The 62,232-nt window shown below is 62.4% G+C and overlaps 3 protein-coding genes across 5 annotated transcripts; all 3 read right to left on the reverse strand.

Annotated features, from left to right (window-relative positions):
• Positions 1-7,270: 7,270 nt before the first annotated feature.
• C2CD4C (C2 calcium dependent domain containing 4C) lies at positions 7,271-9,150 on the reverse strand. Its single transcript, XM_057709961.1, has 3 exons — positions 7,892-9,150; positions 7,450-7,636; positions 7,271-7,333 (listed from the first exon to the last, which is right to left on the reverse strand). The coding sequence occupies exons 1-3, from the start codon at positions 9,148-9,150 to the stop codon at positions 7,271-7,273; spliced, it is 1,509 nt and encodes a 502-aa protein (XP_057565944.1).
• Positions 9,151-15,090: 5,940 nt separating this feature from the next.
• On the reverse strand, positions 15,091-44,403 carry SHC2 (SHC adaptor protein 2). 2 transcript variants are annotated; one of them, XM_057710222.1, is made up of 13 exons: positions 43,936-44,403; positions 29,751-29,821; positions 28,125-28,185; positions 27,902-28,021; positions 26,073-26,126; positions 25,890-25,941; positions 25,680-25,806; positions 24,305-24,458; positions 23,611-23,668; positions 20,789-20,932; positions 19,083-19,396; positions 16,453-16,586; positions 15,091-15,235 (listed from the first exon to the last, which is right to left on the reverse strand). In XM_057710222.1, exons 1-12 carry the CDS (start codon positions 44,401-44,403, stop codon positions 16,458-16,460), a joined length of 1,752 nt encoding a protein of 583 aa, XP_057566205.1. In that variant the 3' UTR covers positions 15,091-15,235; positions 16,453-16,457. The 2 variants fall into 2 exon arrangements, with proteins under 2 accessions (XP_057566205.1, XP_057566204.1); XM_057710221.1 differs by lacking the exons at positions 15,091-15,235; positions 16,453-16,586 and adding an exon at positions 18,365-18,873.
• Positions 44,404-46,505: 2,102 nt separating this feature from the next.
• CIMAP1D (CIMAP1 family member D) lies at positions 46,506-52,725 on the reverse strand. Of its 2 annotated transcripts, XM_057710223.1 has the most exons (4): positions 52,396-52,725; positions 51,533-51,640; positions 49,169-49,282; positions 46,506-47,409 (listed from the first exon to the last, which is right to left on the reverse strand). In XM_057710223.1, exons 1-4 carry the CDS (start codon positions 52,520-52,522, stop codon positions 46,925-46,927), a joined length of 834 nt encoding a protein of 277 aa, XP_057566206.1. In that variant the 5' UTR covers positions 52,523-52,725; the 3' UTR covers positions 46,506-46,924. The 2 variants fall into 2 exon arrangements, with proteins under 2 accessions (XP_057566206.1, XP_057566207.1); XM_057710224.1 differs by lacking the exon at positions 51,533-51,640.
• Positions 52,726-62,232: the final 9,507 nt, after the last annotated feature.

Here is a 62,232-nt window from a genome sequence, read left to right on the forward strand (position 1 = left end):
GAAGTGGCTATTTGGGTCATTTGCCCATCTTTTACATTGGATCGTGTGTCTTTTTGTTGTTGAGTTGCAAGAATTTTGTAAATATATTCTGGATACTTGGCCCATATGAGCCCAGTGAGCGTTTATAAATAAACTCACTGAGCAACTGCCACCCAGATGAAAATGCCAACAGTGACAGCTCCCCAGAGGCCATCCTCACCCCTCCTGGTCCCTACTCCCAGGTGGCCAACATCCTGACTTCTGTCTCCGAAGACTCGTGTTGTCTGTTCTTGAGCTTCTTACTCGTGGAATTGCACAGAGTGTCCTTCACTTGACGACATTCAGTGCTGAGGTCCACCCGGCTGTCGCGTGCAGTGGTCCCCTCTCTGCAGGGACGGTTCTGGGTGTTTGGAAGGCGGAGGTGAGTTTGCTGGTGGGCGGGACTGAATGGGGCTTGGGGAGAGAGGATCTGGTGGCTCCTCCACCCCACAGCCCTCACATCCAAGCCAGCACATCTCAGACTCCGTACATCCTCGGTCTCTGTCACGTGTCCTGTCCACCTCTGCCCAACCCAGTCCCAGCGCCCTCCCACCTCCTCTAGAATCAGCAGCAGCCGCAGCCTGGTCTCCGTGCCGCCCGCCAGAGCCCCTTCCTCCCAGATGCTGGAGGGTCTAAAACATTCACCAGAGCCCCTTGCTCCCAAGGCACCCCGTCATCGTCCTCAGAACAAAGTCCACCCTCCCCGCAGGGTCCCCCTCTCCAACCACCCACCTCCTCCATGTGCCCAGAGGAGAACTTCCCGACCTCAGATCCACACAGTCTTCTCCCGCTCTGTGTCATGTGCCTCCTCCTCCAGGAAGCCCTCTAAGGGCACGGGTTCTGGTGACTCAGGCCCCCAAACGCATGTGAAACACTAATTCTTAGGCTTGAGGATTCCGAGGGCCAGGAACTGGGCAGGAGCAGCAGGGCAGAGGTCAGGGAGGCGCAGAGCTGAGCTTTGCACGTGGGGAAACGGACGCGCAGGGAGGGCAGGGGCTGGCCCAAGGGTCTCCGTGGGGAGTTGGGGAGCCCGGGGAGAGGCTGGGATCCAGGTGCCTCCCTGACTTCAAGGAACAAGGAAGGAGCTTCTGCGGCTTGGCTGTGGGAGCCGAGGAAAGGTTGGGGGTCAGCGTGGGCTGTGAGGGGCTGGGTGCCTCTGGGCGGCCTGATCTAGGTCTCGGGGATCAGGGAGGTGAGCAGGAGGGGCGACAGAGAACACGTCAGGTGGCTGGAGGAGGGCGCTTTCTGCATCACCATAGCAACCCAAGCCCTGGGCTCCTAGGAAGGGCATGGGGCGGGAGTGGGGAGTGGGGGATGGAAAGGTCGGAGGGCACGTCTCCACGTCTGACACCGACTGCAGGTGCGGGGTCCCCCCCCCAGACCACCCTCGGGTTTGCTCATCCTCTGGAAGGGATCCGCAGAGCTCATCGCAGGCACCTGAGAGGCCACACAGGTCACCGAGGGAGGAGCACGGGGGGGGGGTGTCCCCGTCACCGCTGTCCACTTGCGGGCATGCGTCCCACACGGGGCCAGCGCAGGCGTGATGCGTGCACCGCCCGCCAGCTGACCTCAGCGTCCAGGTCCGATTCCGCCCCCCAAGGCCACCCTAGACCACCAGGTTGTTCTTCCTGCGTGGCCGGTCCTGTCAGAGGGACGCGGATCATGGCCCAGACCCCTCTGGGCAGGGCCGAAGCCTCTGCCACCCGCGGGTGTGAGCAGAGCCCCACCGCAGTCCTCGGCCCCCCAGGCCCAGGTTAGGGCGGGTCGGTGCCGGTCCTCCCTCACCTCAGCCCCCACCACCGCCGCCACCACCACAGGGCGGGGGACGGGCTGCTGGAGAGGAAACCCAGCCACAGGGAGGAGGGTGACCTGTCAGGATCCAGGCCCAGGCGGGGCGGTCCAGGCGGGGCCTGGGGGCCCTCACGGGGAGGGGGGCCTTGGCCCTGGGGAGGCAGCCTGGGCGGGCCTGGGGGGCGCGGGGCCTGCACCCAGCACTTCGTGGCCCTGCGTCCGGTCCCCTGTGAGCTGGGTGACGTCTTGTGTGCCCCGGAGGGGGCGCGTCAAACGTGCCCATTGCCCTGGGGAGAGGGAGTAAACTGAGGCCCCAGGGCAGGGCCAGCTGGCGCACAGCGGAGCCAGGACTCCGGAGCGGGGAGGGGTGCGCGTCCCGGGTGCCCCCACGCCCAGGCCCCTTTTTATTGAAGTCATTTTTCTCCTCTTGTCAGCAGAGCCGGCTGCGGGCAGCCCTCCCTCCCACCCGCGGAGGAGCGGAGAAGAAAACAAAGGCTGAATTGAATCCCACATGGGGGGGGGGGGGCGGCAGGAGAGGCCCTTGGCACTGGCACCAGCACCAGAGAGGCCAGGGGAGCCCGGGTCTCGGAGAGTCTGATGCGGCCTGTAATTGTCATCCGGATGTGATCAGATTCATATCATCACTGCCCTGCACTTGCAGCCACGCACGCGCCCGCGTGTTCAGCTCTTTCCACGCGACCCTGGGCCTCATCACAGCGGCCGCGTGGGGAGCCTGAGACCCAGACAAGCCACGTGACTTGCCCGCGCACACAGGGCGAGTGCAGAATCGGGGCTTGAATCCTGCCATTCAAGGCTCCCCACGCGCGACAGGGTCCAAATTCCCAGACCCCAGACGCGGGGTGCCGGCGAGGGCGCCGCGCTAGGCCCAGAAGGCGCACACACAACGCAGGCGGGCCGGGAAGGTGTGCGGCTTGCGGGGCCGGGCACCCGGGGCAGGTCTCCAACGCCAGGGTGCGGGGCGTGGGGACCACGGAGGAGTTCAAGCAAGGGACAGACCAGGGCGGGCAGTGGGCCGGGCTGTGCTGGGTGGGATGGAGGATTCCCAGCCCCTTCCCGCTCCGCCGGAAGGTCTCTGCTGCCCCAGTGCTCCTTCCCTGTTTCAGATTCTGCTCCTTCTGCAAAGCCTTGCTTGATGAATGCCCTGATGGAAACTCACCCCTCACTCCGGGGCCACCTTCTCCAGCTCTGTGGGGTGTACACATCCCAGGATTTCCCCATGCTGCCTTCCTGCTCTGCTTCCCTTTCCCGTGTCGTGTCAGACTGGAGCACCCCAGGTCGGCACTGATTCTCCCTCCTGCAACTGGAGACGCTGTATCAGTGTTCTTTGCTGCAAATGAAAAAAAAAAAGTCAAACTGGCTTAAGCAAAGAAGGGACTTTATTGGCTCTCTGAACTGAAATGGTGACATGGATTTCAGGCATAGCTGGATCCAGGTGCCCACCGTGTTGCTATGCTTTTGGCTCTTCATCTTTTGCTCTGCTGTCTCCTGTGCTGGCTCCACTCTGAGAAAGGGGCACAGTTTTGTGATCTGCACCAAATCAGGTGCCTCCTGCAAGTGGTGGCCCTGGATGCGCACAGCCTCCTTGAGAGTAGGAAGATGTTGGATGGTAGCTGGACTGAAAGGAAAGAGTGCTGACACCACCTTCATCTGCACCCTGGGCTGAGCACTGGGATGCTCCAGGTGCAAACAACAGACCATTCTGATCAGATCAATGTTACAAGGTCGTGTATGACCCTAACCAGGAAGATAATGAGGGGTCTGATCTCACTGGAGTGGGGGCTACCCTGGGCATGAGGTGATGGTTCGAGACCTTGAGGGAGAGGGAGAGGACGTGGGTGAGGGGATCCCGTCAGGGAACCGGCACGGGGAGAGGCGGGGGGAGGGGTCTTCTTGAGCCCCGTCGTGTCTCTGGGGGCGTCCTGAGCACAGGGCAGCCACGGCACACACGCATGTGCACACAGTCACACAATCACACACACACACGTGCACAGCTACACGTTACACAGCAACATTCGTGCATACGCGGTCACATACACGCACACGAGTGCACGCACAGAAACCTGTGCACAGTCCACACGATGTGTGAGCACAGGCGTGCCAACACACACGCATTCGCATTGGTGCCCACGCTGTGACACGTGCACACACAGCTGCTCTCACACACACATGGCGACACTCACATTCACACGCGAGCATACGGGCAACAGCACACAGTTGCACGTGTGCACAGAGGCGCGTAGTTCCATGCACGCGTGGCACACACGCGCACACACCGCTGCCCACCCAGGAGTGGCTGGTGGGGAAGAGGCAAGAAGGCGCCCGGTTGCCCTGGCAACACATCCTGGAGCCCGACCAGGCCTGGCTGGCGCAGCTCATCTGGCGAGCTGTCAGCAGGTGGGGGCCGCTCAGGACCCCAACCCGCACGGAGGCTCCTGGGGACGCGGTGAGGCCCTGCCGGTCCAGGCCCCACAAGGGTAAGGGGAGAGGAAGGAGGCCCGGGTCGGAGCAGGAGGCAGGGCCCTGCGCTGGAGGATCTGTGCGCAGGGCCACGCCGCGCCCCATCCTCACGCCCGGGAGCGTGCCCCATCCTCACGCCCAGCTCCCGGTTTCTCCGCCTGTGACGGGGCAGCATCCGAGAGGGGCTTTTGTGAGGCTCACCGTGTGTGCAGCATACAGCAGGAGCTCAATAAATGCCTCTTGGCAGAGGGACTGGAGGCTCAGAGGTGTCTGCTCTCCCTGCAGCCCACCCAGCCTGGCAGGGCCACCCAGTCCCAACGGTCTGCCGCAACCAGAGCCGCAGGGCCAGGCTGGCGGCCGGCACGAGTGCTGAAGAGGAAGGGGGGACAGGGACTCACAGCAGTGCAGGGCCCCCCCCAGTGCCGGGCTGGGCCCCTCCCAAACCGGCCTCACTGGCTCTGTGTATCTTCCGGCCTGTGGCTCAGACGCCCCCTGCTTCCCAGCTCTGTCCCCCAGACTGATGGAAGGATTGCATCCTGGCTCCCCAAGCGCCCGAGCGCCCCGTCACTGCTGGGGCACAGCTGCCACCTCCGCTTTGCCTCCCTCACCCCCAGAGTGGATGCCGAGTGGGAAGCACCACATCCCTGTTGAACGCGTCAGTGAAGGCACCGCTGGTCTGATTCCAAGCCTGGAGCCTCCGTTTCCCCACCTGTCAAACTGAGCAAATGCAGCCTACACCAGCTGCAGCTCCCACACTCCCGAAGGCCTCACGGTCCCGAGCCGGGCAGGCCTGCTCCGGTCCCCACACACCACCGGACCCCCAGGCTTCCGTGATGGGAGCCCTGCCCCACCCCTTGAACGGGTCCCCCAGTTCAAGGACGCCACTCCCGAGGGAACAGGGAAGGGCGAGGTCGGACCCAAGCTGGAAACAGCGGGCAGTTCCTCAAGAGGGAGCAGGGGTGAGGGGCTGGGACCCTTGCCCTCCGCTGCGGGCTCCCCGGTTCTCCAGCAACCCTGCAGGAGCCCAGAGACCTGCTCAGGCTGCAGCTTTCCACAGATTCGCGCCCTGTCGGGAGCCTCCCCAGGGCCCAGCACGGTGTTGGGGCTAGAGATGACCTTCCATGGACGTAAACCTGCTGGCCTTGGGGTTGGAGACAGACATGACCCCAGACGGCCCGTGAGCTGAGGTGGGAGAGGGAACACACAGCAGAGAGGGCCAGGAAGGCTTCCTGGAGGGGGTGCCATGTCTGCTAGAGCCTGAAAGCAAGGAAGTTGTGGGGTTGGAGGCATTCCAAGCACAGAGCACAGGCCGTGCAAAGGCACAGGTGTGAATGCCCTGGAGCTGGCTCCCCCCACCGCCCCCAGCCCAGGGGGGTCTCCAAGTTCTGTGACAAGGGAGGGGGCTGGCCCCCTGTCTGACTGCAGGGGCCAGGGCCGACCAGATGGAAGTAAGTGGCAGGTTGGTAGCGGTGCTCCCGCTGTAGCAGGTGATGGCATCCCAGGGGGTCCCCCTGGGCCACGGCCCCCCGTGGACAGAGCGCGGAAGGGGCGGAAGGGGCTGACCCGGGCACGCCTCTCCCAGGTGGCTGCAGCAAGGGCACGGGTCCACGTCCCGGCTCTCGCTGGCTGGGCTGCCTCGGGCGGGTGCCCGAATGGCTGGGTCTCTGCGCCTGTGAGCTGGGATGTTCGTGGCCCTGGAGGCCGAGAGCGGCGCCCACACACAGGCCTGCGGATGAGCATCAGCCGTCCTTGTGACAGGGCCTGGGGGTCCCCGGGGGCGGCGCCTGCTACCGTCTCGCTGCCCTGCCTCCACCCCAAGCAGGAGAGCCCGGAGGGTCTGAAAGGGCGCGGAGGGCTCACCCACCCTGAGTGCTCCCGCCACAAGAGAGGAATTCACGGCAAAACTCCTCTTGTCATTAAAGAGCAAAGCCAGCAGAGCTCCACCCCCGCATCCCTGAAACACCTTTATTGCACTAAAAACAGCATTTATAAACAAACACTTGGGGGAGGATGTCGTAAAGATGTACCCACAGTGGACTTCAAACACAGCTATCAAACACTGCAGGGGCCTATAAAATGGGGGGCCCCAGAGGGGAAGCCGGGGATGCGAGCAGTCAGGGTCAGAGAAGGGGCGCTGTGAGGCCAAGCCTCTGACGCCTGCAGGGCTCCCTGTCCGCCTCCTGTGCCCACAGGCCTGGCCCGGGGGGGGTCTCCCGGAGCCTGAGGGAGCAGGCCCAGGACAGAGGCCGGAGGGGGCATAGGCTGGGGCGAGGGACCCCAGCACCAAGGGCCTTCGTTCTCAGCCCCCAGGGTGCACGGGTACGTCTTGCCAGATGTGCAGAAGGGAACGCACGCTTCCCCCAGCTCTGGAGGGAAACCTGCGCCTCACGCCTCCCCCAGGAGGATCTGGAAACCCAGGGCCAGGAGGGACAACGTCTGGACTGGGAGGGGCACCCCAGGACCCCCACAGACCAGCCTGGTCCATCCTTGCCCAGCAGGTAGCCCAGGAGAGGCGAAGGGGCAGATCTGGCCTTGCCTGGCCCCTGCTTCAAACTTGTATCGTTTCTGTCTCATTGAGCCGGAAACCTCCACAAACATCATTCACCGACCCACACAGTGACACAATTAAACCCATGGCAGATGTCTCGGCAGCATGAAAAGCCACCACCAGGGTCTCCCAGCCACCCCTACGTCCCACCCACGCTCACCAAAATCTACGTACACGAGCGGAGTAAAAGCCGAGGCCGTCGGTCCTGGGCATCACCCCCTGGGGCCCAGCTGCCAAGGGTAACGCGCAGGAGGGGGCGGGGGGCCGCCCGCAGCCACAGGGGCAGGCAGGAGCAGGGCCCCGGGCTGGCGCTGCTCTGCCGGCACTTTCTGAGCAGCCCCTCCGGGGAGGGAGGCTCCGGACGCCCAGCAGGGCAGCAGGGCCCCGAGCAGAGCCGGTGATGGAGGAAAACGGCCAACAGGAGGGCTGTCTCACTCAAGGGGCCGGAGGGGGGCCACCGCCCCCGTTTTCATCTTCCGGGACTTCCTCCATGGCTGCCTGTGTTTGCCGGGCAGGGGCTCTCAGACGTGGCTCTGGCCTTCAGGGCCTGGGAGGACCAAGGGCTGCCCAGAGCCAGCCCAACCGGGGCGGGGGGGTTCCTCCCACAGCCCCACCGGGTGCCGTAGGCAGACCCTGGGCCTGGCGCTGCTCCCTGGCGGGGGCGGGGAGGAGGGGTGTCCGGAGGGCCTAGGACAGGAGGACACTCGTGCCGCAGCGGAGAAGATGCGGCTGGGCCTCAGGGTGGGCAGCATCTGGGTCTCCGGGTGGCCTCGGCTCCCTCCTGGCCCGGACTCCGGGACTCTAGAGGGGGTGAGGCGGCAGCGGGGGCACAGAACTTGGGGCACGGGGGGCTCAGCCCTGCAAGCTGGCCCCTTCTTCTCCCTGGCAGCCCCCTTCTCTCCTCCTCTGGAAAAATCAACCCCCGACCCAGGGCACCGCCAGCGTGGGCTGCAGCCTCAGGGCTGGGCCCAGCCTGAGCGGAAACCACCTCCCCCGCCGGATCCCAGTGGCAGTGGGGCCTCTCCCGCCCACGGGCGAGGGCTCGGGGGCCTTTACGAGAAGGGGAGCAGGGAGGTCAGGGGCAGCTCCTTCTCGGCGAGCAGCGTGTCCCGCTTGAGGCTGCCGCCCTTGTTCACCACCTTGATCCTGAGCGCCAGCTTCCGCACGCTGGCCGGCCCCAGGCCGTCAAAGAAGAAGTCCTCGTTGAAGACGGGGTGGCGGCTGTTCTTCACGATGGTGCTGCGCTGCTTCTGCAGCTTGCCGGGCAGCAGGCACAGGCCCACGCAGCAGTTGATGCTGCGGGCGTCGCACAGCCGGTCGTAGAGGCCCTCGGCGGCCAGCAGGCGCACGCGCAGGCGGGCCTGGGCCGCCTCGTACTCGGCCAGCAGCCTCACGCTGCCCCGCGGGCCCATGCGCACCGCGTGCTCCGCGCGGGGCGCCGCGCCGGGCTCGGGCCCGGGCTCCGGGGTGGCCCTGCGGGGCAGGCGGCGCCGCGCCCCGGGGCTGGTGTCCGGCGTGCTGTCGTCGGCCGACAGGGAGCCGTGGCGGCCCACCGAGTGCTTGAGCTGGCTCACCTTGGCCTGGCCGTCCTGGGCGAAGCCTCGGAGCAGCGACACGGAGCGCGAGAGCAGGGGCGACCCGAACGGCGAGGACTCGGCCGAGGAGCCCGTGTCGCTCTCCCCGCCGCTGACGCAGCGGCCGGGGCTCATGAGCGCGCCGACGGCCTCCCTGGGCGCCGCGTCGCCCCCGTCGGCCTGGACGCCCCCCCGACGGCGCCGGGTGCCCGGGGAGCCCACCTGGGCCAGAGCCCCGTGCTCGCTGTGGAACAGGGACTCCTTGCGCCGCGTGTGGGGGCTCTCGGCCAGCGTGGCGAAGCCGTAGGACGTCTGGGCCTTGGGCACGGAGGGCAGCGACATGGCCCCCTGGGCCTGGGGGTCGGCGTTGGTGGCCGCCTCCTCCGCCGGCCAGTCCTCCGCGCTCTCGACCTGGATCACGTGCCGCGTGGCCGCCCTCAGCAGGCTCTTGCTCTCGGCGGCCAGCTTGGCGGGCAGCCGGGGGCTCCGGGGCGCGCGGCGGGGCGCGGCGGCCGCCAGGCTCTGCTCCGAGGCCGCGGGCCCCAGCTCGGCCGGCGCCTCCGGCTCCGCGGGGCCGGCGGGCAGCTTGGGGGGGATGAAGAAGTCCGGGATCTTGTCGGGCGTGAGCACGTTGCTGTACAGGGGCCCCTTGGCCGCCCTGTCCCCGCCCTCGCCACCCGCGGCCCCGTTGTCCCCCGAGCCGCGGAGCCGCTCCAAGAGCCACATGTTGGTCTTCTTCATGGGGGCGGGGTCTGCGGCCTGGGAAGAGAAGCGGGGGGCGGGAGCTGCAGGCGCCGCTGGACGCGGGGGCGGGAAGAGGGGCTCCCGGCACCTGCTGGGGGCGGCCCCGCGGGGGGCCCCGGGGTCCCGAGGCGCTGCGGCCCAGGAGGGGGGCGGGGCGGGCTCGCCCATCGTCTCCCCTCCGCAGAGGAATCGCGCTGAACTTCCAGGCGCCGAAGCCCCGCCGGGGCGGGGGGGGGCGGCGCCGACTCCCGGGGAGCTCCCAGGGGACCGCCGCTCCAGTCTCGCCCCCACCCCCGTTCTGAGGATCTCAGAGCGCTTTCTAAAGGGGTCCGCGCTCAGTGCGCGGGGAAGACACCCCAGGGCGCGCGGGGGGCCCCGGGGTGTCCCGGCTCCGCCGCCCCTCCAGCTCCCACCCACCTGTGGCTTCTCCCGGGCTGAGGGTCCGGGCGTCCCGGGTGGGGGAAGGAAGAGGGGCCGGGTCTGGGGGCTGATGGCGCGGCGGGCCGACCCCCCCCCCAGCCTCCGTGCCCCCCGCCCCCCGCCGCGAGGGACGCGGCTGCGGGTGGGGGTGGGGCCCCCGCGGAGGGCGGCGGGGGCCCGAACTCACCTGCCGGGGGTCGGTGAGCGGGGCTGGCTGGCCCACGGCCACGCGGGGTCTCGGCGCGAGGGCTGGGGGCGCGGGGACGCGGGGACGCGGGCGCAGCCTCGGGCGGCGGCGGCAGCGCAGTCGGACTCATTCACCGGCGGCGGCGGCGGGAAACCGCCCCGCGGGCCGCCGCGCCGCCGTATTCCTTCTAGTAGGGCCGCCCTCCGCCCCGCCTCGCTCGCCCGCGGCACCGCGCGGGCCGTCTGCGCAGCCACCCCGCGGGCCGCGCCGGGGAGCGTCGCTGGCACCCGGGGGGCTGGGGGGCGAGGGGTGAGGGAGGCAGGTGGTCGCGGTTGGCTGACGCCCCTGGAAACCCCGAGCCCCCGCCTCCGTTCGACTGCGGGCCGTTTCCCGACTTACGGTGGCGAGTGAAGGAGTAGCAGCAGCCGCGCAGCTGACTTTATTTATCGAGCGCTTTCTCAGCTCCTACCGTCCCCCCCGCCGGCTCATGCCCACGAAAACCGGTGGGTACGTGCTACGGCTGCCTCCAGTCTGCAGATGAGGCAGGCGGACAGGAGGAGGTAGCCGCTGAGACGCGGTCCTCCCTGCGAACGGACATCCGCTCGGCGCGGCCCCCCGAGAAGCCGCTCCGGGCGCTGCTCCTTTAGTCCCTGGAGGGAGGGTCACTGAGCGCCGAGCGGGTGCTGGGAACGCGGCCGGGGCTGGCAGGCAGCCGCCGGCTGTGTGATGCGGCCTGCGGGGAGGGTGCCGCTGCAGGGCTACGCAGGTAAACAGCAACTGCAGGTTCGGCGGCGCCCGTGACGAAAGGTAGCAGGAAAAACGTGACTGGGGAGAAAGGAGAGAGTAGCCCCTGCAGCTCACGTGGTGGAGAAACTGGCGAGGGCGAGACCAGGAGGCCCAGGCCTGGCAGCCCCGAGACCCCGGCGCTCTCGGGATCCCACCCTTGTGAATGCCGGCCCCAACCCCCTCTTCCTCCCTCCTTCCTCCCTCCCAGCCTCAGTTTCCCCTCTGGAACCCAAGGCCGACTGACCAGTCCCACGTCCAGCAAGATAATGCATTGCCAGGAGTGATGCAGGGCAGGGGATGCGGGGACCTTATTAAATGATGATATTGCAGGAGCCTCTTCTGCTCCAGAAGTGTCCCCAGGGTCGTCATGGCTGCAGCTGATAGGGGGGCCGATCTGCAGTGACTCGCTGGTTCAGCAGCAGAGCTTGGAGTGAGGTGGGGCTTAGCGTCCCAGTGTCCGGATGGGGAAAGGGAGGCTCCCTCAGGAGGCCTGTCTCAACTGTGCTCACCCAGCAAACACTGAGCCCCCCCTTTGTTCTGGGGGCAACACCGACATGGCCACACAGTCTGAGGAAGGAGGCAGATACCACTGCCGCCTCCAGGAAGCCTGCCCTGCCTGCCCCACATCACACCCAACAGAACCTGCTGACCCCCAGCTTCAGCTCTCACGAAGAATGCCCTCGAGCAATTCCTCAGTTGCTGTCCATCAACCCTGCTGGGCCTGGAGCTGCCAGAAGGGAGGGTTGTGGTGGCCTTATCCCTGCAGTGTCCCCAGGACGAGTAAGTGCCACAGTAGGAAGGGTAGCGCCTGGAACAGTGCTCTTTCTTCCCTGCAGGGCCCTCGAGTCACCTTCCTCCACCCCACGGACCAGGACAGGGGGGCCCAGGATGGCGAGGTGATCAGCTCAGGTGACAGGAACTCGATGACAGGCCAGCCTGGGTCCCGGGCCTTCACTCCCCACGCCCTTGCCTCACGGGGGTGGGGTCTGCTGCCGGCTGGGCTTGGGAAGGAGGCAGTGGGTTTACTCTGTGCTCGGCAGCTGGGACGCTCGTCTGGAGCCTCCTGATCCAGGTTCAGATCTGAGTGCCCGCACTTCCTGCTGTGTGGCTTCTGGCAAGTGTCCACATCTCTCTGTGTCCTCAGGGGTCCATCAGTGTAACTCCTGCCCCTGAATCACGGCATCAGAGTGAAGACTCCACAGAGTGAGGTACCACTTGCAAAACGCGTAGAACAGGGTCTAGCAACGTGCAAGGTGAGGGCTGGTTCCACGGACGCCGCTACTGCCGAGGGAAGGGGCTCGGGAGGGCGCCCCAGCCCTGACCCCCCACGCCTGGCTCAGCTGGAAGTCCCGCTATCCCCTCCCCACCACGTTGAGGGAACTGAGGCAGAGCAGGGAGGGTGGGGGAAGGACCCTGGGGAAGGTCCCAAAGGCCTGCCCTGTGGGGCTGCGGACCCCACCCTGGGAGGGGCCCTTCCGGCCGCTCAGCTCAGCTCTGAGCGGAATCCTCAGCTGGTGGGTGTGGCAGCCCCGTGCCCCGGGACCCCCGCCCAGCCGCAGCCTTCCTGGAAGCAGAGATGAGGAGACCACAGGCTCAAGCTGGGCAGGGGCCCCCCCTGTCCTGAGGCCTCCACTTCACGCTGGGTGGCCTTTGTCCTCAGCCCCTGCCTCAAGGACCCACTGAATGGGGAGCAGGGCATGGCATGTCTAAGGGCGACTGGGAGGAAGTACAGGGAGGTGGCTCGAAGGGCCCAAGATCTGAGCTCCAGTGCAGAGGGGCCACCTGCTGCCCCCGTGGCTCCAGGCAAGCAGCCTCCCCTCTGAGCTCTGCCTCCCTCCCTGGAAAAGGGAGCAAAGGCCCGTCTGCAAGCTCCCAGGAGGGACCCAGGCCCAACAAGGCACAGGGTAGCCCGCACTGGGGGAGGGCCACGACCCTCAGTTTACAGATCAGGAAATGGAGGCCCAGGGTCGCGGGACACCCAGTTCAGGGAAGGGCCTGCACAGTGGAGGGTGAACCTCCATCTCTGCTATTTCCCACCCCAAGGCTCCCTGAGGGCAAGGCTGGGGCAAGAGTGTTTGTTGACTGAATAAGCGAAGGTAGAACGGGGCAGCAGACAGCTGTGCGGGACCCAGGCTCCCAGCTCCTGTCACTGCGGGGGCACCCAAGCCTGGCTTTCCCAGCTTGGGGAGCAGGATGAGGGAGGTGATGGGGTTGGACTCCAGACTCTGCCGCCTCCCAGTGCCGTGGCCTTGGCAGCGACCTCGTCCCTCTGAGTCTGTTTCCTCGTCCGTAATGTGGGGAGAAGTTCAGGACCCTGAGTCTGTGTGGTTCTTAGCACATGCCCCGGGGAGGAGGCGGTGGGGGGACGCGAGATAGAGTCCCTGAAGGGGAGGCCTGGGCCTCAGAGGACCCAAGGGAGGGAGGGACGAAGGGCCTACAAACCTCCAGAACCGGACACTCCCCCACCGCGCCCCCCCAACCCTCCCGCCCAGCGCCTTCTCCCACCACCTCCCAGTCCCATCCTGTCCCCCACAGCTTCATCGCCACTTTGAGAATCTTATCACCTCTGTGCTTAAAAGGCCCTGAGCAGCTCTCCCTGGCACCAGGAATCTCCCAGCTGTGCAACCCCCCACATGCCACTGCCCCTCTGATCTCCCTTCCAACGCTCTGGCCATCCTTCTGTCCCCTGAAGAAGCTGTGCGCCACACACCCAGGGCCTTGCACACACCATCCCTTCCACCCACATCTCTCTCCTTCTCACTCAGGGCCTCCCTGTCCATCCTCCAGATCATTCCCACAGAGAAACCCTCCCAGATTTTCTGGGGCCCCTAAGCTCCAGGGCGCTTTCCTTCCCAGGGCTGTGATCATACGCTTAGTGGTGACCTGCTGATTAATGTCATTTGACAGACTCCACCAGAGCAGGTCTGTCCTGGCCACGGTGCATCCCCACTACCCAACAGAGGTCCTGGCTGACAAGAGTTGTTCATGAAGGGAGCTTAAAGGATATTAGGATAGGGGTGTGGATGGATGGACAAATGCATGGAATGAATGATGGACGGGCAGGCAGACAGCTGGATGTGTGTTGGACAGGTGGGTGGACTGATGAGGGAGATGGATGGGTGCGTGGGCAGGTGGGTGGATGGATGGACTGTTGGCTCTGTCTCCAGATTTGTGAAGTAAGAGACATGGCAGCCAGAGTCCCCTTCTGCCTCTGCCTTTTGATGGCTTCCCCCCAGTTACAGGCAGACCAGAAAGGCTTTGACTCCCCGCACCCGTACCAGGGCCCCCCAGGGCCTGGGGCAGGGCCTGCTGACAGCAGAAAAAGCACGGCCCCTCCCCAGAGCCAGACCCTGGGCAGACGGGGGGCCCCGCCCGGCAGGGATGCTGCGAGGCTTCGGGTGCCTCCTTGGGAGGGGTGCCTCCACGTCAGTGCGAGGAGTTGGAGGAGAGTCCTGGGGAGAGATGGGGGTCTCCCTGGGAAGGAGAAACCGTGCGAAGAAAGGTCAGGAGAGGAGAGCCGGGGCCAGAGCAGGGAGCTGGGCATGGGGAGACGTAGGGGCCACGAGGTCGATGCGGGGGCCCGAGGGAGAGCTGGGGGCTTCTCAAGATGAGGACGAGAGACACTGGGAGACCGAGAAGTCGGGCCATCTCTCAGGACGAGTAGGAGCAATTTGGAGAAGAAAACAGGGAGCTTTTTGCCAGGTATCCGGGGGTGTCTCAAAGGACAGAGGTTTGTAGCATTTGGGAGATAAACTAGGGTGTTCCCAAAGAGAAGCTGGCGTGTGCTTTACCTCAGGATGAAACGGAGGCTCTGGGGAGAGTCGGGGACTCGGCCACCCCCACAAGCGGCACAGCCAGGCCTGGCTCCCTCCGGCTTCAGCCCCGGGGAGGGCAAATCCGGGGCTGCCCTGGCTCCCCACCCAGGAGACTGACCTGGACCCCCACCCGCGAGGGCCTCAAAGCGCAGGCAGGCTCACACCCCACAGTCACTCCCAGGTTTAATGACAAACAGATTCCAAGTGTCCAGTCCAGGCCGACCGCTGGGAGGGCGGGGGCCTCCCGACCACCCCGACCCGGGGCCGCTGTCTGGGAGCCGCCCGGATGCCCCCACCATCGCAAGGCTGCCCCCACGTCAGCGGCAGCACTGCCCCGCCCCGAGGACCCAGAGCACCTCGATGCTCCCCACAAGCGACAGCTGTGCGCTCATGCTTCAGCCGGAATATCCGAGCCCCGCCAGGACAGGAATCCGTCTCCGTGCCAGGGAACTGGGGGCTCTCTGGTTCCAGGGAGGTGAGCTGATGTCCAGCCGGGAAAGGAAACGGTGCCTCCGTGTCCCATCAGGAAGCTGGGCCAGGGCTCCGAGACAGACCGCTGCTTTTTGATATATTTTCTTTAAAGGCGAGAAAAGGCTGTGTCTTTGGTATGTGCACCCTCACTCCAGGTGAGGAGTGGCAGCAGGCAGAGGGCTCGGCGGGAGGAAGGGGTCACGGGCCCCCTCTCCTGGCAGGACTGACCCAGCCCAGCCCGGGGCCGGCAGGAGAAGGAAGGTCTCAGAGACCCACACCGAGGAAGGGGAGACAGCGGCGGGTCTGGCCCGACCAGGGTCCAGAGAAAGGCTGAGGGGCCCCTGAGGCCACGACAGGGGCATCCGGGGAGTGGGGACAGGAGCCAGAGGCTGAGAACCGCCACCTGGGGGAGGAAGGGAAGGAGAGGTCAAGGGTCAGCGGAGACGGCAACCGGAGACCTGGCTTCAGGTGTCGGAGACCTCAGTTACAAGGCAACAAAGTGACCCGGCGACAGGCCTCAGGCGGAGGGCCAGGGTTCAAGTCCCAGCTCCTCCACGGCCTCGCTGTGTGACCTAGGGTAGTCCCCTAACCTCTCTGTGCCGCTGCTGCTTCCACAAAACGAGAACACCATTAACAGTGCCTGTCAGAGCCGTGTGGGGGTCAGTGAGGATGTGGGGAGGGCCGAGCACAGGGCCCGGACACAGCACCTTCTGCGTGAGCAGCTATGATCACCGCCATTGGCATTACTTCTCCGGTCGCAAACAACTCGGGGCACAGGAGGGAAGCAGGTGGGGCCCTGGCACGTGCCCGCGCACAACCCTGTGGCGCTGCAGATCGTTTCGGGGCTTCCACAGGACCACCCCGTCCCCGCAGCCCTTCTCCAGGCTGAGAGTCCCGTCTCCGCCTGCAGCCGAGGCCTGGCTGGGGGCAGGGAGCAGGCCAGCGCTGAGTGGGGGAGGAGGCAGGAAGAGACCGTTGTCATGGGGACGGGAGAGCAGCCCAACCTGGTCCAGAAGCGCCTCCCAGCCTTTGGGGAAATTCCACAGCCCCTTTCCCTCTGCGAGCCGACGCCCCTGCTCCCAGCTTCCCCAGCTTCCCCGCATCCCTGGGTCCTGCCTCTGCCTCCTCCCCAAAGACTGTGCCTGCCTCCCGACCCCTCTGCTCCCAGCTCTCCTCCCCTGCCTAGACAGGTCCCCGCCTCACCCCATGCCTCCCCACCAACCGCCAGAGACACCCTGGAATCACCCAGACCTGCCTGTCCCTCCCCCACTCAAGGCTTCCCGAGGCTCCAGAAGTGACAGGCCCAGATGGACCTTCTCACCCCACCCATGCAGCCTTGCGCTCAGCCCCAGCCCCAGCCCCGCTGCACCCGCCTCCTCCGGGGGATTTTTACCACCAGTTAAGCACGGAGTTACCATAACAACTCAGGGAGTGACTGCTGATGGGGACGGGTTTCCTCTGGGTGATGGAAGGTACGGAATTAGGTGGGGGAAGGTGCCACAGCTCTGCGAAGACCCTGAAACCCACTGAGCCTGCCCTGTAAATGGGTGAACTGGGTGGCATGTGCATCTCTCTCGATGTCCAAGGTGAGAAAAATCTGGAAGTGGGGGCCGGACGCACCTGGCTCAGGGCTCCCGCTTGACCATGCCACGCAGGTGCAGCTCACTCTCCGCAGCCACGATGGGCTGCCCGTTCTGCAGGTGGTAGTCGATGAGGTGGCTGATGCTCTCAAAGAGCACGTCCTTCGTCCGCACCTGCACAGCCAGAGGCCTCGCCATCAGCACCACCAGGAGCTCGGCGGAGAGGCGAACGCCCGAGCCAGCCCCAGGCCTGCAGATGGGAAGCTGAGCAGCTTGTGCTCGAGTCTGAGAACCGCCGGGTCAGAGACTTCAACCACAGAAGCAGCCTCAGAGTTCCAGAAACGGGTGTGGACACAGGCTCCAAAAGCACCAGCCCTGTGGGACCCCGCTTCCTATAACGGGTTGAATGGTGCCCCCCCCCCCCCGGAAAAAGATATGTCCACGTCTTAACCTCTGAAACCTGTGAGTGGGCTCTTATTTGGAAAAAGCTTCTTTGCAGATGTAATTGAGTTCACCTTGATGGACAAGGAAGGTGTGGTGCATATATCACGGAATATGACTCAGCCATAAAAAAGAATGAGATACTGCCATTTGCAGCAACATGGATGGACCTAGAGATGGTCATACTAAGTGAAGTCAGCCAGACATTGAAAGACAAACACCATATGACCTCACTTATAAGTGGAACCTAAAACAATGATACAAATGAACTTATTTACAAAACAGACACAGACTCACAGACATAGAGAACAGACCTGTGGTTGCCAAGGGGGAGGGGGTGGGGAAGGGCTGAAGTGGGAGCCTGGGATGAGCAGATGCAAACTATAACACACAGGACGGATACACAACAAGGCCCTGCTGTCCAGCACAGGGAACTCTATTGAATATCCTGGGGTAAACCATCATGGAGAAGAATCCTTATGAGAAGAGGAAAACTTAGACACAGAGACACAGGGAGAAGCCACGAGAAGACAGAGGCGGCGACTGGGTGATGTGTCAACAAGCCAGAGAACGACAAGAATTTCCCGCCACCACGAGAAGCTGAGGGGAAGGCCTGCACCCGATCCCCCCTCAGAGCCTCAGGAGGAACCAGCCCAGCCAACACCTTGGTGTCAGACGTCTGCCCTCCATAACCGGGAGAGAATAAATCTCTACAGTTTTAAGTTAGCCAGTTGGTGGTCATTTGGGAGGGCAGCCCTAGGAAACGAATACACCCCAGTAATCTTGCAGACACGGACCCTAAAAGCAGAAGCACCAAGTCTGAAGACCACCCGCATCTGAGAGTGAGGAAATCTCAGCATCCCTGTGTGCAGACCTGGATGCAACACACGCGCTGGCCACCAGCTGCCGCACACCCGTGGGCGGCACCAAGCTCGCTGGGCGCACACCACCTGGGCAGCGGGCTTGCAATGCACGTGCCCAGGTCCACGGCAAAGCACCTCCCTCCCGGGCACTGTGGACGGGACCTGGGAACTTGCACCTTTACCCAGTGTGTGAGGAGGTTCTGAAGCTTCTGCAGCTTCCTTCACCCTGAGATCCACCAAACAGAGAGGAAATCAGGCCGGGGGAGGGTGGACGTCACGCCAGGCAGGGGTCGCAGCCGTGAGCAGTGCCATCACACACCAATGAGGAGGTGGCTCAGGGAACTGACCAGACGGGGCTGGGGCGTGGCCCCAGCTGGGCCGGGCCGCACAGTCGCCACCGGAGTGTGGCCCGTACGGGGCACGGAGCACACGCAGCCCTCCAGGGCGGTGCTCAGGAGCCAGCTGGATGCGGTCAAAGCACCTGGTAAACTCTGAGAAGGCCCTTAACGCCCCATGGGCCTTCTCACTGGGAAACACCCTATAAAGCGCAAGGCCCTTGGACAACGGAAAACACTTCCAAACCCCAGAACTCCTTGTAAATGGGAAAGTGCCTTGTAAACCCTAAAATGCTTTAGGAGCTATAGAATATGCCAACCCTCACTGACTCAAGGCAGCTGCAAGATGCATCACAATTTACGTACAAGGAGAGGAAAATACCTCCAAGTTCAATGATGAGAAAATTCAAAGATGCAATTGATGGTTAAAAAAAAATCAAGACTTTAGAGATGTCAGAATGAGAGGGAAGTCTGTACCACAGGGCTGAAGCAATTCAGTCATTTGTAGGCCCTAAAACTCCTTGTAAATGGAGATGCGCTCTGTGAACGGTCAGATACGTTAAAGATTGAAACGGCTGTATTTACCACTCAGAGGCATCACTGTTTGTCAGGTGCATTAGTGATGACAGAATGGGGGGGAGTGCATCTTACAATGAATGGAATATGGTCCTTTGTAAGCCCTGAAAAGCCTTGAGGTTGGAAAAGGGTTTGTAACCCCTCCAAATGCTTCATAGACTGGGACATCCTGTGTAAAACCGAAACGTCTTCTAGAACTGGAAAATGCTTGGTAAATCCAAAGCACCGGGTAAAGAGGAACGGAATCTGAAAAACACAAGGGGCTCTGCACGCTGAAAACTACGTCATTAACCCTAAGGGGCGCTCAGAAGGTGGGTGCCCCGGGCCTCGGGCGAAGGCGCGAGGCCATCCCTTCCCCGCCCCACACCTGCCCCCCAGGCCCCACCCCACACCTGCTCCCTGCGCATCTTCGCCCCCGCCTCGCTCCCCCACCCTCGGCCCCCGCCCCACCTTACCACGCCCTCGGGGTCCACGAGCAGCAGGTGCTTGGGCTGCCCCGCGTGCATGCCGGTGAGGACGTACTGCCCGGGGTTGGTGACACTGTCCCGCACGAGGAAGTCGCCGTCCGCTCGAAGCAGCCTCTCCGCCGCCCGACGGCTCATCTGGCCGTGGTACCAGGGCTCCTGCCGCAGCTGCTCCTCCGTGGGGGCGATGGGGGCCCGGCGGGTGGGGGGGCTGGGCCACTGGTCCGCCACGGGAAGGGGGGCTGCCGCCGCTGGGCCCACCGCCACGGAGCACTCGTGCAGCCTCAGGGCATCCTCGAAGGGTCCTGCGGGGGAGGACGGCGTGTGTGGGAGGGGGTCGGCCGGTGCCTCCTCGGGGAGGGAGGGGCCTGGGCTGGGGGAGGCTGCTCCTTCACCTTTTACTGGTCCTGTTAGTAACTCCATATATTCTGTTGGGTTTTCTAAGCATATGCAGAGAACGAGCATTTCTTTCTTTCCAATGAGCACACCTATTCCCTTTTCTTGTCCTGTTACGCTGTCGTCCTTTCCAGGGCCTCCTGTGTCATCATCTCCTCTGGCCGCGTGGGCCAGGACCTCCACTACATGCTCCCCCTCGCTGGTAAGCAGCAGGCCTCCCTTCCTCTTCCAAGCTCTGAGGGAAAAGGTCCCGATGGTTTGCATACGTTTCCTGAGGCTCCCAGCAGGCACCAGTGGGACACGGTGCAAGCCGGTCGCCCTCTCTGAGCGGTGGCCGCATAGCTCAGACGCCCTGGAGTGCGGCCTCACAGCCCTGAACCCTGCCCCTGTGTCTCTGCTTTGCGCTCTGCGCTCGCCCACTCGTGGTCCCTCCGGATCCCTCCTCCCTGGCTCCTCCAGGGATCTGGCGGAGGCTGGCCCAGCCTCCCGCTCCCGGGGCATGTGACCAGTCCCGGCCAATCAGCACATTCACCTCACACTCCCGGCCCAGTGATTGGATGGGGGGGGTGCGCACATGACCCCAGGAGGGCAAATCAGAGGCAACCCCGGGGTTTCTAATGGGAGCCTGGCAACAAGCATCCCTTTCCCCATTGGGGTTGCTGGACCATCTGGCTGGCCGCCCAAGGGGACAGCCTGCCTCAGAAGTTCACACCCGGAGCACCTCCTTTCCCATCTGAAACTGCTGTGAGGAGCCAGCGGGCCACAGCAGGTGCTCACGTCACTACTGCGATGACAAGAAATCGAGCTGTCAGATGGGGAGGAGGAGGGGGGCTTTGCAAACGGTGAAGGAAGAGATTTCCAGTGGCTTGGGAGTTCTTCAGGGACCTCCACCTAGGGAGGTGTCCTGGGGGAGGGAGAAGGCGCCGCCAGGGCCAGCATGGAGCCCACACGCCCACAGCGCTTGTGGAGGAGGACGGAATCGATGTTGTGGGAAAGGAGGGTATTTTGGATGTAAACCTCCTCCATCACACGGAGCCCCCCCTCAGGCTGGGGCATCCAGAGGAAAGAAGGTATGGGCTCCACCATCCGCTAGTCCCTTGATCAAGATGTGGACTAGGCCTCCCTCCTCAGACTGGGGAGCCCCACAGAGAGGAAGCCGGGTTACCCTCAAGAGACTGGAGGGTCCCACGGAGGAGGGAGTCCCATGGGAAGCACACTCCACCCCCCTCCCATAACCTGGGGAGAAGTCCCAAGGGGAGGACGCAGGGCCTCCCCCATCAGGCTGGCTTGCCCCCACTTACGCATGTCGAACAGGTCCTTCTTGGGGCTGTCCTCAGGCTGCAGGGGCTCCGCGCCGTCCAGACCCTGCGTGTTGACGTACAGGTGGTCCTCGTAGTCTCGCGGGCCTCGGGCATCCGCCTGCATGTAGCCGTCCCCGGGCGGGGCTGGGGTTGGGGAGCCGGAGGGGAGGGGCGCGGGGTCAGCCGGGGGGGGGGGGGCCTCAAGGGGAGGGGCCGGGGGGAGCCCCGCCCACAGCCGTCTCCCTCCAGGACGGAAGCCCGCGTTTTTGCACAGCGAGCTCAGGAGTGAAAACCGGCCGAAGAGCCCGGCCCGGGGCTGTGGGGGCGCGGAGGTCCGCGGGAGCCGCCCAGCCAGCAGAACCCCCCCCACACACACACTCCCAGGACCGTCTGCCAAGCAGGCAGGTGGCCCAGGGGCCAGAGCTTCCCAGCTTCATGAGAAGGCAGAAACCCCGATGTTTGTGTTACATCTCCACGTTTAAAAAATAATAAGAAAATTCTGCCCTCCCTGTAATTATGTTATCAGCGTGATACACGGTCAGACCATTTGTTTGCTTGTGTTCTATTTTAGGGTTTCCTTTCTCTTCTTTTTTCAAGTTTGTTTTTGAAAAATGTGTAAAGCATTTGCATGGTTCAAAGACACACTCCATGAACAGGTGTCCTTGAGGGGGTTTCTCCCGCGGCCCTCAGCACCCGGCCCAGGTCTGCTGAATGCTCACTGGTTTGCCTCTGCCCTGTCCCCAAGGCCTCCCCTCCGTGTACTCTCAGACTGTTGGATTTTCGCGGACCCAACAGGTGAGAAATGGCATCCCGGGGGAACTTAATTTCCATTTCTCTTATTTTGAGCAAGGTTGAGCATCTTTTCCTAGGTTCAAAGGACATGTGTGTATTTTTTCCCCCAGAACTGTCAATAATTTCTAAACGTCTCCATTTTTAATCCCTGGCAGGGAAATCATCTTTTAATAGCCTGTGGCCAAATCCAGCCCAAGGGCCTGCAGCTTCAGTCTCCACTTTATACCAGTTACATCCTTCACCCTCGCAGACACCTGGGCTCCCAAAGCAGCTCCACCCTCTCTGGGCACGAGCAAGTGAGGTCGCCTGTCAGCGCCTCAGTCTCCTCCTCTGCCAAATGGGGAGAACAGGAGTAGCTGCTTCACAAGTAGGGGTGAAGATGAAAACCTCTGGCAAAAGCTATGGTTCAATGAGTGCTAATGCTGTTCCAGCCCTGGGGGGTTGATGGGGGCAGAGGGGCCTCAGCCCAGGCTTCCCAGTCTGCACAGGGGAGGCACAGATTTCCCCAGCCTCTTATAATCAAGGTCAGGTGAGAAGGAAGAAACCTGGGTTGCAGGAGTCCAGAGAGAAAATTCCTGGGCATTGGAGCTGGGGCATTGACATATTGGTAGGAGTTCTTGGCCAGAGATTTAGGAAAGGCACGATAAGAAGTGATAACATCATGTGCAAAGGCTCAGGAGTAGGAAGTGCTAGTGAGCCCTGGGAGTCAGGCCTTAGCAGCCCATGTCCCTGAGAAATAGCTGACCAGGGCCAGATGGTGGCTGGGCACCTGCTGGGCACCTAATGCCATGCATGTACTTTAACAACAGGCGCTGGCAGCCAAGAGGGTTCTGATATTCAGCAGTGAAATGCCCAGATGGTTTGGGAAGATCTAAAAAATAAAAAAGCTCCACACAGATGTCAGCACGGCTGTGAGGAAACAGGCAGCCTCCGCAGGGCTGGTGGGCAAACACACCACCCAGCCACATCGGGGAGCTGACTGACAGCTTCCCTACTGTGACTGAGCCGTGCACTCCGTCTACAGCCCAGCATCCGTGGGAGGGACACACAGGGGTCCAAGGCAGTGTCTGCCGCCCGTCAAGAGGGGGCCACGTGGACAAGCAACTCCAGGGACAGGGGACTGGCGTGCAGCTGCACAGAAGAGCACACGACACAACCGGAGCCCCGGAGAGACCGAGGTGCCCGCAGCCCGCCTCGGGGGTCCTCCTTCCTCTGGGTACCTGTTTGTATGAAGGCTAAAGGAAGACACAGACGTGCCAAGGTCGGGGTGGGGGGAGGGTGAGCTCGCCACCTCGGAGCTGGGACAAAGGGGCTCACAGGCTGAAAGCTCAATCTTTTTGTAAAAAGCTCACAGTACCTGGTGGGAATGTAAATCCAAAGGCAGCTGTGCAGTTTCTGTCACACGGAACAGCGGCCGCTGTCCCAGGCACAGCCTCTACTGAGACCCCTGCACACTCACAGCTACTCCCACACCCTTGCCGTCATGGCAAACGCCTGGAAAGTGCCCGCATGTCTGAGCACGGGGCAGTCCCTCACACAGCAGGGGAGCACGCCGCAGTGGAAAAGAAGGGGGGTGGCTGCCGTGCCCTGATGTGGGAAGGATTCCAAGCCGGGCTGCAGGCAAGGTGGAGGGGCGGATAATACGCCCCCACCTATAAACCGGGGAGAGCCACATATGTCTGAGCTGACTTGAAGGTGCACGCAGAATTCTGGGAAGATAACGGAACCGCCTAACAGTGCTCGCCTGATGAGGGAGGTGGATAAAGCAGACAGGGGGAGGACTGACTTTGCACCGGATGCCTTTTTTACACTGGTGCTTTGAACCATGAGATGCAGTATCTACACCCAAAATGCACGGAGACTGGTCTGCACAGAAAAAAAAGCAGACGCTGTCACATCTCTGAGAGCTCGGAGTGAATACAATCTCATCGGTGAAAGTGGAGTGACACAAAGAGAAGCGGTGAGAGGGGCTGTGGGGAGCCGGGGGGGACGGCTCGGCCCCCCACAGTCCAGAGAGCAGCCGACCGTACCTGAGGGAGCCACGTCCCACTGCAGGCCGCGGGCGTCCCTTCGAGCAGGAGATGCTCCCTGAAAAAGAGAGCGAGGGGTCCTCCTGCGCGGTGCAAGCCCACCCCGCAACATCCCACCCCGCCCCTCCCGATGGGCCCGCAGCACCCCCTCCTGACAGCACGGCACCCTGGCCTCCCGCCCCAGCCCTACTTCGGTCAGATCCGAAGCTCCGCTCTGCCGCCAGCCCCCACCGCCCAGCCTCGCTCTGCCGCGGCCCCCGCACGTCTCTGCAGCAGCCTCCCCCCTGGAAGGCCTGCCCCGCACGGGCTGCCCCGTGCCAGCACGTCCCTCCTGCACTGCTCCCCTGGGCAGCTGCTGTTCCTGTCCGGGCCTGGCCCAAACTCTGCCCTCAGGGACGTCCTCCCGACCACAGACAGTCAGTCTTCCTGGTGTACACCCTCACTACCCTCCTTGGAAGCCCTGATCCCATCCCCGCGGTAACCACGTCCTCAACGTCTGAGACGGGAATCCCGACGGACGTGTCCAGAATCGGGCCGGGCAGATCAGGGCGGTCTGGGGAGGAAGGGAGGAGGGCGGGGGGCAGGAGAGACCCTCCTCTGGGATCGCGGAGGACAGGAGCAGGAGGAGCTGGGGGTCAGGCCCCCGGCGTCGGCCCCCGGGACGCCCTCCCTGCAAGGTGCACGGGGGGCTGACCTGGCCGAGGGCCCCGAGGGCGCAGGGCTGCGTGAGGGCGAGCCTGGAGTCCACCAGCCCCCCCAGCGGCGGCTCCTTCCCGGGGATGCTGTTGTAGTAGCTGTGCTCTGCCACCTCCTCGTCCCCCCAGGCCGAGTCCTCCATCCCGGTCAGTCTGCGGACACAGAGCGAGCGCGAGCACGGGCCGCGCGACGGGAGGAGGAGGGGGTCCCGACGGGGCGCCGAGGCCTCCGGGCTGCGCTCTGCGAGGTGCGGGGACGCCAGGCCCGGGGACCCCGACCCCACCTCCCACCCGCCGAGGGTGGCACCAGGAGCTGTTGCTGAAAGCGGATCCTGCACGAGTCCCAGCGCGCCAGCTACACCACGGCAGGGCCTCAGCAAAGCTGGCCTCCACCCCTTCGCCCACTCCGGCCCCACGGGGAGCCAGGGCGCCGCGCGGGCGGGCACCCAGCACCGGGAAGCCGCGGCTTAGGGTGGCGACGCCCCACAGCATTTAAAACGCCCTCGCCTCTGACCCTGAATGGCGCCTTGGAAATCTGTGCCTTGCAGGCTCATCCAGGCGGGTAGGGCTCCTAAAGGCAGAAGAGGGGGAGCCACGGACGGCCCCTCCGTCAGGGAGGGACAGACAGCAGGTTGCAGCGGGGGCCCGGGAGCAGGGCCCCGTCGCCAGGAGGAGGGGGCGGAGGCCGCCCCAGGTGAAAGCAGCGTGCGCGTGCGAGGGGCGTGCAGCCCCATGCGACGGCCACGGGGGCGTGTCCAGCTGTGCACGCCTGCCCCTCATCGGTGCATATCAGGCTTCTAACAAATTCACTTATTCACTACTTATTCTAACCAGTTCCCTGTCTGTTCAGATATTTAAATAGCCAACCGCAGGCCACTGCCGGTACCTGCCAACGCAGGAGCTAAGGACAGTTTCTACACTTTTAGGCCACAGAACTGCTAAATGGTTAGGAAAACGTCCGAAGAACGACACCTGACGACACGTGACAGTTGGATAAATTCAGAGTCTGGGTCCATAAATAAAGCTCTGTTGGCACGCAGCCCGCCGATCGCTCTCACAGCCTCCTTGGCTGCCTTCCCGCCACAAGGACTGAGACGGCGGGCGGTCTGGCCCTTTGCAGAAGCACCGGCCACCCCCGTGGAGACGATCGATGACACTGTGACGGCCACCGCCCGCCAACCGGCTCCCTGAGCCCTCGCCTCAGCTGGGAGTGGGGATGTCTTCCTCCCAGTTTGAAAGACGAGGAAATGGGGTCCCGGCGGCCGCGCCGTGGGCCGCGAGGGGCACAGAGCGGCGGGGGGACGAGCATCCCAGCCCGGGGCGGAGGAGCAGGGCCGGCGGAGGTGCGGGAGGACGCCGCGGGCAGGCGGGTACCTTTCCGGGGGGACGACCGCCCTGGGCGGGCTGTGCAGGTACTGCCTGAAGCGCAGCTCGAAGGCTTGGCCCACGGTGCTGATGACGTTCTGCGCGAGGCCCTCGCAGCACTCCAGGATGTGACAGGCTGCGGGAGTCACGCGGCTGCGGCGCGGGCCGGGCGGGCCGACCCCCACGCCCTCGGGCCCCACCCGCCCCGCTGGGCCTCACCTCGCTGGTTGATGGGGTCCTTGGCCACGTAGGCCACGTAATCCGCCATGTCCTGGGGAGAGAGGGCAGCGGACGGAGGAGTCCCAGCCACGCGGGGGGTGGGACTGAGGGGCGGGGGCAGGGGGTCGCAGGGCTGTGGGGGACAGAGGCGCTGGACGTCCACCCCCCAGTCCCCGGCCTTACCGTGTCGCCGCCCGACGCGAAGGAGATGGACTGCATGTGGTGGTTGGCGATGATCTGGCCGGAGAGAGACCACCCGTCACAGGGCCTCCGTTTCAGCGTCGGGGGAGGAGACAGGGGCTCGGGCCAGTCACGAGACCAAGGCCCGGGGGGACCAGAAGGACGGGGTGTGGGAATGGAGACGTCCCCTCGACGGGATGACCGAGAGCCCTGCTGAACGGGGAGCCCCGCAGCCAGGGCAGGACCAGAGACCCATGCCGCACAGCTCCGGGGGATGCCCCGCCCCTCGCTGGTGGGCGCCCTCACACGTGCACGCGCGGGCGTCGGGCACAGACAGGCCACCACACCCCCGCCACAGCCACACAGCCACGTGCTGAAATCCGCACACAAACCACACGCTTGCACACACGCACCCCTTCCTTTGCAGACACGCATCCTCCCACACACAGGTGCCACACCCCAGCTGTCCGGAGACACAACCACTCACACACACGCAGACACACTCCAGCCCACCTTCACAGCCCGACACATCGCACATCGGCCCTCACACCCCCCACGCAGACGCCAGGCGCAGCACACGCACTCCCGGACACACACACTCACACACCCGGACACACGCCCTGCGCAGCTGGGGAGGCACGGAAGACACACACGCAGGACCGCCGGAGGCTCCCGACTGTACTAGAGCATCCCTGTTTGCTCATTTGCACGCTCATTTGCATCCATTTGCTCATTTGCATGCTTGTTTGCATCATCTGTTAATTCGTGTGCTTGTTTGCATGCTCATTTGCATGTTTGTTTGCACCGATTCACTCATTTGCACGCTCCACCCATTTGCTGCCCCAAATGGTCACGTCCCTCGGAGACCCAGTGAGCAGCAGAGACGGCCAAGCAGGGCTGAGCGATGCACCAGGCCCCTCCCTGGGTCCCCCACGGGATCCTCAGGGCACCCCCCGCCCAAGCCCTGCCCAGGGAGGGACCGCTGGCATCCTCGTCTGTAGATGGGGTGAGCCCACCTTGGTCCGGGCAGAGTCCACGCAGCGATGGAGAGGGAGGTGCACGTGCTGGCAGCTCCCCCTGCCCCACAGCTTCCTCCCAGGGGCCAGTCCACGCCCCCCTCCCCGGGGCCCTGGCTGCAGCTCCCCTCCTCTGTGCCCCCCACACTCACACCAGACCACATATCCCAGCACTTCCCTCACCCAAACCTCCCAGGATCACAACTTTTCCACAGATCTCTGGAAAAATCCCAACTCCTCACCACCATCCCTGCTAACCTCCTGAGCTCCATCTCCCCAGCAGGTGACCTCTGCTCGAGGTCCTCCCCCACCTCCCCTCAGTGCCAGCATCACCACCTCCAAGAAGCCCTCCATGATGCCCCTGCTAGGGCACAGCGCCCTGTGCACGTTCACAGCCCGTGCCTGGCCTCACAACCGCCCTCAGAATTTGTAGCTACGCCCTCCTTTCCGCAGTTGTATTTTGGCTGTTCGTTTCCACCAGAAGATTCCACGCCTCGGTCTGTCCCCGTCGGCCCTGCAAACGCTGGGGCCGAGACCTTCTCTGTGGGGCAGCACCCCGGCCCCACCCGCTCCATGCCAGGAGCCCTCCCCCCCCCGGGTGACACCTGTGGGACAACGTGAGGACGGCGGCTGCGTCCCTCCAGGGCCCCGGCCCAGGGTGGGGATGCAGCACGTGTCCAGCGGAGCAGCTCACACCCACGCCCGCAGGTCACCCGCGGGCCCGGCCCACCGTCCCTCCCGGCTCCAGCGGCCGAGTCCCGGGACCCCGCCCTGCGCGCGGCGGGCGGCGGCCGAGCAGGGGGCGGGCGGCCTCACCTGGCGCGTGGCGGGCACGGAGAGGTTGAGGCCGTCGACGGAGATGCTGACCGCGATGCTCATGCCCGCGAAGCGCAGGTTGCTCTTGCCCAGGATGGAGGCCAGCGCCTTGTTGGGGGCCTGGGGGCGGGGCACAGGCACGGGGGGCGGGGGCTGCGGGTCCCGGGACAGCCATGCGTGCTCCCGCGGGCTCCCACCCCGAGGCCACGGGCCCCTCACCCACCTTCTTCTTCCAGGAGCCCCGGACGCCAGGCACAGCCTCGTGGAGCCGGTTGATGGCTTCCCTGTGTGGGCGGAGGGGGGGGAGGGGCTCAGAGAAGGGGGGTTCAGAGGGCGGCGGGCTGAGGAAGGGGCGCAGCGGGTCCGGAGGGGAGGGGCTCCTGGAGGCCTGCACCAGCGGCTCCCGGGCTGCCAGCCGCCCACCCCGTGCGCCCACCCTCAGCTCTCCCCCTCCTGCCGTCTCTTTCTCAGTGACCAGCAGACCCCGGAGCCACCGCCCGCGTGACAGAGGCGGGGGTGCTGACACAGCCCTCCGGCCCGAACCCCAAGCGCTGTGTGGCCACAGGCTGGCCACGATTCCCGTCTGTGGCCCAAGAGCATGACCTCTGCTCTGGAACCCGGACAGGGCGGGCGGAGCCGACCCCCAGACAGAGCGGGAGAGACTCCAGGGGAGGGCTCAGCCCTGGGGAGGGCGGCGTCCCGAGGGCCAGGTGGACACGCAGCAGGCTCTCCGCAGTGTCGGGGCCGCAAGGGGAAACAAGCCCTCACCCCGCAGGCGGGAAGGTAAAACGTGAGGCCGTCCCACCCTCCCAGGGGCGCCGTCGGGAGAACTGAAGACGCCAGCCCACACAAACCCCGCACCGCGTGGCCACAGCGGCACAGCTCACAGCAGCCCGAGAGGCGGAACCCACCCGCACGCCCGTCAGCTGAAGAATAAACACGACGCGGTCCCTCCACACCCGGGAGGGCCACCCAGCCACGCAAGGAGAGCAGCCCCGACACGCGCCACCACGTGCAGGGACCCTGAGGACACGAGGCTCAGGGAGAGACGCAGACACAGGACACACAGGGCGTGAGTCCACGGACGGGAAACGTCCAGAACAGGCAGCTCCCCAGACGCAGAGAGGGGGCTCCTGGTTGTCAGGGGCTGGGGAGGGGGTGGGGTGACTGCGGATGGGGACGGGGCTTCCTTTCGGGGTGATGGAATGTTCTGGAATTAGACCTTGGTGATAGTTGCATAACTCTTCGAAAACAGCAAAATACATCGAATTGTACACTTTAAATGGGTGTATTGCTTGATATGTGAATTATATCTCAATAGTTTTTTAATGTGTCTAGTAAGCGCACTGAGTCAGTTTTCAACATGCAGCACAATGCGGGCCCCTCCTGTCTCAACCCATGACTCTTCATGACTCAGGTGCAGGCAGCTCAGAGCATCACATCACACTGCCTTCTCTGCACCAAAAAAAAGCAGGCACGGCAGATGTGCCGTGGGTGCCCTGGATGAGCTCCCAGGCCCTTGCAGCCCTGCCCTGAGCCACAACCTGGAGCCACACCCTCCCCCCCAGGTCCAGGACATGCTGGGGCGTCCTCGACACCCCTTGTGGGACCCACACACCCTGTGAGGGATGGGCTGTCACCTCCAGGCTACGGAGATAATCTGGGGTCTGGAGACCATGGGTGACCCGCGGGTGGCGACAGAGCTGGGACCGTGCCCCGCCCGAGACCACTCTGACCCTGTGCAGCAGTGCTCCCCGATGCGGGAACAGGGAAGGAAGCACTGAGTCCACCACCCTCGATTCCTGGCACAGAGCCGCACGCCAGGCCCCACCCCGCCGCCCAGCCTCACCTGGTGACCTGGGTGCGCGTGCTGAAGTCCAGGGAGCGCATGGAGCGGAGGACTTCGATGCAGCCCATGTACTGAGGGGAAAGAGCACAGGGTCAGCAGAGCCCAGCTGGGGACAGACCGTGGCACCCAAGCCCTCCTTCCAGCGAGCCCTCCGCCCTCCCTTCCCACCACGCCGGGCTCCAGCCCCTGCCTCTGTCCTCATGATGCCCAGCCTGGTTGCCACAGGGCCTTTGCACTGGCTGTCCAGAGCCATCCACTCCCCTGTCTATTTTCGGACTGGTTCCTTCCCCAGCTCCAGGCTCCGGTCACCTCCTCAGAGCCACCCTCCCTGGCTGTGAGTTGTTCCCTGAAAGCTGGTGGATTCTTCCAGGTTCAGTCCTGGCTGTTCATTTAACCGTCTGCTGTTCATTCCCTTCCTGCTCCCCTAGAACATCAGCCCAGGAGGACAGGATGGTGGTGACCCCGTTCACCTCTGCGTCCCTAGAGCCCAGGACAGGGCTGCGAGCAGGGGAGATGGAGGCCATCTGTCCCGCAAAGCCCAAAATGTTGACTGTCTGACCCTTTCCAGGGAGAGTGTGCCTAGACCCCTGCCTGGACCACCATTTCCAGGGAAGGTGGCTCAGAATCTCCAAGAGCTGGTGCTGAGGGGCCGAGGAGGCAGGAACGGCCGGTGGGGGACGGGGGCAGGTAGAGGACGGCCACAAGCGCCCTCCAAGGTGGCGTCTGCGCTGCTGGGACGGCCACGGCCAGCGTCTGTCATACGATCCCACTGATGCAAAACGTCCAGGACAGGCAAGTCCGCAGGGACAGCGCGTGCACGCCTGCTTGTCGGGGGCTGGGCAGGGGGTGGGGGTGACAGCTGATGGGGACAGGGCTGCTTTGGGGTTTATGCAGTGTTTGGAACTAGATAGATTTGGTGGTTGAATAACCTTGCGAACATACTAAATACCACTGTACTGTGCTTGAAAATGGTTAATGGTTAATTTAGTTATGTGAATTTTACCTCAATTTTTAAAATTATTTATTTATTTATTTGGTTGCACCTGGTCTTAGTTGCAGCACACGGGATCTTTAGTTGCAGCATATGGGATCTAGTTCCCTGACCAGGGATCGAACCCCGGCCACCTGCATTGGAAGCACAGTCTTAACCACTGGACAACCAGGGACGTCCCCTCAATTTTTTAAAAACGATACACGCACACACGCTTTGACCTTGAAACTCCATTTTAGAACTTTATCCCACAGATACACCAACCCGTGGGCTCCAGATGTGGGTACACGTGGCCGTAGGGGGGCCACACCCCACCCCTCCCCCCAGGGCTCCAGCCTCCGCAGGACTGGCACTGGGGCAGGTAGGCGGGTATTTACGGCTGGCTCCCTCACGCCACCACAGTCTGGTACAGGGTGCCCAGAGCACCCACTGACTCGTTTTGCCCCTCAAGCCCTCCTGCGCTGGCCCTAGGGCACCCTGCCCCCTGTGCTGGTCCCGACACACGACCCTGCTCTGTGGTCCCACCACCCCTGCCTGCCCCTTGCCTCCCGCAGGACCCGCAGCACTGGAAGAAGCAGCACGACATCGCAGACTCCCCAAAACACAATACACCTAGGGTCGCGCGGTCCCACCCAGGATATCAGGTGGGTTGTAACTTCCAATAAACAATGAATATTTTCTTAGTGTGTGTCCCAAATAATGCACGAAATGTGCTTATACTGACAATTATTCACGTTCACGGGAACTTGAGATTCAACTGGGCAGACTGTACTTTTGCTAAACCCAAACAAATCGGTACTGGGAATGAAAGCGTTTGCAGTTGTAAAAAGCAGCAGACTGTTTAATGTATTTGTATGAAATTATCTCCAAAATATAACATCAAGTGACGAGAGCAAGGTGCCGTGGCACAGTGAGTGCCTCTCCTGTGGACAAAGGGGCCGAGGAGGAGCACACGTGTGTACAGCACGTGTGTGCTGTGTGTGTGCGTGCACACGCACACACGAGTGGGTAACAAGCTCTCGCACGACACAGCAGCTGCTTCTACAGGTGCCGCTGGCCAACTGTAAAAATGGCCGCTAGCTCCGCGCCTCCCCCACCCAGGCCCTGGGTTGGCCATGACACAAGCAGAGGCCAGGAAGGCACAGGCACCCGAAACTGGAGCTTGCTCCCAGCTGCTCTTGGGACCCGGCCACCCTGCCAGGCAGCCTGCCTGATGATGAGACACATCACCTGCCCTCATCTCCCCAGCAGTCATGGAGCCAATCACCATGTGAACGAGACCATTCGGCCTCAGCCGACCTGCAGCACCAGAGGAAATGATAAGTGCTTGGTGTTTTCATGCAGCAGATTGTGGGACGGTTTGTTACACAGCAGAAGTTACCTACACAGTGACCAGGGGAAGAGAGGGAGCCAGCCAAGCAAAGGTCCAGGCAAAGGGAACAGCAGGGACAGGCCAGAAGTGGGAACAGGCTTGGAGAGGCCACAGACTCACTCCAGTGTGGCTGGAGCAGAGAACCAAGGAGCAACGAGAGATGAGAGGACCTGGGACCCTAGGGCTGTGATGAGGGGTTGGGTTCCATTGTGAGCAATGTGGGGGGTGTGGGAGAGCTTTAAGCAGGAGGGTGAACTGATGTGTCTCACTTTTATTGGATGGATGATGGATGGATGGATGGATGATGGATGGATGATGGATGGATGGATGGTGGGTGGATGGATGGATGATGGATGGATGGATGGATGGATGGATGGTGGATGGTGGATGGTGGATGGATGGATGATGGATGGATGGATGGTGGATGGATGGATGGATGGATGGATGGTGGATGGTGGATGGATGGATGGTGGATGGATGGATGGATGATGGATGATGGATGGATGGATGGATGGATGGATGGTGGATGGATGGATGGATGGATGGATGGATGGATGGTGGATGGAGGGATGGTGGATGGATGGATGGTGGATGGATGGTGGATGGTGGATGGATGGATGATGGATGATGGATGGATGGATGGTGGATGGATGGATGATAGATGGATGATGGATGGATGGATGGTGGATGGTGGATGGATGGATGGATGGATGGATGGATGGTGGATGGTGGCTGGTGGATGGTGGATGGTGGATGGTGGATGGTGGATGGAGGGATGGTGGATGGATGGTGGATGGTGGATGGATGGATGATGGATGATGGATGGATGGATGGTGGATGGATGGATGATAGATGGATGATGGATGGATGGATGGTGGATGATGGATGGATGGATGGATGGATGGATGGATGGTGGATGGTGGCTGGTGGATGGTGGATGATGGATGGTGGATGGTGGATGGTGGATGGTGGATGGTGGATGGTGGATGGATGGATGGTGGATGGATGGATGGATGATGGATGGATGGATGGATGGATGGATGGATGGATGGATGAAATGATGGATGGATGGATGGATCATGGATGGATGGATGGATGGATGGATGATGGATGGATGGATGGATGATGGATGGATGGATGGTGGATGGATGATGGATGGATGGATGGTGGATGGTGGATGGTGGATGGTGGATGGATGGATGATGGATGGATGGATGGTGGATGGATGGATGGATGGATGGATGATGGATGGATGGATGGTGGATGGTGGATGGTGGGTGGATGGATGATGGATGGATGATGGATGGATGGATGGTGGATGGTGGATGGATGATGGATGGATGGTGGATGGATGGTGGATGGATGGTGGATGGTGGATGGTGGATGGTGGATGATGGATGGATGGATGGATGGTGGATGGATGGATGGATGGATGATGGATGGATGGATGGATGGATGGATGGATGGATGGATGGTGGATGGTGGATGATGGATGGATGGATGATGGATGGATGGACGGATAGTGGATGAAGGGTGATGGATGGACAGGTGGACGGAGGGATGGATAGACAGACAGATCCACATGGACTATGTGACAGGCATGTGTTAGACAAGTGGAACCTCGAAGGGAATTAGCTGTGGCCCCTGCCCGCAGATTCTCTCACACTGAGTGGACAGCTTTGGTAGGGCACTGGCTGCTCAACAGGTACCCTCCCTCTAGAGAAGCTTGTGTCTGTGGGGTGTGTCAGTGCTGCAGGGCCCCAGGGTGAGGGGTCTAATTCACCGTAACTAGTGTACAGCCCACTCTGGTTGTGTGGCCGAAATCCTCCCGGTGCCCCCAGCCCCTCCCTGGATGAAGTGGGGGCACAACTCAACTGCAGAGGAGAGGAGATGCGACAGGGGTCCCCATCCTGGAGGGCAGAGAACAGATTAAAAAGGCAGGGCAGGTAAGCAGGAGGCTGAGGTGAGCACCAGGCAGTGATGACACTGAGAAGTCCCTTGTCACGTGCCAGGCCCTGTTCCAAATGACCTTTCAACCCACTCCACCCAAACCCCCACTACACTACGGCGGCAACATTACCCCTTGGGAAACAGAGTCCGGAGGATGTCAAGGAACCTGCTGGTGGTCACAGCTCACAGGCAGCAGAAATAGGACCTGCGCCCACAGCCTGGGCTCCAGCCCTGCAGGGAGCGGTGAGAACTGCAGGGAACCACACGCCCAGGGGCCAGAGCAGCCCCGTGATGCCGGACCACCCGCCATCCAGGCCGTCTGCCTGCAACGCCCCAATTTGTAAATGATGACATTTTTACTTTTAAATGGAAGACAGAAAAAAAAGGCAGAGGTCAAATTCAGCATCAGGCCTGCCAGGAGCACGACCTCTGACCTAGGATCGCAGACTCTCCGAAGGCCAGCTGTGGTGTGTGGACGGCGCCCCAAGAGGGTTTGTCCACACACCACGCCCAGAACCTGTGAGCGGGAATCTCTGCAGATCCAACCAGGTTAAGGATGTCAGGATGAGACGGTCCTGGATTGAGAATGGGCCCCGAATCCAACAACACACATCCTCACAGGAGAAAGGCAGCGGGACCCAGAGACACACGGACGCAGGAAGACAGCGTGTGGAGCTGCAGGCGGGAACTGGGGCTGTGGCCCCCAGAAGCTGGGAGACAGATTCTCCCTCAGAGCCTCAGAAGCAACCAGCCTGCCGACACCTTGATTCTGGACTTCTGGCCTCCAGAACGGGGAGAGAATACATTTCTGCAGCTTTAACCGCCCCGTTTGTGGTCATTTGTTACAGCCGCCCCAGAAGACGGACAGAGCAGGCCAGGAGGGGACCCCAAACGATGGATTTGCAACCCACCTTCACCTTTGCAAATGCAGAAATAGAGGCAACCCAGAGCCCACCCTAGTATGTAAGAGAAGGAACTGGGTTACTAGTGGGGAAACCGGGGCCCAGAGAAGGACAGGGACCCAGCCAAGCTCACACAGCGCAGCAGGGCAGACACAGGACAAGCACCCTGCTCGCCACGCTCCCCACAAGACCCTCCACCCTTCACGGTGTCACAGGCTCCGTCCCATCACCACCTGGTGTTTTCATTTCAAATAAACTCCATTTATAAACATACCTAGTTTACTTCTAAAGGAAACTGTAGGAAACAACCCAAAAGTCCATAAACTGGTGAATGGATAAACAAAATGCCATCCATCCACACCCGGGAGCATCCCTCAGCCACGAAAAGGAGAGAAGCCCTGATACGCGCTACTGCGTGGAGGGACCCTGAGGACACGAGGCTCAGGGAGAGACGCAGACACAGGAGGACACACAGGGGGTGACTCCACGGATGGGAAACGTCCAGAACAGGCAGCTCCCCAGACACAGAGAGGGGGCTCCTGGTTGTCAGGGGCTGGGGAGGGGGTGGGGTGACTGCGGATGGGGACGGGGCTTCCTTTGGGGGTGGGTGATGGAATGTTCTGGAACTAGATCACGATGAGGGTTTCACAAATCTGTGAGTATAGTAAGAACCACTGAATTGTACCGCTTTAAATAAGTTTTATGATACTGAATTTACATCTCAGTTTTTTAAAATGTTCATGAGGGAACAAAAATAAACAGAAGAAAGAAAAACAGAAAAAAAATGTCATGAGGAAAAGAAACCGCGTATTGCTACCATAAACCTCGCGTCCTAATCACCGTCAAAATACACACATAAGTAGCAACACGAAAAGTGCGTATCCAGGCAGACTTGTCCGGTTTTGCAAAGCAAGGCAGACACCAGGCCGCGTGCAGAGCCTCAGAGTCTCCCTCCCGAGACGGAGCCGAGGACCAGACAAACGGGACTCTGGCAGGAGGGGCCGGGATGGGGGGTGCCGGCCAGGGGGCCCCGGGCAGCCTGGGGGCCGGTACGTGCACAGGGCTGCCCTGCACACCCGAACACACCTATGTTATTCTTCCATTTGAGAAGTCTGTCCAAAAAAACGTACATCCCCAGAGATACATATTAATTATAAAGGAAACAAATGGGGCCTTTACCAGGGAGAAACGTCACCTTAACCGAGCGTGTTGGTCTCCCGGGGAAGCCGGAGCAAAGCACCGCACCCCGGGCCGCTCACAACAACTGAGATTTAGCATCTCCCAGTCCTGGGGGTCTGCCGTCCACCATCCAGGTGAGGCAGGCCCGCGCTCCAGCCGGAGGCCCAGGGGAGGGTCCTTCCTGCCTCCTCCAGCTCCTGAGGGTGGCCGGCAGGCCTGGGCTTGCAGACACATGCCTCCAGTCCTGTCCACTGCGGTCACGTGGCCTCTCCCTGTGCATCTGGGTCCAGATTTCCCTCTTCTTACAAGGACATCGGTCACATTAGATCTAGGTCCCATCCTGACCTAGGACGAACTCATCTTAACCTGATTACATCTGCAAAGACCTATTTCCAAATGAAGTCACGCTCTGAGGCCCAGCGGACGTGAATTTGGGGGGGACGCCATTCTCCCCTGTACACCAGGCGATCAGAGTTTCCAGCAGCCGTGTCAGGACGCACGGGCACACCTGCCTCCTGACCAGACACACCAAGGGAGGCAGAGCTGGCCTCCACGCTCCCTGCCCAAGATGCACAAGCTGAGCCCATCGTGAGCCCAGCTGAGGGCCACACAAACAGTGGCAGCCTGCGAAAGCCGGGGCACCCTTGGCCTTGAGCACTGGGACACACTGCACGGACGCCTGCCCTGGGTCACCGAGGGCTTCCGAGCACCCTCCTGGGCGCTCCCGCACGCGAAAAGCCCTTTATAATCCCCATGATGCCAACCTAATTCCACTTCACACAGAACGCGAAGCATTTAGGGCAAAAGAGACGTAACGTTAAATTTACCATCTTAACCATTTCTAAGTGCACAGCTCGGTGGCGTGAAGCACATTCACGCTGCTATGTAACCAGCCCCATCCTCCACCTCCAGGACTTTCTCATCTCCCCAAACGGAAACTCTGTCCCCATGAGACACGGACTCCCCACCCCCTCCCCCAGCCCCGGCCCCACCGTCTACTCCCTGTCTCTGTGGATCTGACTCCTCTAGGGACCTCCTGGGAGTGGAGTCAGACAGTGATTGTCCTCCTGTATTTGCTTCTCTCACTGAGCATCACGTCCTCAATGTCCATCCACGTTGTAGCAGGTGTCAGGACCTCCTTCCTTTTTAAGGCTGAATAATATCCTATGTGTGGAGGGACCATGTTTCATCCATTCATCCAGCAATGGACACCGGGCTGTTTCCACCTTTTGGCTGCTGTGAATCGTGTTGTTACGAACACGGGTGTGCAAATATCTACTTGAGTTCCTGCTCAATTCCCAGAAGAGAAAAATACTTGTTTTCTACCCTAGAAGTACACACACATGCGCACACACACACACCACACACACACACTCAAGCTCGCCCATATATCCAGTCAGAGATTCATAACCCCCCTGCTCTTTTGGGGTGTATACCAAGAAGTAGGATTTCTGAGTCATATAATAATTCTATGCGCAACTTTTTGGTATGGGTTTTTGTGAGTTTTTCGTTTTTGTTTTGTCAGCTGTGCTGCTCGGCCTGTGGGATCTTCGTTCCCTGACCAGGGATTGAATCCAGGCCCCTGGCAGAGAAAGCGCAGAGTCCTAACCACTGGATTGCCCGGGGATTCCCTTGGTATGGTTTTAATACACATGGAATTTTATGAAACTATCCTCTATATTATTGACAGAAGGCTTCATTTTGCGTCATGCAGGCTTTCCCAGGAGTTGCCCGCTATTTGGGGAAATCACCTCGACTACAGAAGCTCTAACGGTGGCACCGGAGCCGCCAGAGTAACCCCCGGATCAGTCTGCAGCTGCTGCGTGAACGGCGGCCCCTGCCTGTGTCGCCGAGCAGCTAGGAGAGTGAAGCCCACACCTTCACACACGGAAACATATTCCAAGTCGTGGTGGACGGCTGTCTCCGCGTTTCTCCTTTCCGTTGCTGTTTCATTACATCCTATTGATTTTCGGGGGAAATCAACGCGCAAGTAGGTGATGTTCACTTCAGGGTGGAGGGTCACAAAACACAGGTTACAAATGAGCAGTGGTTAAGCCAACAGGACTGCAGGCGATTGGCTTCCACTGGCGGTGCTCAAACATGAGCGGGTGTCGGGATCCACGGGCCGGATTGTAACACACGGATCACCAGGCCCACCCCAGAGTTTCTGACGCATCAGGGCTGGGGTTGAGCGCGAGCATGTGCATTTATAACAAGTTCCCGGTGTCTGGGCACCACACTCGGCTCAGCATTGGTTCAAGCCAATTTCGCGGCCCGCCTCCCTGCCATGAATGGAGGTGTGGGGAGAAGAACGGAAGAGACGGTCTTTTCTTCGGGTGGACGTGGTTGGATGTGCACATGATACCTGGTGCTGTGGCCGCTCTTTTGTGACCATGAGGACAGCGAAGCTGCTATGCTAAAGACAACAGTGCAAAAAGATGGAAAGACCTGCGGCTTCGGGGATGTGGTCAAGTCACTGAATTAATCCACCCTTCAGCCATCCTACCCTTAGCCTTCAAGAAACCAGCTGCATTTGCAGCTGAAAACACCCGAGCCCAGTTAACCTCCTATGGTTCCCCACACACCAACACCTACGAGACCTGCCTTCAGGAGAGACTGGGCAGCCCAGAGGCAGCCAGGCCTGGGCCCCTGGGGCAGCTCTCGGTCTCTCTGTACCCCATTCAAAACCTTCCTCGTGAGGAACTTGGGAGAGGACACCGTGAGGGCACCTCGAAAAGCAGAAAGGGTTTGTTAGTGGAATTTTTGTGAAAGTGTAATAGGGAAGAAACTTTGTTTTCCAAGCTAATTACTGCAGGGATGTGGCCTAGAAGCTTAAACTAAACATAACAGCCCATCTCTGGGATCCCTGCGTCCTAGGTGGTGAGCATTAAGCTAAAATACCTTTGTTCAGCTCCTGGGAAACCTCCTGACCAGGCCCACCCGCGAATGGCTGCAGGAGGAAGACATTCACACATCCCCTCCGGAGGCTGACGGGAACCAGCAAACGCTTGGCTTTACTGCCACCTCTTTTAGCATAAAAGAAGCCTCAGTTCTAACCCGGGGAAGATGGTTCTTTGGGACATGAGTCCACTCTCTTCTCCAGATTCGTTGCCCCAACAACTCGGCTCTCGATTTACTGGCCTGTCGTGGAGCCTGGACTCGGTAGCCAGAGAAGTGCCAGGGGTGGAAACACCCGGCGGAAGGAAACAGGGTGGAGCCGCAGGCTGGCGCAGGTCCCCTGCCTGCTGCCAGCCCGGCTTCACTGGGCCGCCTGCCCCTTCACCCAGGGTTGGAAGACAGGGCAAGCGTCCATCTAGACCCCACAGGGGCCGAGTGCCGGGCGACCACTGGAGCTCAGCTTCAAATGGAGCAAAACTGAAGTTGAGCTCTCCACCCGCACCAGACCCATTCGCGTGCTCGTGGCCGCACGCGGGTCCCAATGTGACAACACAGATTTGGAAGATGCCACGTTGCAGAGAGACCCTCTGTGCAGTGCTGGCCTGGGCTAGTCCCACAGGCAGTGTAGGGAGCGTCACAGGACGCAGGCTGGGGCTTTCTGGAAAAGCGTCCTTATTCACCTGGCAGGCAGAGGGCTCTTTTCTGCAGGGGGAGGGGACACAGGAACTGATCTGAGACAGAAGAGGCGCGGTGAGGATGCTGTTTTCATTTCTGGGGACGGGGCTGTGACAAAGCCCAACAAACTGGGCGGCTCAAAACAATGGAGGTTTCTTGTCTCCCAGTTCTGGAGGCCAGACGCCTCTCACCCAGGTGTGGCAGAGCCAGGTCCTCCTGGAGGCTCCAGGGGAGGGTCCTTCCTGACTCTTCCAGCCTCAGGTGTAGCCGCCTCCGGCCTTCCTTGCCTTGAACCGCAAGGCCGGCCTCTACCTCCCTCTCCTCCGCGCGCCTTCGTGTGGCTTTCTCTCAGGGCCACCCTAATCCAGATGACCTCATCCTCCCTAATGGCATCTGCAAAGAGCCTATTTCCCAGTCGGGGACAGGACTCACCCCAACACAGATGAAAAGAAGGCGGAGCCCTGACAAGGTCCCTGAGCTGGGAAAGCCGCCAGCGCCGGAGCCGCCAGCCACCTGAGGCTGCTGCTCGCCCTCCTGGACCGAAGCCGCTCGGGGTCAGGGCTGCACGGGTTCCGCTGAAGGCATCACAGCTGCCACGACCCTCGCCGGGCGCCTTGGCATGGCTGTGCCTTCGGTTCCTCACCCAGACTCTGGGTGGGCAACCTCAGGACTGGAGGCTCCACACCAGCGTCTAGAAACCCAGGGGCCCTGGCGTCACTGCTCACCAAGTCTCTGTTTTCTTGTCTCAACACAGGGACCATTACAGGGTTTTGTGAGGGTTCTGTGACATCAGGTAGGTGAATCAGCTACTGTATTAGTTTCCTCTTGCTGCTGTAACAAGTTACCACAAATTTAACATAAACGTATTCCCTTAGGGTTCTAGAGGTCAGGAGTCCACAGGAGGCTCACAGGGCTAAGGCCAGGCGTGGGCAGGGCTGGTCCCTCCGGAGGCCCCAGGGGAGCATCGGCCTGCCTTTTCCAGCATCTCGAGGCCCCGCATCCCTGGCTCACGGCCCCTTCCTCCCTCCTCACAGCCAGCAGCGCAGCCTCTCCTATCTCTCTCTGCCTCTGACCTCCCATCTCCCTCTTATAAGGACCCTGTGATGACACAGGGCCCCCCGGGAAATCCAGGGTCGTCCCCCGTCTCAGGGGCCTCAACTTCATCCCTCCTGCAAAGTTCCCTCTGCCTAGTGAAGTGACACGTCCACAGGTCCTGGGACCAGGGCGGGGACGTCTCTGGCGCTGTTCATCTGCCAACCACCCTGGTAGTTGCCAGGTTATGGCGAGATCAGGCTCTGAAAGGAGGCTCAACGCCGAGCCTGGTCCTGGATTCTCACCGTGTAACCGCCCTGCCTCCCTGTGCCTCCGTTTCCCCACCTTACATAAGCGGGGACAGCACGTCCTCTCCTGGGGACCCAGGGTCGGACCTGCCACTGTCTGCGTGATCTGGGGTACAGCCGCTCCCGCCCTGACGTCACACTCCTCTGTGAGCCAGGAGGGAACGCGTGGCTCTCAGGACACCTGGTGGGTGTGGGGGCAGGGCGACGGAGGCTCTCAGGGGAACACAGCTGGGCGCTGCGGCCGGCTCAGGCCCCGCGGGGCTGGCCTCTCCGTGCAGCCAGAGTCAGGGCGCCACGCCCACCAGCCAGCGGCTCCTGCGGGCTTGCCTCCCACGCGGACGCTGTGGCCCCCTTCTCCCCACCCCAGCGCTGCCCAGGTCCAGGGCATCTCTGCTGGCCCGACCACGCCCCAGCCGCCTCCCAGGTCTCTCTGCTGCCATTCCAGCCCCACCCCAGCCCATTCCCACAGGAAAGATCCCTTCGGCTCCAGTGCTGCCCTGCGACCCTGCCTGGGACCACCCAAGGCCAAGCTTCTCCCCACGGCCCCCAGGCTTCACGCCTGCCCTTAGCTCCCGCCACCAGCCCCACCACGTGGGTCTCCGGCTGCTCCCTGAACGTGCCAGCTGAGCCCCTTTCACGTCTGAGGCTGCCATAGCTTCAGGTCTCATCTTAATGTCATCTCCTGAAAGGCGCCTGGCCCACCGGCCCAGCTAAAAGCAGCCACCAGACTAGTCAAGCAGTCCCTTGCTCTGACATCACTTGATTTTAATTTCTGCACAGCACTTACCAGTGCCTGCCATTTCTCTGTTTATCTCTTGTTTATTTTCTATTAGTCTCTCCCTCTAGAAATCTGAGCCCCGTAAGAGCAGGGATCAGACCTTCCCCATCTCCTACCGTCAGCGCCTGGCCGGGGGAGGCGTGCATTAAGTTCCTGCTGCATCGATAAAAAACGTCAAGATCATTGGAATAATCCAGCAGCCTGCACCCAACAACGAGCATCTGAATTCTGAACACTCCTAATGCCCGCGGGCATGGCCTGCGGGCAGACACAGCTTGCCCTGAGGGAATGTGGTGTGAAGCCCAAGGCATCACCCACAAAACACCTTGCTACAAAATCAGTCTTGAATCCAGTGAAGCTGAGATTCAGCAAAAGAAGGGACCACAGCCAAGCCAGAAGACTCCAGGAGAGAAGAGACATCCAGAACGTGGGGCAGCCTGAGGCCCACCAGCAGGCCTGAGGCTCTGCACTTCTAACAGGCCCCCCCACCCCACGCAGTGGGCCCTGCCCGGACCACACACAGACCTGCAGAAAGTCCAGGCCACTGGGGGCCACCCTAAGAAAGCCCCGCAAACCGCAAACCGGGGCTTAAAACAACAGACATCTAACCCTGGAGATGAGGAGTTCTGGAGGCTTGCAGCTGGGGGTCAAGGTGCGGCAGTGCCCTGCTCCTTGCGGGGAGGGGCGCAGGGGAGGGCCCTTCCCCCACTTCCAGCGCCTCTCCCGGCGCCTGGTGGCGGTGAGCAGCTGCCCTCGGGGTCCCTTGGCTTGTGGACGCGTCGCTCCTTCCCTCCCCCTACGGGCTCGTGGCCGCTCCCTGTGCATTTGTGTCCACGTCCCCCTCTTCTGAGGACACCAGAAACCCCATTAGGGCCACCCTAATCCAGTGCAACCCGCATCTTGACTTGGTTATGTCCACAAAGACTCCATTTCCAAAGTAAAGCGTGTTCACAGGTTCCAAAGGTGGTGAATCTGGGGAGTTACTACTCAAGCCAGTGTCAGGGGAGGGGCAGGGAAGAGGCTGTAAAAGAAGCAAAGACGAAACAACCAGAGACACAGACCTCCAGGATTCTGGTCCCAAGAACCAGACTGAGGCGCTGCGAATGCTGCCGGACCCTGGATGTGACAGTGAACTGCAGGTGGGCAGGGGGACGGGTGCCGCGCGGAGCATTTCAGGGGGCGTCCTCCCAAGGGCCGCCTGCCTCCTCGCGGTGCATCAGAAACTACACACAACGTAGCACCGAGCAGGATCTAAGGTCCCTCGCTCTGGGCTACATACTGGTGACGGATACTGCACAGGCTTCCTTGGAACCACAGCAGGAGATCACAGCTCTGAGAAGAGGTCACGGTTCCTTACGAGAATGTCGGTACTCCGTAGATTAGATTACTTACGAGGTAAAAACTGGAAGCTTGGTAGACCTGTCTTAGACTGGAGCAAGAAAATAAAATGCTTCCTCTTTGAATGGGAAAAAAACAAAACAAAAACTACACACAGGGGCAGACCGGCTGAGCAGGGAGCGCGCAACGTGCACAGCCGTGCGCGCAAGTACGCGCCGTACTCGTGCCACGTTTCTGTACGTCCAAAAGGTTCACGATAAAACCAGGACAAATAAAGACCTGTTTCCTTACAGCATCTTCCAAGTCCCCCAAGTCTCAGATCTCGCATCCTGGGGCCTAGCGGGGCCCGGCCCTTCCGCGCCTGCACATCAGGCCAAGGCCTCCGATGCTGCTGTCTGGGAAGGAGCTTTCAGCGGGGGTCTGGGTAGCAGGACGCCCCCACCCGCGTCCTCGCCCCCTAGACTCTGGCCAACGGAATGGGGGCCACGCTTAACCTGCGCATGCGTGCCCCCCTCTCTCCGCCCCTCCCCACGTGACGCCGTGGGAACCTGGACCCCAGCACCTCCCGGGTGGGGCGGCCAGCTGAGAGCCGGCGGGCGACCGGGGTCCAGGGTGATGCGGACGGAAGGAGAGACGGAGAGAGACTGGCTCTCGGGGTCCGGAGTGTCCACGAGAAGTGGGGGATGGGAGCCCCTGTGCCCCCCACCCCCAGGCTGGGGCTTTGGGGAGGAAGGGATCTCAGGGTCCCCTCGGCGCACTCACCCGCACGATGTACGAGACCCCGGGCCCCAGAACCCTGGCGTCCGGGTGTAGCCAGCCGTGCGCCGGCTTGTGGATGAAGCTGCCTTTGCGGATCCACTCGTCGGCGGCGGCGGCGTCCGGGGGCCCGGCCGCCCCCCGCGCGCCCCGCGGACCCCGCGCCCCGGCGGCCCGGCAGCGGCTGAGCGCAGGCAGCGGGCAGGGCGCGACGCAGCGCGGCTCGCAGGCGCCCAGCACCGCGGCCGCCAGCGCCGGGACGCCGGCCGGCTCGGGCTCGGGCTCGGGCTCGGGCTCGGGCTCGGCGGCCCCCGCGCCCCGCGCCGCCCCCGGGCCGCGGCCCAGGAAGCCGGCGGGGGCCGCGAACTTCCACTGCGGCATGCGGGGCAGCAGCGCGCAGAAGGTGGTGGGCGCCTCGGGCTCCGGGGGCGCGGGGGGCGCGGGGGGCGCGCGCCCGCCCGGACCCTGCGTCATGGCCGCGGCCGCTCGAGCCAGCCCGCCCGGGCGCTGCGCCGGGCGCGGAGGAGGCCCTCCGGCTCGCTGCGGCTCGCTCCCCGCCCCCGGCCCGGTGATGTCATCCGTCCGGCCCAGCGCGCAGCCGCGGGGGGCTGCGCCCCTGGGACCCCCGGCCCTCGGCGCCCCGGCGCCCGGCGGGGAGGCTGGGGGAACGGAGGCCCGCGGGGGGCACGGGCGCTGACTGGGTTCCGGCAGCTGGGGAGGGAGCGCCGTTTCGAACCCAGGGCCGGGGCAGCAACCCCTTGCTTCGCCCCCCCACCCGTCGCCAAAGTTACTAGAAGCACGGAGCTGGGAGAGGCTTATAAAGCACCTCCTTCCTCCCCTTTCCGACACGGGGAAACAGGGGCGGAGGCGCGGTCAGGGAGGGAGAGCGCCCTGGACCCTCAGCTCGGTCCCTTCCCTCCCACCGTCCCTGCCCTGCTTCACTGCCTAACAGGGAAGGCGTGTGCCCGAGGGCACACGGCGCAGACTCGGACCCTACGCCGCCTTGCCCTGGGCCTCAGTTTCCCCGGCTGCTGGCCAGGGGCGCGGGCCGGAGGGTCACGGACTCCTTTTCTGGGGAGCTCTGGCCGCATCAACCCAACTGAACTGGGCCTGCGCGTCCGCCAAGGCCTCAAGGGTCGCCGCCTCTGCCCCGGGGCGCGGACTGCCTCGGTCACCCCAGGCCCCAGCCTCCCGGCGCGTGGCCGGCCGATCCCGCATCCCCCTCCACCCCCGCCCCAGGCGGGGCCGGCTGCCGGGAAACAAAGGGAGGGGCCGGGGCCGCGGCAGGTGGGGATGGAAGGGAAGGAGCGCTGAGGCCGCCCGGGGCCGGATCGATCCATCAGAGCGGTGAGATCACCGCGCGGCCGCCGCCCGCGGGCCGGGGGGAGGCGACGACGGGGGCGGGCGGGCGGGGCGCGCGCGGCCGTGACTGGTCGGCAGGCGGGGCGGGGGGCAGTGATGCTGCCCGAGGCCGGAGCCTCCCGCAGAGGGGGCCGTTTTGCGTCTGCGGTCCGCGCGGAGGGCGTGGCCTTGGGTCGGTGTGTGGGAGCGACATTTGTCGGGGTCTGGAGCCCCCACCCGGACTTTGTGTGTTCTGTATGCGGATGTGACTCTGTGTGTGTGTGTGTGTGTGTGTGTGTGTGTGTGTGTGTGTGTGTGTGTGAGAGAGACAGAGAGAGACAGAGAGAGAGAGACGGGGGGTGGGGGGTTGCGGGGGAGAGAGAGGATGGAGGCCGGGTCCCCGCCCAGGTGTGTGTGTAGGGGTCCCGCTGTGGATCCACCTAGTTGTGTGAAGGGTGTGGGAGGGCCTGGGGAGAGGGACAGAGTGGGAGAGAGCTGACCCTCACCCAGGAGCCCTCTGGATCCTGCCTGCTGTGCCGCCGCTCCCCCATCTCGTGCAGGGAGTCGAGGTGCTGTCTGTCCCTCCCAAGTTCCTGGGTTAGTGTGTTTCTGGGCTGGGGTTTATACAGTGCTGTCCCACCGGGGCTCGGCTACACGACTCCTTCCACGTGTTTCCGTCCTGTCCGTGGGAAAGAGCGGCAGCAACAGAGCCTGAAGGGCAGAGTTTACATCCTGGCATCAGAAGGACACATGCTCTTAGTGCCCTCGGACCAGTGTCCGATCTCCCCTGAAGCTCTGTTTCCCCTCTGTAAGCATGACCTGCCCCCTGAGGCACTGTGAGATGATCTTATCGATATCTGGAACACCGCAGGAACCTGCTGGCAAGTGTTAGACTACATCCAATTCCTGTCCATCATTCAAAGCCCAGCTTCAGGGTCCCTTCTTCCAAGAAGCCTACCTGGCTGGCTCCCCCCACTCAAAGCCTGGCCCCACCTCTCGCCTCCTCCAGCCCTGGATCCCTTCTCCGGTCCCATCCAGATTCCCAGTGGCTGCAGAGCTGGGGGTCTGGGTCTTGAGAGCCGTGTTCAGGTTACCTTCCTGTGACGTGAACAGACAGTGCATGTGTGACTCGCACAGCTCCCAGTGCCACGGAGATTTATTGGCAAGCAGCTAGAGGGTGGGGAGGGCAGCAGGGCTGCTTCCAGCCTGATTCTGGGCCAGGATCAGTGCTTCCATGAGGAGCAGGGATGAGCCCAAGTTTGGCAGAAACCCAAGCTGTGCTGGGGACCCAGGCCCTAGCAGGTGGACGCTGAGTTCTAGGACACAGGAAGCCGTGTCTCTGGCCAGCGGCTGGGGAGGGCCAGAGTGTCCCTTTCTCCACCTGGCCTGGCCTGGCCTGGCCTGGTGTGACCCAGAGAGGAGAAACTGGGACGCCGGAAGGAGGCTCGCCCTGTCAGGACCACGGGGTCACAGCCCCCGGGACTGGAGAAAGCAGGTGGCCGAGACGGTTCAGAAGACAGGAAGAAAGCGGGCGCCTTCCCCCCACCCCGGCGTCTCCTAGGCACCCCCCGCCGGCATGCCCACGCCCCAGTTCACAGCACGGGAAACTGAGGCTCAGCCCAGGAGGGGGCCAGGTGTCCCGTCCCCGAGGGCATCAGGGGGCGGCGCCCGCGGCCATGGTGGTGGCCCGTTTGGAGTGGCGGATGCCCATGGTGAAAGCCGGGGCCCTCGCCTTGGTCACGGTGACCTGCTCAGGGCTGTGGGCGCCGGGGCCGGGCGTCTCCTCTGGGGGGCGCGGGGCTCGGGGCCGCCCCAGCATGGTGAAGGCTGGCCGGCGCGGACGGTAGGCACTGGGGTCTGGGCTGTCATACTGGCCTGGGCCCGGTATCTCAGCGGGGTCCTGCGGGGGGCGGGCAGGGGGCGTGCGGCCTGCCGCCGTATAGCTGGGGCTGCTGGGCTTCGTGAAGATCTGGGAGCCCCACAGGGAAGGCAGGGTGTAGGTGTTGGGGGCGGGGGCTGAGGTGTCCAGGGGCTGTGGGCGGAGCCGGGAGCCCAGGGTGAAAGCCGGGGGGGTCCGCTGGCGCATGGGGGCCCCCTTCTCTGGGCTGTAGGCCCCAGGGCCGGGCGTCACCTCCAGACCTGTAGGAACGGGGCAGGAGGGTTGGCAACGGACAGAGTCCTCCCCTCCTCAAAGACCTGGCGGGGCTCCCCATCGCCACATGCGTCATGGGGCTCACAGAGCCCGGCCTCCCTCTGTTCTCTTTCAAGGCTCTGACCTTTGCCCAAGCTCAGCCTTCTGCCAGGCACGCCTCCCGGTCCCCACTCCCACCTCCCAGGAGCTGCTTCTCTTCCTTCAAGACAGCCCCAAAGTCCCCTTCTCCCTGCTGCCTTCCCCACACCCTCTTAAGCAGAGCCCTCACAGCCCTTCCCGGGACCCCCTGGGGGCGGGTCTCTTCCCCTCTCCAGACGCGGCCACACTGGGGTGAAATGGTCCCCACCTTGATCTAACCACACCAGGCTGGGATCTCACAGAAAGCAAGGACGTCAAATCTACTTCACCTCTCAGCAGTTGGCTTAGTATGTGTTTGAGTGGATATGTGAGTACAAGGATGGGTGGTGAGTAGGTGGGTGAGGAGTAAATGAGTAGATGATGGGTTCAGGGAGCTGTAGATGGATGGATAGATGGCTCGTGGATGGATTGGTGGGTGGGTGGATGGCTGGATGGGTGGATGGGTAGGTGGATGGATGGATGGATGGGTGGGTGGATGGGTGAGTGCATGGGTCGGTGGGTGGGTGGGTGGATGGAAGGGTGGATGGGTGGATGGGTAGATGGGTGGGTGGATGAGTGAGTGGATGGATGGGTGGGTGGATGGATGGGTGGGTGGATGGATGGGTGAGTGGATGGGTCGGTGGGTGGGTGGATGGAAGGGTGGATGGATGGATGGATGGGTGGGTGCATGGGTGAGTGCATGGGTCGGTGGGTGGGTGGGTGGATGGAAGGGTGGATGGGTGGATGGGTAGATGGGTGGGTGGATGAGTGAGTGGATGGATGGGTGGGTGGATGGATGGGTGGGTGGATGGATGGGTGGATCGATGGATGGATGGGTAGATGGATGGATGGATGGGTGGGTGGATGGGTGAGTGGATGGGTCAGTGGGTGGGTGGGTGGATGGGTGGGTGGATGGATGGATGGGTGAGTGGATGGGTCGGTGGGTGGGTGGATGGAAGGGTGGATGGATGGATGGATGGGTGGGTGCATGGGTGAGTGCATGGGTCGGTGGGTGGGTGGATGGGTGGGTGGATGGATGGGTGGGTGGATGGATGGGTGGATGGATGGATGGATGGATGGATGGGGGGATGGTGGATGGTGGATGATGGATGGATGAGTGGGTGGATGGATGTGTGGACCAGATGATGAATAGGTGGATGGGTGGGTAGATTGGTGAGTAGATACATGGGCGAAGGGATGAATGATTGAATTGATGGATCAGGGGGCGGACAGGTAGGTGGGTGATAGGTCAGAAGAGGAAAGGGTGGGCGGATGGGAGACATGCTCTGGCGAGAGGGAGCTGTCTGGAGTCCGCGAAGGGGACTGCCACGTTCGCAGCGTCGCCGCACTGCCCACGGCGCCACACTGTCTCCCGATGCAGAGGATGAGCCCCAGCTGCCTTGGAGGCGCCATGTGTGCACAAGATCACGTCGCCCTGGCCCATGTCACCCATTGGGGCTCTCTCAGGGCCCCTGGCCCCTCTTCTGAGTCCGCTGGATTTTGTCATTCCAAAGACACTGAAGATCTAAGAGCTCGGGGATGGGAGGGGAGAAGAGGATGGAGGCGCAAGATGTGCTGAGACCCCGAAGGGGCAGGGTCCCGGTGGGGCCATACAGGTCAGATACTCACCCCGAGACTTGCCCCGGCCCTGCATGGAGTAGGCAGGGGTGCAGCTGCGGCCAAAGCGGGTGACTTTCGGGTCCAGGAAGTAGACTGGCCCGGGGCTGGTCTCCTGTGGAGACGCTGGGGAGAGGAGCCCAGGGTCCTGAGGGGGCTTGCAAGGGTCCCACCGCCCACTTAACCCCGAGGCACTCCCACCCCCAGAGGCCCCCAGGCCCCTCTTGGAGAGCAGGGACCTCAGCCCACGAAGGTATGGTTGCGCTGACCTGGGAGCCCTGGGTCTTGCAATCAAAGCTGTTCCGTGGGCTGTGTCCCACCCCCAACCTCTGCCCACCAGGGGTGAGGGGACCGGCTCCTGGACCGTTCGAATCGTGCGTACGGTTAGAGGTAACCAGGCCCCAAGTAAGGGTCCAAGGAGAGCCCTTCCAGAGCTTGGGCGTGCCGTCAGGTGACCAGCCTGAGAGAGGTGCTTGAGTCGGGCTCTGAGAGCCGGGTCCTGGGGAAGCTCTCAGCCCAGGTCAGCCTCCTCTTCACACTAGCAGGATGCAAAGAGGGACGTGAGACAACCCACCAAGGGGGTGGTCCGGCGTCTGGCGCTTCATAACTGGGACCAGTTACTGTGGTTGCCGTTGCTACTGTCTATAAGCCCACTGCGGGATCGAGGTACGTGCACCTAAGCGTAGTGGGTCTGACAAGGATTAACTGGTTTATGTACCACGTGTACGTGTGCACGTGTACATGACACGGTACACACTCATGACAAACGCACACAGCCCACCTCAAGACCTTCGCCTCTGCTGCAAGCTCGGCTTACCGTCCCCTTCTTCTCCAGGGGAGTCCACCAAACTCCTACTCATCCTACAAAGCCCAGATCCCATACCTCCACCTCCAAGAAATCTTCCCTGCGCACTCAGCAGAGTCTACAGGAACCCCCGCTACCCCCAGACCCCCGGCCCTGTCTGTCCCTCTGTCCCAGGGTGAGCTGCTCTGGGCCACCGGCTCAGCTCCCGCCCCTTCCGGGTGACAGACGTGGTGCTGAGTCCCTCCTCTGCCTTCCAGGGCCTCTCCCAGCTTCCTGCGTTTTCTCTCACTTTGGTTTGGGATTGTTGCTGGTTCTGAAGGCTGAGACGAGGCTGCTGGCCCTGCACCCCCCACCAAGCCTCGGTCCACACAAATCAAGGCCCCGCAAAGCAAGGACCCTTCCAGCCCCCAGCCCGGCCCACTCGGGACGCCGGGCGCTCTAGAAAGTGGGGTGAAGGAGCGTGGGGGCATCACAGGCCTGCAGGAGTGAAGCAGTGACTCCACCCGCACGGTGGGCGGCTGGCTGCGGCCGGGGCCCCGGGGCCGCCCCGCCACGGCATCCAATGCTCACTCACACCCTGTCGCTCTCCTTCCGGCCGGGAGGAAAGCGGACGTCACAGAGGCGCGTGGCTCACGGACCAGGCCAGCCCCACGGCCTGCTGTCTCACCGCCTTTCCACTCCGAACGTGACGGATTCTCCTGCCACCCTCCTCGCACCCTGTGGGACATCACGGCCTGGGAGCCCCCACCGTGCTGACCGAGGACCTGGGGCGACACTCAGTCTCAGGGCCCTTCCTTATCAAGCTCTGGCTGGAGACCAGGCACCGCTGTAGCCACTTTGAAGGCATCCAGTCCTCACTTAGTGAACGTCTCCAGGCCTCCAAGGTGTATTCAATCCTGGCCGCAACTTGGTAAGGACTGTGCCCTCATTGTTCACAGAGGGGTAAACAGACACAGCCTGGAGCTTCCCCAGTGGTGAAGCGGTTAAGAATCCGCCTGCCAGTGCAGGGGACACGGGTTCGAGCCCTGATCTGGGAAGATCCCACTTGCTGTGGAGCAACTAAGCCCGTGGGCCACAACTACTGAGCCTGTGCTCTAGAGCCCATGCTCCGCAACAAGAGAAGCCACCGCCCTGAGAAGCCCACACACCACAACAAAGAGTAGCCCCTGCTCACCGCAGCTAGAGAAAGCCCGCGCACAGCAACAAAGATCCAATGCACCTTAGAGGAAAATAAAATAAAATAATAATAAAAAAAAAAAAAAAAAAAAAAGATCCAATGCAGCTAAAAATAAATAAATTAAAAAGAAACAGACACCGCTTGCCCAAGTCAAGCAGCAAGGAATCTGCAAATGCCCTGCAAAACCACACACTACTCCCCTTCCATGAGGAAACAAGGGACCAGAGAGGCACAGCAGCTTCTCCGAGGTCACACAGCAGGGGTTACGTTGCACACCCTCCCGGCTTCCTGCCTGACTCAATGAGAGCTTGGATCTAAGGGGATGAAGAGACGCTCGGGGTGGGAGATTGGAGGCCCACCGCTCCCACACCTCCCCCCCTCTCACCGGCCTTACCCTCACTGGGCCTCCGGAAGAGTGAGTAGGCAGGACCAGCCACCCTGGTGCAGTCGTGGTTGAGGTAGCCCACGGTGGACGGCAAGACATACAAGCCCGGCCCAGAGCCTGCAACCAAAGCCCGCAGATCACAGCCTGGGGCCGTGCACCTTGAGAGATGGGGGAGAACCCGGGGACCAGCCCCTGAGCCCCCACCAGGCCTCCCCGCCAGCCTCCATGGGAGAGATGGGGGAGCAGGAGCTGCCTCCTCAGGGGAGGAAAGGGAGTGACCGGGGCTTTGTGAGTCACAGGAGGGAGGGGCTGCAGGGCCGGGCACCTTAGAACCACTGAGGCCCAGACACGGAGATGTACTGTCACGGGGGGGGGAACGGACCCCAGACACAGAGATGCACTGTCACAGTTGCAGTGTTTGGTGGCCTCTGCAAGAATGTCAGTGCCACATAGACCACGGAATCTGACTGCAGGTGCTTTGTTACAGATGGAGAAACCGTGGCAGGGCCAGGACCAAACTGAGCCCCCAGGGTCAGGCTCGGTGTCAGCTCCCCGTGGTCGCCTGCTCACCACCCACGCAGCCTCCCCGTCTCCGCGGCTCTGCCTCTGAGACGCTGTCACCAGTGAAGACCCTGCAGAGGCTTCTGGTCTTCTCCTCGTGTCCACCCCCCACAGACCTTTGCTGTAGTGTTGACCGCTGTGCCCTCGGCGCCGGGAAAGGTGCCCAGCCTTTAAGTACCCAACCCGGGGGCCCACAGGAATGCCACATTCACATCCATGCTGCAGGAAGGAAAACTGAGGTTTGGGGAAGCGCAAGGGCTTGCTTCCAGCCGGCCTCTGGCACCACCGCCGTGGCCCCCTCGCCCACCTACCGGTCTTCAGGGTGGCCGCCCCACAGGACCTCCTCAGGCCGGTCTCCGGGATCTGGCACTCGGTGGCCTGCCGGCCCAGGGGCGCCAGGGTAAGCCGCGGAGCGGGGTCGCAGGTGAGGGTCCCCATGGCGGGCAGGTGCGGGGCCTGGGGCTCCTGGGGTGGCTCCTCGGCCGCGCGGCTCTGGCTGCGGGTGCAGCACCAGCCCCAATGTTGGCGGCTCCCGCAGGGCTGGCAGAGCCCCGGGGCAGCACACCCTCCAGACGGCACAGACAGCCCCTTGTCCGATGGCAGGGAGTCTGGGGCCCTGGCCCGAGCCGGCTGGCCGGCGGTCGCTGGCCTGGAAGTGGGGCCAGGATCGAGTGTCGGCCAGGCGGCTGGACGGCCCGGGAAAGAGTCCAGTGTCAGCAGAGCTGGTCCCCTGGGAGCCGGCCGAGCTGGGCGGCCCAGTCCAGAGTGGCCCCGGGGAGCTGGAGCTGCAAAAACAACACCCACGGCCTGGTGGCAGTAGGGACAGGTGAGGTCACGGGCGGCGTGGCCCCATTTCTACAGGTGGAGAAACCAAGGCACGGTCCAAGGTCCCCACTCTGGGAGCTGCCAGTGTGGGGCAAGGAGCATTCCTTCCTCCCCTCCTTCCTTCATCCAGGAAGGACTTATTGAGCACCTACTGTGTGCTAGTTTCTGTTTGGTTGGTGGGACATGATGGGAACAGGCGGATGAGGAGTTGATGTTCTCGGGAGGGGAGAGAGGAAACAAGCAATAAACGTATCCGCGAGCACGTGGTGTTAGCAGGTCAAATGTTCTGCAAACACAGAGCAGGGCGGGGAGTTGGGGACAGCCGTGCGGGGGCAGGATGAGAGGTCACCGAGTGAGAAGGTGAGGGAACAGCATTTCAGGATAGGGCAGGGCCGGACAAAGGCCCCAGGCGGCAGCTAGGATGGCGAGGAGGCGGCAGCCTTCCGGAAGCCAACAAAGATTTACTCCATCCCAGTACAGAGTTTATTTCCTTGACTGCACCGAAGGCTGCCACTGCGTCAGGCTCTGGGACGGGACTCAGGGACACCTGGCTGCACGAAAGTCACGCTCCTGTCTCTCCCAGCAGCTCTGCCTGCTGCTCTGTTGTCAGGACCTGTGGCAGACCAATGTGTTACCAGTTGTATGGAGTTACAATTCACATACCATACAATTCACTCCACAATGTAATCTTCATGCAACTGTGTCATTTTGTAACTTTTTAATCTGTGTCAAAGGTCATAAAACTTACATTAGAAAAGAAGATCTTGGGGCTTCCCTGATGGTGCAGTGGTTAAGAGTCTGCCTGCCAGTGCAGGGGACACGGGTCGATGCCTGGTGCGCCACAACGACTGAGCCTGCTCTCTAGAGTCCGTGCACTGCAACAAGAGAGTGCACTGCAACAAGAGAGCCCGCCGCACGCAGAAGCCCATGCACTGCAATGAAGAGTAGCCCCCGCTCTCCCCAACTAGCAAAAGCCCCCGTGCAGACAAAAAAAAAAGTGGGTGAAAAAGTGGGTGCTGAGGAGGGAAATGGGGGATAAATACCCCACCCCACCCCCGCCTGTCAGCACCTCCCATTGAGCCACAACAGCCAGACTCGCAGGAGACCAGGGACACCCCGCTGAGGTTGGCAGAGGAAGAATCCCAGCCCTCCCCATGCCTGGGCCCCCCAGTTCCAGTCAGGACTCGGCCCCCACCGCCTCCATTTCCCCTGTGTCACAGCCCACAACACAGATGAGACCCTACATTCAGATTTCGTGTCCCCTCTGTGCCCTAGGAAGGGGCCAAGTGCTAACACAGGGTGGGGGTGGGGGTGACAGACTGGACCAGCAGCCTGAGCCTGGAAAGGGTGCTCTGGGGACCTCCAGGCCCAGCCCCTCCCCGCCTGAACTCACCACCCCCGGCCTGTCGGCCCCCCACTGCTGGCTGGCCTCTCCCTGGGACTCACGTCAGCCCAGGCCTCTCAAAGCACCTGCGAATGAGCCACGTTTTAATCCAAACTGATACAGGGGCAGCAAACGGCAAATCAGAGAACTAGAAAAAGGAAGCCCAGCTGGGCGTCAGCGGGGCTGGGAACCTGCCGCAAGGCCCAGGTGGGGGCAGCGTCTGGGGAGGCTACAGAGCTGAGCTGTCTTTGGATACAGCCGGTGCTGCTCAAATTACAGCCCTTATTACAGTTACTAGTTCAAAGTTACTAGTGCAACCAGGGTTCAGCTGTGAAGTCCGGCAGTTCCAGGTACTGGGGAAACTGGGGTGAACAAAACCCATAAACTCCCTTCCTCCCCTTTTTGCGGGGACAGGCAGGCAAGCACATCTGCAGTATTAAAGGCAAGTAGTGCGTGGAGAAGGGGGGGCGGGGCAAGGAGGGGCCGGAGGTGTGGGGAGTGCAGCTGCGGAGGCCTCACTGAGGAGGTGTCACTGGAGAAGAGACCACAGGGAGATGTGCAGAGAGCAGGGGCAACCTGGGGAGAGGGCGCACCTGGCGGGGGCACAGCCAGTGCAAAGGCCCTGGGACAGCCCAGCGCCCGGCTGGTGGGAGGGATCGCGGGGAGGCCCCTGCTGGCTGGAGCGTAATGAGGGAGGTGGAGGGCGAGGAGGGGACGGGCGGGTCAGGCCGTTTGGAGCCCGGGGCGCGGAGGGCTCGGCTCTCACCCCGGGGACGCGGGACCCCCGGGGCGGTGGGCGGCGCAGGAACGCGCCCCGCTCGCTGCTCACACGCGCCCTCTGGCGGCGTCGGGGAGGACAGGCCGTGGGCGGCACCGGGACACGGGTCTGAGCGGACTGCGGGGGTCCGGGAGGGCTGGGGATGCGGGGGAGGGCTGGGGGGGGTGTCAGGGAGGATACGGGGAACTGCAGGCCAGCTTAGCAGGGATGGAGGAGGGAGTGAGAAGCAGGTGGGCTCTGGGTCTACTTTAAAACTAGAACCAGGGACTTCCCTGGTGGCACAGTGGTTAAGAATCCACCTGCCAATGCAGGGGACACGGGTTCCATCCCTGGCTGGGGAAGATCCCACATGCCACGAAGCAGCTAAGCCCTTGAGCCACAACTACTGAGCCCGCATGCTGCAACTACTGAAGCCCGTGCACCTAGAGCCCGTGCTCCGCAACAAGAGAAGCCACTGCACTGAGAAGCCTGTGCACCACAATGAAGAGTAGCCCCCACTCGCCGCAACTACAGAAAGCCCCTGTGCCGCAACAAAGACCCAACGCAGCCAAAAATAAATAAAAATAAAATAAAAATTATTAAAAAAAAAAAAACAACTAGAACCAACAGGGTTTGCTGGCAGATCTGATGTAGGGAGGGACGGCGCTACAAGCCTCCAGGATTTTGTCGGCTCACCTCAAACAACGGAGCGGCAGGTACCTGGGCAGAGGCGGGAGGAGCAGCCTTTCAAAGATGATGAGTTCAGTCTCGGGACTGCGGGCTTGGGGCTCCGTGGGAGATGCCCGTGGACAGCTGGTCAGCCAGCTGTACAGGGTGGGTCATTGGTTATCTGCGGGCCCCATGGGGACACCTTGGCTTTTACCCTGAGGAAGGTGGGAGCCCTGGAGGGTTTGGAGCAGAGGAGGCCAACTGTCAGCATGAAGAGAAAGGGAGGCGTCAAGAATGGCTTTGAGGCGAGTCTCCTGGAGGAGCTGACCTCAACTGAGAAGAGGGGCCCAGCCACTTTCCTTAGTTGTTTTACTGTTTCTCGCCTGCTCCGTCCCGGCACACACGCAGAGGAAGCGGCGGAGGCTGTGCATGTCCTGTCCTGGGGTCCAGCACATCACCAGCCAGAGCAGGCTCACAGATACCCTCGGAAGACAGGGGCGAGGGGCTGTCCACACTGCTGCATTGAGCCGGGGCCCCCCACCTGCCTCTAAGGGCTGCAAGTGAGTCTGCACCCCCGGAAGCTGGGTTACTGGATCGCCTGCTGTGCTGTCCCTAGCGCAGGGGGCTGCAGGCCAGGTGTCCGCAGGGACGCCACCCCATGCGGTGCCAGCTCTCCCTCTGCCCTCCCGGCCTGCAATCTGTCATTTCCCACCTCCCGGCGCCCTCGGAACTGTCCCTTATCCGGGCCTGACTCAGACTCACGCGCCTTGGTGGCCACCTGGCCCCCTTCGTTCCAGGGGCGGGGATGATAACAAGGAAGCCTTGTTCCTCCCAGGACCAGGGCGCAGCGAACCTGCCAGCTCCCCTCCCACCTCCATCCCGGGAAGAGCCAGCTCTCCACGTGGGAACAAGCCAAGCAGAGAGGGAGCAGCTCTCTTGTTCTGCAGGGTACCGGCCACGTGCCTGCCCAGTCCCTGTTATGAGATGAGCACACAAGGTCCAGAGGAAGGAAGGGCTCAAATTGGGGGGGAGGGGGGGCTGAAAGGGTCTCAGCAGGATTTCCTGGAGCCCACAAAATCCTACCCGACCACGACCATGTCCTTTCTCCCCTCTCTGGCTTTATCCATCCCCTCTGGCCTCCCAGCCCCAAGGCTTTGCACTCACTGTACCTTCTACCTGGTACACCCCTTCCCAAATAGATGCTTCCTTATCGTCTTCGCTTCCCCCAAGACTTTGCTCAAACCTCCCCACCTGGCCACCCAACTTCACCCCACACCTCGCCCCATGTCCACACTGCCAATCCCCCTTCCGTCTTTTTCTTTTTCCCGCAGCACGTATCACCCCCTACTGCAGTAGAGCATTTCCCCCCGGCGCAGCGATGGGCCAGAGCTCATGAGAGCTGGCTTCAGTTTGCAGGAGTTTTGTGAGCACTTTGATGTCACGCGGGCGGCTCGCACCAGCCGTGGTGGGAGGATTCACCCCAGGAATCAGCACGCGCTACGGAGAAGGGCTTTCCGCCCTAAGGGCCAGCTGTTCTACATTCACAGGCACACAATGCCCGTGTACTATACTTAAGGTTCACGCCTCCCGGTGCCCGCCCCGCCCGCACGCGCAGGGGAGGCCCTCGGGGCGGCGTCAGCGCACTTGGCTCTCCACCGTCACGCGGGCGCCTGGAACGGTATCTGGCAGCCGGTGGGCGCCGGACCCCATCCCCGCCGAGGGCCTTCGTCACGGCCCCGCGCTCCCCGGGCCGGCCCTTCCGGTCCGGGACGCAGGGCCCCGGCCTCGCCGCTTCCGCGCACCGGCCCCGCGCCGCCTCAGGGGCTCCCGCGCCCGGCCTCCCCGGCCGGCTCCCAGGCGGAGAGGCTCAGCGCCGCCGTCGCTCTCGCCCCGAGAGACGCGCGGAGCTACCCCCGGCGCCGACCCCCTCGCCCGCCCGGCGGGGCTAGAGAGGCCGCGCGCGGCCTTGTGGGACACGCGCCTCGGCGGCCACCCCGGCGCCCGCGGCATGCCGGGAGTTGTAGTCCGGCAGCACGAGGCGGCCGCGGGGGTCGCCGGTCGTCGTGGACGGCGGCAGCGGCAGCCCGGGCGTCCCGGCCTTCGTGGATCGGTCTCGGCCTTGGACGTTGGACCTTGGCCCCATCCCCTACCCAGCACCCCCAGAGCCCTGCCCCAGACACGGGCACAGCTCCGCAGCCCCAGTTTCCCACCCTTCCTGCAGAACCAGCCCCAACCCCAGCTTGACTGGGCTCTGAACTTGCACACACACCCCGCCCCCACCCCCCAGCACCCCTTGCTGCCAGGCTCGGACCTTCCTGGTCCCACGTGTGTCCCAGGTGCAGACCCTGTGCTTGAAACAGGCCCGTTGGGCAGAGAACTTTCCTGGGGGGTCTGCTCTGAGCGCTGAGAGTGACCCCAGCCCAGCCCCTCCCCCTCCGCAGGCAGGATGACGCCCCAAGGCTCCCAGGTCGTCCACCGGCACCCTCCCACCCAGGGTTTCCCAGCCTCTGACTTTCGCAGCCCCGGGCACTGGGGCCCAATTGCTCTCCGGGCCCTATGGGGGGTGGAGCAGCTCCCCAGCCACACCCCCTCAATGCCAGGAGCCCCCAGTGTGACAACCACGTGTCCCGGGAAGTCACCCAGTGTCCCTGCCAGGTGAGAACCGCTCTCCTAACCTCATAGCACAGCGGGGATCCCAGGGGTCATCCTGGGGTGTCCGGTGGAGGACCCCAACATTTCCATTCTGTGCTCAGGGACACAAAACCAGTGCAAGCCCCCCCCCCCCAAAGGAGAGTCCCAATGGCCAAACAGAAAAAACGGAAAGAGAAACGGGTGCCAGGAGTAACAAAACATGAGTTTTTAAAAGGTGCTTTGGGGACGTCCCTGGTGGCGCAGTGGTTAAGAATCCGCCTGCCAGTGCAGGGGACATGGGTTCCATCTCTGGTCTGGGAAGATCCCACATGCTGCAGAGCAACTAAGCCCGTGCGCCACAACTGCTGAGCCCGTGCTCTACAGCCCGTGAGCCTAGAGCCCGCGCTCCGCAGCAAGAGAAGCCCACGCTCCGAAAGGAAGAGTAGCGCCCACTCGCCACAAATAGAGAAAGCCGGCGCGCAGCAGTGAAGACCCAACGCAGCCAAAAAATAATACATTACAGATAAATAAAAGGTGCGTTATTTAACCAGGTACATCCAAAATACTATCCTTTCAACACGTAATACTTAATAAATACTGAGATTTTTACATTCTTCATTCACACTAAATGCTGAAAGTCCATGGTGTATTTTAACCTTACCTATATCTTCCTCTTAATTTTCACTGGAAGTACTTCATCTCTATATGATTTCCCAAAATTGGAGATGAGGGAATTCCCTGGCTCCAGAGGTTAGGATTCTGTGCTTACACTGCAGGGGGCACGAGTTTGATCCCTGGTCAGGGAACTAAGATCCCGCAAGCCACACAGCACAGCCAGAAAAGTAAAAAATAAAATTGTAGATGAAAAAGTAGATTCATAAACCCAGACTGTTCCAAACATACTTAAAAGTTTCCCAATAAGAGAATCAAACGTCTGTTTTTAGGTTGATAATTAAATTAAAAATTACATTTCAGGTAGTGAGTAGCCACACCTGGCTGGCAGCTCTACCCAGGCCTGTGCCCCAAGCTTGTCACCTCCCCTGCTGGGCCCTCCTGGGAGGGATCAGCTGGGCTACAGCCGGCTGGCCTAAAGGTTGGCATTTCACATGGCTTGCTCTGGGACCCACAGCAACTCCTTGTCACCTGTGTGAACTGACCACAGCACTTCTGTCCTGGGGATGGCCCTCCCACTCCCCAGTGAACTCCCAGCCTCCGTCACAGCACGGGGTCTGCCTCCCTGGTCAGGCAGAGCAGTGCTTCCCTCCTCAGACACAGCTGGTCCCCACACCAGGGCTGCCAACGTGGACACGTGGGGTGGTCGACGGGGGTGGATGGGTGCGTGGCTGGGTGGACGGCTGGGTGGACAGCTGGATGACCACTGGGCAGATGGACAGGCAGGTGAGTGCTGGGCAGGCAGACTTCTGATCTGAGCTCCACCCCGGTCTGCCCATGTCTGCTAAGGTCAGCCCTCCTTGCCCCTCAGCCCAGCTCCGCCAGGGGACTTCAGGGACCAGCAGGGATGGCGGAGGCCCGACGGAGCAGCTCCCATCCGGCTCTAGAGCCTTTCGTGCAGCTGTGTGACAGGCGATCCCACACAGCCTCTGTCTCCCCCAGCCTCCCTGAGACCACGGAGGCAGGGAGCCACCCAGGGAGGGGGCTCAGGCTGACATCTGGGGTCCTCCAGCAGCAGAGCTGGGCGGGGCACCCGAAAGGGGCCCCACACCACCCAGCCCTGCTCTCGTGGCTCCAGCTCACCCCAAAGAACATCCCTGAGGCCCCAAGTGCTACTGAGGGGAGCCGGCCAGCTGGGGTGCAGCAGTCCCGGGGGAAGGGGCACGGTCCGAGGCTGGGGCGCTGGCCTCTCCGGACACCCTCCTTGGCCCCGAGTGCCCTGCAGAGCCGCGCTGCCGTCCTGGGTAGGCGGGAAGGAGGCCAGGATGCTGGGATTGGGTGGGGGCCAGCACCTTCATGGGAAGGAGGCTTCCTGTAGAGGCCACTGAGGACTTCCTCTGGGTCGGGGGCAATGCTGGGAAGAGGGGACCGGGAGCAGGAAGCCAAGCTGGGGGATACAGCCGGGACCTCAGCCCCCACCCAGGCAGCTCCTGTGGGCTCAGGCTCCCAGGGGCAAAAGCAGGCGTCCCTGGGGCAGGTGGGACGTGCAGTTCAGTCCCCCCACCACTGGTGCTGGCCCGGCCCCTCCTGGGGCCATCCGGAGCCCTCTCGTCACCTGCCACCTACCTCGCTTCTCCCCACCCCACGCTCCCCACCCCGCTTTGCTTCTCTCCCGCAGCTCTGCCCAGAACCTTCTTCCTCTGTTGAGCCCAGCCGTCCCTTTCTCAGGGTGGCCTCCACTGAGTCCGTGGCCATCACGTGCCCCTTCGTGCTGCCCTCTTACGCCGTGGGTGTCATTCACCCGCCTCGTCCATGCAGGCAGAGGCTTGGAGCTGGAGGGACCGGCGGTGGGGGGGGGGGGGGGGGGGAGGCGGGCCCACGCCCTGCGAGGGCCTCAGCTGCCCGGGCTGCAGGAAGCCGGGTCAGAGGCTGGGAAGAGACCCATTCACCAGGCCTGCTGCCCCCCACCCAGGTTAAGGGCCCAGCTTCCCGAGAAGGGCCCACACCTCCGGCCTGGGGAGGGCCGCAACCTTGGAGTCGCCTTCCTGTGCGGCCTTTCCCGGCACTGGGGACCGAGGGGGATGGGACCAAGGAAGCCAGACTCTGGGTCCGCACACCTGGGCGCCCCTGAGTCTCGGCTCCCCTCCCCTGCCCCCAGCCCCCAGCCTCAGCTCCCCTCCCCTGCTCCTGGCCCCTGCTCTTGGGCCCCAGTTTCTGCCTCTGACAATTAAGACGTTGGGAACACAGGCAGAGGTAGTGGTGCTTAGAAACAGCATGGCAGGTGGGCTCCTCTCTTACACTGAAGTCAGGGAAACTGAGGCAGAAGTCACACCCTGAAGTCAGGCGGCGGTGGGGGGACAACCAGGACTCCCCATCCTTTTCCTCCTGCATGCCTGTTGTGCACAGGGTCTGGGGTCACAGCAGACAAGATTCCCCCCACTCCCAGTACACGGGGCATGTGACAGCAGCCACTTGACCTCGCTAAGGGCTGCGAGGAAGCGAGGTGGGAGAGGGCAGCTGGCTGGGGAGCTTCCCACTCAGAAGGGGCATCTGGGCACAGAGTGGGCAGGGGAGGCACGTGCTAAGGTCCTGAGGCTGCCCAGCCCCACAGGCTCGGGCCACAGCCAAGAGCTGGCATTTCTCCTGTCGGGGGAAGCTGCGGGGTGTCCTCGTGCTCAGAGGGTGCTTCCACATCCACGCTGGGTGCCCGGTGGTGACGGCCTTGGAAGAAGGGGATGAGGCCAGTCTGAGGCGCCCAGAGAAAAGAGCGGATGGATTCCGGCGCTGGGAAGATGAGGTTCTCAGGCCTCGGGTCCCCTCGCAGGCGTCTCCCGGGGACCCCAGACCCAAGGCGCGGTGGGAAACAGAGCACTGAGGCAGCCCCACGCCCAGGGAGCCAGGCCTCCATCACTCCTGCCCGGAGGTGGGTGGGGAGGCGTCCCAGGCACCGTGGGCCTCACCACCCCCACGACACCTTCATCGCCGACAGGAACCCCCTTCCAAGCGGGTCCCCCCACCCAGGAGGGCCAACTCAGACCCCCCCCCCCCCCCCGGCCGGCCGCCCAAGCCTGGGGGAGGCCACTCCGCCCCGGCCCCGCGCGGCCGCTCCGGGCAGCGAGCGCCGAGATTCCCGCGACGGGGCGAACCTGGCGCCGGCCCCGGGCCTGGCTTCGAGTTCCACGCAATTGACCTCGACAGACTGACCTCGACGGTCAGCCCTCTCCCGCCTCCATCTTCCGATCGTCCGTCTGGAAGAGTGAGGCCTGGAAT

This window comes from Hippopotamus amphibius, chromosome 15, assembly GCF_030028045.1.
Source record: "Hippopotamus amphibius kiboko isolate mHipAmp2 chromosome 15, mHipAmp2.hap2, whole genome shotgun sequence".
Taxonomy (NCBI): domain Eukaryota; kingdom Metazoa; phylum Chordata; class Mammalia; order Artiodactyla; family Hippopotamidae; genus Hippopotamus; species Hippopotamus amphibius.

Coding starts and splice junctions, on each gene's coding strand:
- C2CD4C (XM_057709961.1), bottom strand. CDS start 9,150: ATGAAGAAGACCAACATGTGGCTCTTGGAGCGGCTCCGCGGCTCGGGG. Junction 7,637..7,891: donor ACCTCCCTGCTCCCCTTCTC/GTAAAGGCCCCC, acceptor CACCCCCTCTAG/AGTCCCGGAGTCCGGGCCAG. Junction 7,334..7,449: donor GGGTCTGCCTACGGCACCCG/GTGGGGCTGTGG, acceptor CGGCAAACACAG/GCAGCCATGGAGGAAGTCCC.
- CIMAP1D (XM_057710223.1), bottom strand. CDS start 52,522: ATGGGGACCCTCACCTGCGACCCCGCTCCGCGGCTTACCCTGGCGCCC. Junction 51,641..52,395: donor GGCGGCCACCCTGAAGACCG/GTAGGTGGGCGA, acceptor CTTTGGTTGCAG/GCTCTGGGCCGGGCTTGTAT. Junction 47,410..49,168: donor GGGCCGGGGCAAGTCTCGGG/GTGAGTATCTGA, acceptor CCGTTCCTACAG/GTCTGGAGGTGACGCCCGGC.
- SHC2 (XM_057710221.1), bottom strand. CDS start 44,403: ATGACGCAGGGTCCGGGCGGGCGCGCGCCCCCCGCGCCCCCCGCGCCC. Junction 26,127..27,901: donor CCGTGCCCGCCACGCGCCAG/GTGAGGCCGCCC, acceptor CTCTCCGGCCAG/ATCATCGCCAACCACCACAT. Junction 25,942..26,072: donor TCGCGTCGGGCGGCGACACG/GTAAGGCCGGGG, acceptor CTCTCTCCCCAG/GACATGGCGGATTACGTGGC.